The 72,089-nt window shown below is 37.3% G+C and overlaps 1 protein-coding gene across 2 annotated transcripts; it reads left to right on the forward strand.

Annotated features, from left to right (window-relative positions):
* The first annotated feature begins 30,700 nt into the window (after positions 1-30,700).
* Positions 30,701-56,967, forward strand: LOC135628026 (uncharacterized). 2 transcript variants are annotated; one of them, XM_065134563.1, is made up of 11 exons: positions 30,701-30,829; positions 30,938-31,005; positions 35,142-35,223; positions 40,073-40,156; positions 41,369-41,408; positions 43,061-43,106; positions 48,853-48,911; positions 49,941-50,008; positions 56,031-56,114; positions 56,219-56,283; positions 56,759-56,967. In XM_065134563.1, exons 1-11 carry the CDS (start codon positions 30,774-30,776, stop codon positions 56,839-56,841), a joined length of 735 nt encoding a protein of 244 aa, XP_064990635.1. In that variant the 5' UTR covers positions 30,701-30,773; the 3' UTR covers positions 56,842-56,967. The 2 variants fall into 2 exon arrangements, with proteins under 2 accessions (XP_064990635.1, XP_064990636.1); XM_065134564.1 differs by lacking the exons at positions 56,031-56,114; positions 56,219-56,283.
* The last annotated feature ends 15,122 nt before the right edge of the window (positions 56,968-72,089 follow it).

A 72,089-nucleotide genomic window follows, 5' to 3' on the forward strand; every position in this document is an offset into this window, starting at 1 on the left:
TGATCTATGAAGTGTATAAGAAATTTCATTCAAAAAAGATTGTAAATAGATGGGTTAAGGCAACAATATGCGGCTAAAATTTTCTGCAGCACAGATTTTTAAGTATAGCAGATTGGACGTAAAAGATCAGTGGTTTATATTGAGAATTTTTTGATGAAATCAAAGGGAAATCCACTGTTAGGAAGTGTCAAAACTATCATAAAAATTTCATAAAGATTTGGATAGAAACAACGTAGTATCAAGATCAAACAGACGGTGTTATACGGTTGGAATTCTGCAATGTATCTTTCGTCGTAGAGATGAAAACTTTATGACGAAAAGTTTATGCAGCAATATAGGAATAATTTTTTTGGGATTTTCAAATAAGGATAACTAAATTGCAGCAGCAGTAAGGTAGAAAACCAGAACCTGTTGCAATTTATGGCGAGATCAAAGGATGATCCGTGGTGGTGGAGATGACGGCGGAATTTGGCAACGATCTCTTAAGCAATTGTGAGAATTGCTTTGGGTGGTTATGGAGGGTTGATGGTGTTGAATCTCGGATTTTGATGATGAAACTAATTGATTGTGTTTATATGTTTAACTGCATTTTGAGTGATGTAGGTCTACTCGATCAGGTTTAGACAATTAACGCAGGAGGAATTGACGTTGCATCTGAGGATATCACGTTAGGATGGCAGAAGGCTTCGGACGTCGGGCATCGGGCCAAGAGTGAAATTGCGCCAAGGATATCGGGGTTGCGGAGGTCAACCGCCGATTGGGCAACAAGCCGCAAGAGAGGATGATGTGGCAAAGAATCAGACGAAGCGCTAACCAATGACGTGCCGGGCAACAGAATGTCAATTCCCTTTGTAATAATTGTCTAGATCGGAATAGAGTTTTGGCTTGTGTGTGCAGGATTAACTACGATAACCAGAAAACACAAAGCAAGAATACCGGAGTCAAGTTCGATGGACGTTTAAGAGACCGAAGAATCGTCGGAGATGCTGCCGGAACCAACCGAGAAGAAATCGGGAACCTGTCGAAATTTTTGAAAGTTCGCCGAAGAGATCGTCGGAGGTTCACGGAGATCACCGAGAAGGCTCGGCTACTCGTTAAAGTCATCACAAGATCGGGAGCTTGCTGGGAGTCCGTCGGAAGAAGTTCGTCGGAAAGCTCGCCAGAACAAGACTTGACGTTCGCGGTTGAAAACTTGCTTAGGATGTTTTTTGTTATGTAGTTCACATGTAATTAGGATTAGGATTAAGAGATAATCCTATATCCATGTTAGGGGCCAACTGGGCCCAAAATTAGACTTGGTTTGGGCTAAATTTAAAGCCCAACCAATGAACCAGAGAGTCTGGCGGGGGCATCGCTAGACTGGGTGGTTGCACCGCCCAGCACCCGAGAGCTGGGCGGTGCCACCGCTTGGGCTGGGCGGTGGCACCGCTTGACTGGGTGGTGGCACCGCCAGTCCATTGTCAGTGTTAGACACTAACAGGCGGTGGCACCGCCAGCATCGGAAACCAAAGAGAATTCAAATTTTGGAGCCCAAATTTGAATCCTCTTGAGGTCTATAAATACCCCTCAAATCTCAACTGAGATAACAACTTTTTTAGAAGCAATTGATTGAGAGAAAGGTCTTAGAAAAGTCTTAGCTAGTCTTGTTTTCAATTTGCTAGTGTTCACCTCCTTCTTTCTTGCTGAAAATCTGTAAGAGAGTGAACCGCTTGTAAAAAGTTGTAAGAGGGGTATTTACCCTTCTCCTTCAAGAGATTTGCTAGTGGAAGGTTGGAGCCTCATCGAAGAGGGGCCTCGCAAGTGGATGTAGGTCATTTGACCGAACCACTTTAAAATTGGCGTAATCTCTGGTTTGCATTTCATTACTGCTATTTACATTACTACAAACCTTCTTACTTGCTTTATTTCCTCATTACCTTTACTGCACAACTTTGTGAATACGCCTTCAAGTTAAGCACTTCCGAGTTCGATTTTTATCGTACGAAAGATTTGTCAAAACCGACGTTTTAATCCGCTGCACTAATTCACCCCCCCCCCCCCCCCCTCTTAGTGCCGCTCCAATCCTAACAATTGGTATCAGAGCACGGTATTTCTCATTTCGGATTTACACCCGAGAGAAATGGCTCTTCATGGCTTTCAAGAGGGCTTATCGGTTTTTCGTCCACCGTTGTTTAACGGATTGGACCACACTTATTGGAAAACTCGAATGAGAGTTTTCTTGATTTCTATGACTATAGATTTATGGAATATCATTGAAAACGGTTTTCAACTTCCCTCTAAACCGATGAATGAATGGTCGGATTTGGAGAAGAAGTATTTTTCTTTAAACGCAAAGGCTATGAATGCCTTATTTTGTGCTTTGGACAAAAATGAGTTCAATCGGATTTCTACGTGCGAAAACGCTTTTGATATTTGGCGAACACTTGAAATCACGCACAAGGGAACTAGTAGAGTCAAAGACTCGAAAGTTAACATTTTATTGCATGATTTTGAGCTTTTTCGAATGCAACCAAGCGAGACTATAGGCGACATGTACATCCGTTTCACGGATGTCGTCAATAATCTAAGAGTTCTTGGTAAATCTTTTCGAATTTTGATCTCATAAGCAAGATCTTAAGATCCCTTCCAAAAAGGTGGGATCCTAAAATAACTGCAATACAAGAAACAAAAGATTTAAATATTTTTTCACTTGAAGAACTAATTGGTTCATTGATGACATATGAAATGGTGCACAATACACATGATGAACAAAATCACCTTCCAAAGAACAGGAAGGATTTGGAACTCCGGACAAATGAATACCACTTGAGTGATGACTCAAGTGATGAGGACAATGATGAACTTGAACTTCAAACACTAAATCTTAATAAGTTTATTAAACAAAAATCTAAAATAAACAATGAACTTGAACAGAGGAAGAGGCCAAAGAAGAGAAAGGCAACCAAGGATGAATCAAAAACTTCCAAAGGCGAAACGGCGAATTGGGCTTTGATAGGCTTCGACTATAAGGTAAGTAACTCAACTCTCTTGAATTATTTTGAAATTACTTGAAGGCTTTCATTAGTGCTTAATTTAGATAGTAGGAATAGAAAATAAAAAATTGTTTTTCAAAAATTATATCATGTTTTTCTTTTTAGCATCTTTGAAAAATTAAAAAATTGATCATGAAAAGTATATTGCTAAGGTTTCTTGCATGTTATGTTTTGAAATGTTGAATGATATATGCAACATTAGGGATGATAATTATATGATATGTGATAATGCTTAGGATTAATCTATGCATGCGTATCTTGATGATTTTATATCAAGTTTTTGAAGTAAATGTTGATTTGAAACTCTCATTTTAGATTAACATGTTTTTGGTCTAATCATTTTTATGATAAATTAAGATGACATTCTCATAATATATTAAGATGACATAGTGCATGTACATCTATGTATGAATTTCTTGATAGTCTTTTGATGATAGATGTGATATTATGATGTGTTTGGTCATGGCTTCATGACGAAACTTTTATTTCAATTTTAAAATGATACATGTTTTCACAAAAAACTTGAATACCCTCACATGAAATCAATTGTATGAAATGGAAATGAATTTTCTATCCTATTGAAATTAATGAATTTATTTTACCAATCTTGTGAATTTCATAAAAATAAACATGATGAATATTTTGAAAATAAATGAGTGTATCATGTATTTGGTCTTAATGATTTCTCTTAAACATATTTTTTGAAATCATACTTGATAATGAATATCAAGATATTAAAAGGATATTATCATGGAATCATGCTTGATGATTTGTTTTACGAAATTTACCTTTCCGTCTTAAATGTTGACACTTGTTTTATTAAAGGTAAAGGCATGCTTATAAGAAGCAAATCACATGAATAGAAATTTATAAAAATGAAATACGATCCTCTATCTTATCGACTTTTCAATAAATCTATGCTTATCATGTATAAATTTATTGAATGTGATTTTAAGGATGATTTCGGATTTCACAAATGCTTGATTCATACTTATGACATGAGACACATTTTAAATATGAATCATGTTCAATGCTTCAATCATATTATATCTCCCTTAATTCATTTTGTTCTCGAAGATTTATTTACCAAAGAGAAGAATCTTCCGAAAATGAAATGATACAAATGAATCACTTATCGATATGTCTTTTTGAAATATCTTTTTAATGTGATGTTGATAATTTGAGATGCCTATTGGAATTCATGACATAAGATAATTGAATCCTTGACTTACTCTAGCTTGAAAATAGATGTTTAAAATCTTGCTTAATGAGTTATTTTATAAGATTTTGCCTTTACGTCTTGAACTTTCATGCTTATCTTGATTTGGCATATAATGACTAAGGCATGCTTAGATGAAAAAGAATCACTTAAAAAATGATTTTCCCATCTGATCGAGATTAATGATTTTATGATATTTTGTGAATCTCGAAATTGATTTTGATGACTTGATTATGAATTTCAAGTTAACGATTTGATTTGAATGAGTTTTATCTAAATCATAATCTTGATCTTGCAAAATTGGAATCACAAATAATATCTTTTGGTATTCATGAATTGATACTCACAATATGAAAGTATTGGTATTAATGACTTGAATTTGATTGAAACATTGCATGCTTAAATTAATCATTCTCCAATGTTTCAAAAATTCTTTAAATGCCTTATGTGATGATTGAAAATTAATTTGCTTTATGATGAATCATGAATCATGACTTGATCTATGATATTGATATATTTTAATCATGATCCTTGGTTGTATAATTCTTTTGCTCTATTAAAAAGATTTATCGAATAAATCATGTCCTTCTTGAATTTTCTTGATATCATGATATGATTTTGTAATATGGCTTGTATAATGATTAAAATTTTTTAGCCATTGGTTTCTCCCTTCTTTTTTATAATGATAAAGGGGGAGTTAGTTTACTAGCCTACATATTTCAAATGAAGGAAAATTTGCTAGCTCGATCATTTCATTGAAAGAACTTGCTATCATAAACACTACCAATGAATTGCAAATCCTGCAATCTAAAGAGAAGCAAAGAATTACTATCTCGAAAAAAAGCAAAAAATGCAAAACTTAGAAAACTTGCAATATAATTGCTCTTACCATGCTTTGTATCAAAAATAGGTTGATATCCTTAAAAGCATCGCATTAAAATTTTTAGTCTATTGCAATGTATCACATGTATCGCAAATTGAAAATTTTGAGACTATTATCATATCATGTTTAACAATTGATATCTTTCATTGATATGATAAATTATCAATCTCATGATGTATCGCATAATGATATCATGATTTGCGATTGTATCATGTGATCCTTGGTGAATTTTCATATTGATATCCTTCGTGAAATGATTTCTTTGCATTATTGTCTTGTATGCATCATGTGATGATCGAAATATTGATTGATGCAAAGTTGATGTAAAAGTCTAAATCATTGGTTCCTCTCCTTCTTTTTGACATTGACAAAGGGAGAGAAAGTTATTGCTAGCTTGCACACTTGAATAAAGAAATTTGCTATATCAAACATCATAAATATTGTTACTTGTAAAGAAAAGCAAAGTGCAATCTTGCACAAAAATTCAAGTGTTAAATTGTCATGATTGAACTTAAGAATCTTGGTATGCTTTTGTGCTTATATGTTGTGATGAAAATCTAGCTTCATGTTATAAAAACTTGAATATATTTTAAAATAGCTAGAGCTACTTCTCCTTTTTGTTGATGACATAGGGGGAGAAGTATATTGATGACTTCATGCATTGAATTGAATATTTTATATATTTGCATGATGGTTTAAATGTTTATCAAAACATGTAATAAATGTTACTTGGATTTGGGATAATCCAAGTGTTCTATCAATGGCATATTGATAAGGGGAGTTTGGTTAAACTCCGGGGAGTTAAGGTTAACTCCGTTAGTCATCAATTAGTTGTCATCATAAAAAAGTGGGAGATTGTTAAATCTCATATTTTGATGATGAAACTAATTGATTGTGTTTAGATGTTTAACTGCATTTTGAGTGATGCAGGTCTACTCGATCAGGTTTAGACAATTAACGCAGGAGGAATTGACGTTGCGCCGGAGGAGATCACGTTAGGATGGTAGAAGGCTTCGGACGTTGGGCATCGGGCCAAGAGCGGAATTGCGCCAAGGATATTGGGGTTGCGGAGGTCAACCGCGGATTAGGCAACAAGCCGCAAGAGAGGATGATACACCGAAGAATCGGACAAAGCGCCAACCAATGATGTGTCGGGCAACAGAATGTCAATTCGCTTTGTAATAATTGTTTAGATCGGAGTAGAGTTTTGGCTTGTGTGTGCAGGATTAACTACGATAACTAGAAAACACAAAGTAAGAATACTAGAGTCAAGTTCGATGGACGTTTAAGAGACAGAAGAATCGTCGGAGATGCTGCCGAAACCAACCGAGAAGAAATCGGGAACCTATCGGAATTTTTGGAAGTTCGCCGAAGAGATCGTCGGAGGTTCATGGAGATCACCGAGAAGGCTCGGCTACTCGTTAAAGTCATCACAAGATCAGGAGCTTGCTGGGAGTCCGTCAAAAGAAGTTCGTCGGAAAGCTCGTCGGAACAAGACTCGACGTTCACGGTTGAAAACTTGCTTAGGATGTTTTTTGTTATGTAGTTCACATGTAATTAGGATTAGGATTAAGAGATAATCCTATATCCTTGTTAGGGGCCAATTGGGCCTAAAATTAGACTTGGTTTGGGCTAAATTTAAAACTCAACTAATGAACCGGAGAGTCTAGCGGTGGCACCGCCAGACTGGACGGTTGCACCGCCTAGCACCCGAGAGCTGGGTTGTGGCACCGCCCAGCACCCGAGAGCCAGGCGGTGGCACTGCCAGACCACTGTTAGTGTCAAACACTGATAGGCGGTGGCACCGCTAGCATCGGAAACCAAAGAAAATTCAAATTTTGGAGCCCAAATTTGAATCCTCTTGAGGCCTATAAATACCCCTCAAATCTCAGCTGAGATAATAACTTTTTGAGAAGCAATTGATTGAGAAAAAGGTCTTAGAAAAGTCTTAGCTAGTCTTGTTTTCAATTTGCTAGTGTTCACCTCCTTCTTTCTTGCTGAAAATCTGTAAGAGAGTGAACCACTTGTAAAAAGTTGTAAGAGGGGTATTTACCCTTCCCCTTCAAGAGATTTGCTAGTGAAAGGTGGGAGCCTCATCGAAGAGGGGCCTTGCAAGTGGATGTAGGTCATTTGACCGAACCACTTTAAAATCGGCGTAATCTCTGATTTGCATTTCATTACTGCTATTTACATTACTGCAAACCTTACTTGCTTTATTTCCTTATTATCTTTGCTGCAAACTTTGCGAATACGCCTTCAAGTTAAGCACTTCCGAGTTCGATTTTTATCGTACGAAAGATTTGTCAAAACCGACGTTTTAATCCGCTGTACTAATTCAATCCCCCCTCTTAGTGCTGCTCCGATCCTAACAGATGGATGGCTGTGGAAGGGCAGCGAGATGCCAAGAATGCTGCTCTGATACAAGGTATTAGAACCCTTGCAGATTCTAAACTTGGGGTTGATCTCTTTAGGGGATCGGCCTCCTTGGAACTCTATAGGGGTTCCTCCCTCCAAGTTGCTGCTCAAAGGCTGCAGAAAAGATTCATCTATTGCTTATCAAAAGAGGAGGAATACATGACTATTTATAGGGTTTCTAAACTCTAACTCCTAATATGACTCCTTCTCAAGACTCCTACTTCTAACCAACTCCTAATAGGACTTCTACTCAAGACTCTTATTCCTTTACAACTCCTAATTCTTCTCTAAGAAACAACCTCCTAACCCTAGCCGGCCTCTTCACCTCTTTAATAGGGGTCGGCTTAGGTAGGTTTTGCATGAATATCCCTCTCAATTAGGATTCTCCTAGCTAGAGTCCTAACATCAGTCTCCGAGCTGCTAGGCGGTTGTACCGCCCTAGTCAGGAGGTGGTACCGCCAGGACAATGGAAATCCGGGAAAATACATTTTTGAGCTCCAAATTCAAACTAGTTTGGGGCCTATATATACCCCACCCTTTCCTACATGAAAGGGCACCGAAAATCCAATCTTACTCTATGATTTTTAGAGCTCAAAAGTGTTGTAAAGGCTAGAAGTTCTCCTCCCTCTTTTTCCAAGTTTTGATCTTTCAAGAGAGGAGAGAAAAGTTTGTAGGGGTTGTCTCCTAAGCCTGTCAAAAGGAGTGAAACTGTAAAAGGGTGGTTGGCCTTCGCTTATTGAAGGAAGGCCTCTAGTGGACATCGGTGACCTCATTGGTGGAGGAAGCCAAAAGTGGATGTAAGTCAAGATTGGCCGAACCACTCTAAATCTCAGTTTGTATTTACTTTGAGCATTTTATCTTTACTGCAAACCTCCTCAATAGCTTACTACCTTCTGCTCTTTTATGAACTCACTTTCAAGTTAAGTTTCCAAAAATGGTTTTACGTCGGAAATCGATTTTATCGTACGAACATCATATTTCAGTTTGCGCTTACATTCCGATTTCTATCTTAACTGCAAACTTCCTGCCTTACTTTACTTCAAATACATTTCCGTAAGCTTTCAATGTTATTATCTGCACGAAATGACTTTTACGTCGGAATCAGATTTCAACGTATGAACATAGTTTTAATCGTCAAAAGTTTTCCACTGCACTAATTCACCCCCCCCCCCCCCCCCCCCCCCCCTCTCTTCGTGCTCTTGATCCTAACAATTGGTTTCAGAGCGGGGTTTACTCTCAAACGGATTAAAACCTAAGAAAGATGGCATACGCCGGAAACCAAGAGGGCCACTCTATTACACATCCACCCATGTTCAATGGGATGGACTACAACTATTGGAAGACCCGAATGAGGATCTTCCTTATTTCAATAGATTTTGAACTTTGGAATCTTGTCGAAAATGGATTTTCGAAGTCTTCTCTTCCCATGATCGATTGGAATGAATTGGAGAAGAAGACTTTTGCTCTTAATTTAAAGGCTATGAATACCTTATTTTGTGCGCTTGATAAAAATGAGTTCAATCGTGTTTCGGTTTGTGAAACCGCGTTTGATATTTGGCATACACTCGAAGTGACTCACGAAGGCACAAGTAGATTGAAAGAGTCAAAAATTAATCTTTTGATACATTCTTTTGAACTTTTCCGAATGAAACCGAGCGAGACTATTGGCGACATGTACACCCGTTTCACGGATGTCGTCAATGGTCTAAAAGGACTCGGCAAAAGCTTTTCGGATTTTGAGCTCGTAAATAAGATTCTAAGATCCCTTCCTAAGAGTTGGGACCCTAAAGTCACTACTATTCAAGAGGCTAAAGATTTAACTAACTTCTCTCTTGAAGAACTAATCGGGTCATTAATGATCTATGAAATGACTTGCAAGGCTCGTGAAGAGCAAGAAGAAATCCTTCCAAAGAACAGGAAGGATATGACACTTAGAACTTTAGATGACCACTTGAGAGAAAACTCAAGTGATGAGACCTGTGATGATGACTTGGCACTTCTAACAAGGAAATTCAAAAAATTCATTAAGAAAAACAAGTTTAAAAGTGACACAAAAAATAAACTTGAACCCAAAAAGGACCAAGTTATTTATTACGAATGCAAAAAGCCGGGATACTACAAAAGTGATTGTCCCCAAGCCAAGAAGAGAATATCAAAGAAGAAGGCACTCCAAGCAACGTGGGATGACTCGAGCGCGTCCGAAGAAGAGGAGTCCAACACAGAGCAAGTTGCTCATTACGCCTTAATGGCCATCGGAGAAGAGGTAACAAATTTAATTGATGCAGATTTATCATTTGATGAACTATTAAATGCCTTCCATGACTTATTTGATGAATGCAAAACAATTAATAGAAAATATAAATTACTGAAAAATAAGCATGATAGTTTTGTTAGCAATTTTGATAAATTAAAAACTGAATATCACGATAGTTTAGCTCAATGTGAAAAATGTCATGATCTAGAAACTCTCCAAAAGGAAAACTTGCTACTTAAGGACACCTTGAAGAAATTTGAGGTTGGTAGCAAGTCTTTGAACATGATCCTTGCAAACAAGGGTCACGTTCCCAAAAGAAGTGGAATCGGATTTGTGAGAAGTTCTCACCAAAATCCAACCACCTTCATAAAAGGCACTATCTTACATGTTCAACACCAAAGCAAATGCAACTTTTGTTGCAAACATGGATATAAAACGTATCATTGTCTACTCAAGAAAATTAGTCCGAACAAACTGATTTGGGTTCCTAAAGGAATCATGATAAACTCTATGCAACATAATAAACAATGTAGATCAGTTTTTGATGCACCCAAAAGTAAATGGGTACCTAAAAATTATCCTTTCTTGTAGAGACATTCACCACCACAAGCTAAGAGCAAGAGATGGTACCTTGATAGTGGATGCTCAAGGTATATAACCGGAGATCCATCTCAATTCTCTAAGCTCACTAGCATAGACGAAGGCTGTCACCTTCGGAGACAACAACAAGGGTAAAATCATTGGTAAAGGAACTATAGGTAACAAATCCAACTTCTTTATTGACGATGTTTTGTTAGTTGATGGTTTAAAACATAACCTCTTAAGTATTAGTCAATTATGTGATAAAGGATATATCGTCAAATTCGAATCTAATGCTTGCATCATTGAAAAACCACACCAAAATACAACTATGATTGCATTAAAACATAATATCGTATACACCATTGACATCAATGATCTTTGCAATGAAATGTGTTTCTCGGTTTTGAATGAGGATGCTTGGCTTTGGCATAGGAGATTAGGTCATGCTACCATGAAACTAATCACTCAAATATCATCCAAAGAACTTGTATGAGGAATTCCTCATATCAAGTTCATCAAAGATAATGTGTGTGATGCTTGTCAATTAGGAAAACAAACTAAGAGTAGTTTCAAATCTAAGAATCAAATAAGCACCTCTAGGCCCTTACAATTGATCCATATGGATTTGTTCGGACCAATCTCTACATCAAGCGTAGGAGGTAGCAAATACGCCTTTGTTATTGTAGATGACTATAGTAGATACACATAGACTTACTTCTTGAAACACAAAAATGAATACTTTAAATATTTCACCAAGTTTTGTAAACTTGTTCAAAATGAAAAGGGTTTTATGATTTCATCAATTTGAAGTGATCATAGTGGAGAATTTCAAAACCGTGATTTCCAAGAATTTTATGAATCTAATGGATACAACCACAATTTCTCTACTCCAAGAAATCCTCAACAAAATGGAATAGTAGAAAGAAAGAATAGAAATTTACAAGAAATGGCAAGAACCATGTTAAATGAACATAGCCTACCCAAATACTTTTGGGCCGAAGCCGTAAACACTGCATGCTATATTTTGAATAGAGTTCTAGTAAGACCCTTACTCACCAAAACTCCCTATGAGTTGTGAAAAAATAAAAAACCCAATGTTTCATATTTTAAAGTTTTTGGGTGTAAGTGTTTTATCTTGAACGAAAAAGATGCCTTAGGAAAATTTAATGCTAAATCCGATGATGGAATTTTTCTTGGTTATTCTTTGGTTTCTAAAGCTTTTTGTATCTTCAATAAAAGAACTTTCATTATAGAAGAATCCATTCATGTTGTTTTCAATGAGACTTCCGAAATCAAGGAAAATGATTTTGATGATGATGTTAATTTTAATTCTTTGAATTTAAATGAAACCCCTTCTCCAACTAGAAACTTGGATGCATCCACTTCCGAAATACCCTTACCCAAGGATTGGAAGTATGTAGATGCTCATCCTAAGGAGCTAATCCTAGGAGATACATCTAAGGGGGTTCAAACACGTTCTTCTCTTAAAAATTTTTGTGTCAACGCCGCTTTTCTCTCTCAAATTGAACCTAAATGTATTGACGAAGCCATGAAAGATGATTCATGGATTATCACAATGCAAGATGAGTTAAATCAATTTGAGAGAAATGAGGTATGGAAGTTTGTTCCTAGGCCAAATGACCATTTAGTTATTGGTACTAAATGGGTCTTTAGAAACAAGAAAGATGAATCTGGTATCATGGTTAGAAACAAGGCTAGATTAGTGGCCAAAGGTGTCAACCAAGAAGAAGGTATCGATTACGAAGAAACCTTGGCTCCTGCTGCTATATTAGAAGCCATAAGGATGCTCCTTGCCTATGCTAGTAATAACAATTTTAAGTTATTTCAAATGGATGTTAAAAGCGTTTTTCTTAATAGCTTTATTTCTGAAGAAGTTTATGTTGAACAACCTCTCGGATTTGAAAATAAAAGCCTCCATAATCATGTATTTAAATTAACCAAAGCTCTCTATGGTTTAAAACAAGCCCCAAGGGCTTGGTATGATAGATTAAGTAATTTTCTTATTGAAAATAATTTCACAAAAGGCAAGGTCGATACCACATTGTTTATCAAAAATTTTGAAAATAATTTTCTCATTGTTCAGATTTATGTTGATGATATTATCTTCGGTTCTACGAATGAATCTCTTTGTGAATCTTTTGCTGAAACTATGAGTCTCGAATTTGAAATGAGTTTGATGAGAGAATTAACCTTTTTCTTATGTTTACAAATTAAGCAACTAAGCAATGACATCTTTATTAGTTAAACTAAATATGCCTTAGATTTGCTAAAAAGATTTAATATGAATAACTCAAAAGCTATTAACACTCCTATAACCACCTCCACTAAGTTAGAAGTTGATGAAAGTGGAGAAAGCTTCGATCAAAAAACTTATAGGGGTCTGATAGGAAGTTTACTTTACCTCACTACAACTAGACCAGATATCATGTTCGGTGTAGGACTTTGTGCTAGGTTTCAATCGAACCCTAAGATATCTCATTTTAAAGCGGTTAAAAGAATACTTAGATATCTTAAAGGTACCATAAATATAAGATTATGGTATCCAAAATCCGAGAATTTTGAGTTAATTGCGTATGCTAATGCGGATTTTGCGGGGTGTAGATTAGATAGAAAAAGCACATCAAGATCATGTCAATTTTTGGGACATTCCCTTGTTTCCTGGTCATCTAAGAAACAAAACTCGGTTGCACTATCAAAAACCGAAGCTGAGTATATTGCAGCTAGTGCATGCTGTGCACAAGTTGTGTGGATGAAAAGCACCTTAGAAGATTATAAAGTCCATCTTAAAAACATTCCCATTAAATGTGATAACACAAGTGTAATATGTTTAACAAATAATCTCATTCAACACTCAAGAACAAAACATATTGATATTAGACAACACTTCATATGAGATCATGTCACTAATCATGATGTAATCATAGAGTTCATTGATACTAAGCATCAACTAGCTGATATTTTTACAAAACCTCTAAGCGAAGAACAATTTGATTTCATTAGAAGAGAATTAGGAATGTTAATGTGTCCGAATGCATAAACTTGTTAAAATCATTTCTCGGACTTTGTTGATTGAATGATCAAATCACTTGATTGCCATTACATGCCTAAAATTTCATGTTGGAAATTATGTTTTTTGGATACAAAAATTTCCATAACAATGAGCATGTTTTGTCTTCGTGATTGTATTTGAAAATCTATAGTATAGTTTTGTCCGAATGCATGAAAGTGTTAATTTCATTTTCGGATTCTCTTAACTAGTGGTATCCTAACAATCGGATTTTCACGATACATTATCATTTTCCGAACTTAATAAGCATATGTATATCGAGTTTGATTCTCATCATTGATTTTTGACATATGGAATCAACTAGCAAAAACATCTCTCATACACTTATCATGTGAAAAATATTTTTTGAGAAATGAATTTGATAAAATGATTCGTGCATATAAATTCCTTTTTGAAATATGGATGATAGTGTTTTTACTTGCAAGGATTTGTTCACATTCATATCTTGATCCTTGTAAAAATTGAATATGATTTAATCTCTCATCGATTTTAACTTCATTCAAAGTAAACTCACAAACAGCTGGTATCACAAATAGCCTTCCTCCTTCATGCGAAAAGATAATAACAAATGAAAAGGAAGAAGTATTAAAAGCTATCTCCATGTCATGTTTTTCTTGAGACATTTGCATAATTGGTATCCTATCACTCACTGTTGGAAAATGACATGAACCTAGTTATGGCATGAATAAAACCGCACTTATGCTTAAAAATTATTTATATCGTTTTCCTTTTTGTTGATGACAAAGGGGGAGAGATATATGAATTGATGCTATGATTATGCCATGCTTGCATCATCGAAAATATATGAATCGATGATAACTATGATTGCCATATTTGCATTATGTCATATTTGCATCATATTAAGATATCAAGAACTTGCATCGTAATTTTACATGTTGATATCTTATGTTGAACTGCTACAATCATTCATATTTGAAATGTAAAACTTGAGAATGAATGTCAAGTCTTGACATCATTTTCAGTAAGATACATCATGATGGGAGTAATTGATAAAGTTAAGAGTTCTTAACTTATCAATAAGTCTATTGATTTCAAAAGCTTTGAATTCAAGAATGACTTATCTCAAGTATGGCATATAGATAGGGGAGTTAAGGTTAACTCCGTTATCAATTGATTGTCATCATCAAAAAGGAGGAGATTGTTGTATCTCGGATTTTGATGACGAAGTCAATTGTCATTTGTTATCTAATCCATATGTTGAGATAAGTGTGCAGGATTAACTATGATGAAAGTAAGACATGCAGCAGGAGTTGAGCCGGAGTCAAAGACTATGATCACGTTGGGAGTTCGAGAGCTCGACGGAAGTCCGGACGGTCGTCGGAGGTTCTGCGGGAACAAATCCGAGAAGTCTAAAAGCTTGCCAAAAGAAGCTCGTCGGAACTCGCCAAGTGGATCATCGTAAGTCCAGGAGTTTGCCGGAAGTCCGTCGGAGCATCGCCGGAGGTTCGTCAGATGTTCGCCGGAAGCTCGCCGGAAAAAGCGATTGACGCACCGGAGCAAGCTATAGTAAATGTCTAAAGAATTATCGTAGTTAGCATGTAGATTAAGTTAGGAATGGGAGGTGATCCCATTAATTTAATCTGGGGGCAATTGGGTCCTTGACAGACCCAAATTGGGCCGAATGGATCAACCCATTCGGAACAGAATTCCTACTAGGCGGTAGCACCGCCCAGGAGAGGGTCTCCCAGGAAAGCTGGGCGGTGTAACCGCCCCAGACAAGCGATGGCACCGCTTGGGTTCAATCTCCGAGCGAGACTGGGCGGTGTAACCGCCCCTAATAGGCGGTGGCACCGCCAGGGCTCAGTCTCCGAGCGAGACTAGGTGGTGCAACCGCCCCTGTCAAGCGGTGGCACCGCGTAGAAGCTCAGTCTCCGAGCTGCCAGGCAGTTGTACCGCCCCAATCAGGAGGTGGTACCGCTAGGACCTCGGAAATCCAGGAAAAGACATTTTTGAGCTCCAAATTCAAACTAGTTTGGGGCTTATATATACCCCACCCTTTCCTATATGAAAGGGCACTGAAAATCCAATCTTACTCTGTGATTTTTAGAGCTCGAAAGTGTTGTAAAGGCCAGAAGTTCTCCTCCCTCTTTTTCCAAGTTTTGATCTTTCAAGAGAGGAGAGAAAAGTTTGTAAAGGTTGTCTCCTAAGCTTGTCAAAAGGAGTGAAACTGTAAAATAGTGGTTGGCCTTCACTTATTGAAGGAAGGCCTCTAGTGGATGTCGGTGACCTCATTGGTGGAGGAAGCCAAAAGTGGATGTTGGTCAAGATTGACCGAACTACTTTAAATCTTGGTTTGCATTTACTTTGAGCATTTTATCTTTACTACAAACCTCCTCAATAGCTTACTGCCTTCTGCTCTTTTACGAACTCACTTTCATGTTAAGTTTCTGAAAACAGTTTTATGTCAGAAATCAGTTTTATCGTACGAACATCATATTTCAGTTTGCGCATACATTTCGATTTTTATCTTAACTGCAAACTTCCTGCCTTACTTTACTTCAAATACATTTTCGTAAGCTTTCAAAGTTATTATCTGCATGAAACGTCTTTTAAGTCGGAATCGGATTTCAAAGTACGAACGCAATTTTAATCGTCGAAAGTTTTTCGCTGCACTAATTCACCCCCCCCCCCCTTCTTAGTGCTCTTAATTCTAACAAAGAAGGCAGTAAGCTATTGAGGAGGTTTGCAGTAAAGAAAAAATGCTCAAAGTAAATGCAAACCGAGATTTAGAGTGGTTCGGTCAATCTTGACCTACATCCACTTTTGGCTTCCTCCACGAACGAGGTCACCAACGTCCACTAGAGGCCTTCCTTCAATAGACGAAGGTCAACCACCCTTTTATAGTTTCACTCATTTTGACGAGCTTAGGAGACAACCCTTACAAACTTTTCTCTCCTCTCTTGAAAGATCAAAACTTGGAAAAATAGGGAGGAGAACTTCTAGCCTTTACAACACTTTTGAGCTCTAAAAATCACAGAGTAAGATTGGATTTTTGGTGCCCTTTCATGCAGGAAATAGTGGGGTATATATAGGCCCCAAACTGGTTTGAATTTGGAGCTCAAAAATGTCATCTCCCGGATTTCCGGGGTCCTGGCGGTACAACCGCCTGGCAGCTCGGAGACTGAGGCTCTGGGCGGTGCCACCACCTAGTCTCGCTCGGAGATTGATCCCAAGCGGTGCCACCGCCTGCTTGAGTCGGTTGCACCGCCCAGCTTTCCTGGAAGACCCTCTCTTGGACGGTGCCACCGCCTAGCAGGAATTCTGGTCCGAATGGGTTGATCCATTCGACCCAATTTGGGTCTGTCAAGGGCCCAATTGCCCCCAGATTAAGTTAATGGGATCACCTCTCATTCCTAACTTAATCCACATGCTAACTATGACATTTCTTAAGACATTTACTACAACTTGCTCTGGTGCGTCAATCGCTTCTTCCTACGAGCTTCCGGCGAACATCCGACGAACCTTCGGCGATGCTCCGATGGACTTCCGGTAAACTCTTGGACTTGCGACGATCCATTTGGCAAGTTCCGACGAGCTTCTTTAGGCAAGCTCTTGGACTTCTCGGATTTGTTCCCGTAGAACCTCCGACGACCGTCCGGACTTCCGTCGAACTCTCGAACTCCCAATGTGATCATAGTCTTGACTCCGGCACAACTCCTACTGCATGTCTTTCTTCCATCGTAGTTAATCCTGCAAATGTAAAACAAAACTTCGATCGAGGTAATTAATCCTAAGCAATTAACCAAGTTGTCCGGCATGTCATTGGTCCATCGACGCTTTGTCCGATTCTTCGGCGCATCATCCTCTCCTGCGGCCTATTGCCCAATCAGCCAGTTGACTCTACAACTCCGATATCCTTGGCACAATACCCGCTCTTCTTGGCCCGATGCCCGAGTCCACGACTCGAAGCCTTCTGTCGATACGTCGACCGATCCACCGGCCCGACGTCCAATCTTCTGACATGTTCCTCCGGCACAACATGATTTTTCCTGCTTTAATTTTCTCATCCTGATCGAAGCATCTTGCGTCACTTAAAACGCAGATTAAAACATAAACATAATTATCAATTAGTTTCATCATCAAAATATGAGATTCAATAATCTCCCCCTTTTTGATGATGACTACCAATTGATGACGGAGTTAAACTTAACTCCCGGAGTTTAAACAAACTCCCCCTATCAATATGCCATATTGATAGAACCTTAAATTCAAACTGAATTCAAGTCATTGCAATATTCATCATGAATACTTGCAACATGTCATCATGAACATATGCATAAACTTATGCATAACATGTCATGTCATCAACATACTTCTCCCCCTTTGTCATCAACAAAAAGGAGAAGTACAACTATTCTTGTGTTTATAATATAAGTTCAACTCATTGCATGAAAAACATAATATTAAATTTTTATCATCATGCAATCTAGCAATTTTATAATATTTTAGAACTTACAAGCTAGCAATTTAGAGATGTTCAAGAAAGCAACTCTTCTTTCTTGAAATATGCAAGTTTTACAAGCTAGCGAATTCAAAGATATGCAAGTTGGCATATTTGCTTTTCTTGAGATAGGCACGATAGCACATTTTTACATTTTCTTAATGTTTCAAGCTAGCAATTCTCGGTGATGTTCAAGATAGCAATTTCTTCTCTTTTGAGAAGTGCAATTTTTGCTTTCTTCTTGAATTGTGCAAGCTAGCTATCTCCCCCTTAGTCATTGTCAAAAAGAAGGGAAGACCCTTTCTAAAGAAGGGAAGACCCTTTATGTCAATTTCTAAATCATGACAAAGGTGAGTAATCATTCTTATTTCAAAATTTCATAATTGAGATAAACCTTGAATTCAAATTAAGGTAATTTTAATCATGATTCATATCATATGCAATACATCACATAAAAAGTATAAGTATTGCATGCATCATTTTAGCAACAAATCGTAGCATTTCATCACATGGCAAGATATCAGCAAGTAAAATTACGATGCAAGTTCTTGATATCTTAACATGATGCAAACATGGCATATGGCAATCATAGCATTTTGATTATCAATTTACCATATATTTCGATGCAAGCTTCTTTTGATATCTTAACATAATTCAAATTCAAATATGACGCTTATAGCATTAATTCATATATTTCTCATTCAAATATGGCACTCATAGTATCAATTCATATATTTCTCCCCATTTGTCATCAATAAAAGGAGAAGTAGCTCTAGCTATTTTAAAAGATATGCAAGTTTTTGTAACATGAAGCTAGATTTTCATCACAACATATAAGCACAAAAGCATAGCAAGATTCTTAAGTTCAATCATGGCAATTCAACACTTGCTTCTTGTGCAAGATTGCACTTTGCTTTTCTTTGCATGTTCTAACTAGCAAAAGCTTTCTCCTATTTGTTTTTGTCGAAAAGAAGGGAAGAGTACAAGCTAGCCAGCATTTGCCTTGAGTTAGCAATCTTTCTCCCCCTATGTCATTACCGAAAAGAAGGGAGAAATCAATGGCCAAAAAATTTTAATCATTATATAAGCCATATTACAAAATCATGTCATGATATCAAGAAAATTCAAGAAGGACATGATTCATTCGACAAATCCTTTTAATAGAGCAAAAGAATTATACAACCAAGGATCATGATTAAAATATATCAATATCATAGATCAAGTCATGATTCGTGATTCATCATAAAGCAAATTAATTTTCAGTCATCACATAAGGCATTTAAAGAATTTTTGAAACATAGGAGAATGATTAATTTAAGCATGCAATGTTTCAATCAAATTCAAGTCATGAATACCAATACTTTCATATTGTGAGTATCAATTCATGAATACCAAAAAATATTATTTGTGATTCCAATTTTGCAAGATCAAGATTATGATTTAGATAAAACTCATTCAAATCAAATCGTTAACTTGAAACTCATAATCAAGTCATCAAAATCAATTTCAAGATTCACAAAATATCATGAAATCATTAATCTCGATCAGATGGGAAAAGCATTTTTTAAGTGATTCTTTTTCATCTAAGCATGCCTTAGTTTTTATATGCCAAATCAAGATAAGCATGAAAGTTCAAGACGTAAAGGTAAAATCTTATAAAACAACTCATCAAGCAAGATTTTAAACATCTATTTTCAAGCCATATAAAGAGTAAGTCAATGATTCAATTATCTCATGTCATGAATTCCAATAGGCATCTCAAAATATCAACATCACATTAAAAAGATATTTCAAAAAGATATATCGATAAGTGATTCATTTGTATCATTTCATTCATTCAGAAGATTCTCCTCTTTAGTAAATAAATCTAGGAGAATAAAATGAATCAAGGAGATGTAACATGATTGAAGCATTGAACATGATTCATATTTAAAATATGTCTCATGTCATAAGTATGAATCAAGCATTTGTAAAATCCGAAATCATCCTCAAAGTCACATTTAATAAATTCATACATGACAAGCATAGATTTATTGACAAGATGATAAGATAGAGGATCGCATTTCGTTTTTATAAATTTCTATTCATGTGATTTGCTTCTTATAAGCATGCCTTTACCTTTAATAAAACAAGTGTCAACATTTAAGACGGAAAGGTAAAAAATAAATCATCAAGCATGATTCCATGATAACATCCTTTTAATATCTTGATATTCAACATCAAGTATGATTTCAAAAAGTATGTTAAAGAGAAATCATTAAGACCAAATGCATGATACACTCATTTATTTTCAAAATATTCATCATGTTTATTTTCATGAGATTCACAAGATTGGTAAAATAAATTCATTAATCTAAATAGGATAGAAAATTATTTCCATTTCATTCAATTGATTTCATGTGAGGGTATTCAAGTCTTTTGTGAAAACATGTATCATCATTTAAAATCGAAACATAAGTTTCGTTATGAAGCCGTCAAGACCAAACACATCATGATATCACATCTATCATCAAAAGACTATCAAGAAATTCATACATAGATGTATATGCACTATGTCATCTTAATATGTCATGAGAATGTCATCTTAATTCGTCATAAAAACGATTAGACCAAAAATATATTAATCTAAAATAAGAGTTTCAAATCAACATTTACTTCAAAAACTCATGCATGACATAAAATAATCAAGATACACATGCATGGATTAATCCTAAGCATTATCACATATCATATTATCATCCCTAATGTTGCATACATCATTCAACATTTCAAAACATAACATGCATGAAACCTTAGCAATATACTTTTCATGATCAAATTTTTAATTTTTCAAAGATGCTAAAAAGAAAAAGATGATATAATTTTTGAAAAATAATTTTTTATTTCCTATTCCTATAATCTAAATTAAGCACTAACGAATGACTTCAATTAATTTCAAAATAATTCAAGAGAGTTGAGTTATTTACCTTGTAGTCGAAGCCCGTCAAAGCCCAATTCGCCGTTTCACCTTTGGAAGTTCTTGATTCATCCTTGGTTGCCTTTCTCTTCTTTGGCCTCTTCCTCCATTCAAGTTCATTATTTATTTTAGATTTTTGTTTAATAAACTTATTAAGATTTAGTGTTCGAAGTTCAAGTTCATCATTGTCCTCATCACTTGAGTCATCGCTCAAGTGGTATTCATTTATCCAGGGTTCCAAATTCTTCTTGTTCTTTGAAAGGTTGTTTTGTTCTTTATGTTTATCATGTGCATTGTGCACCATTTCATATGTCATCAACGAACCAATTAGTTCTTTAAGTGGTAAGTTGTTTAGGTTTTTAGCTTCTTGTATTATAGTTACTTTTGAATCCTACTTCTTAGAAAGAGAACACAAAATCTTATTTACGAGTTCAAAATCCAAAAAACATTTGCCAAGAGCTCTTAAACTATTGACGACATCCGTAAAACAGGTGTACAAGTAACCAATGATTTCGCTTGGCTTCATTTGAAAAAGCTCGAAATCATGTATCAAAAAGTTGATTTTCGAATCTTTAACTCTAGAAGTGCCTTCGTGTGTGATTTCAAGAGTGTGCCATATGTCAAAAGTCGTTTCGCACAAAGAAACCCGATTGAACTCATTTTTGTCCAAAGCGCAAAATAAGGCATTCATAGCCTTTGTGTTTAAAGAAAAATACTTCTTCTCCAAATCTGATCATTCGTTCATCTGTTTAGATGGAAGTTGAAAACCGTTTTCAACAATATTCCATAAATCCAAATTCATAGAAATCAAGAAAACTCTCATTCGAGTTTTCCAATAAGTGTAGTCCAATCCGTTAAACAACGGTAGACGAACAACCGAAAAACCCTCTTTAAAGCCATGAAGAGCCATTTCTCTCGGGTGTAAATCCGAAATGAGAAATACCGGGCTCTAATACCAATTGTTAGGATCAAGAGCACTAAGAGGGGGGGGGGGGGGGGGGGGGTAAATTAGTGCAGCGAAAAACTTTCGACGATTAAAACTGCATACGTACGTTAAAATCCAATTCCGACATAAAAGTCATTTTGTGCAGATAATAACTTTGAAAGCTTACAAAAACGTATTTGAAGTAAAGGAAGGCAGTTTGCAGTTAAAATAGAAATCAGAATGTAAGCGCAACCTAAAATATAATGTTCGTACGATAAAACTGATTTCCGTCTTAACGCCAATTTGGAAAATACTTAACTATGAAACACGTTCATAAATGAGCAGAAGGCAGTAAGCTATTGAGGAGGTTTGCAGTAAAGATAAAATGCTCAAAGTAAATGCAAACCGAGATTTAAAATGGTTCGATCAATCTTGACCTACATCCATTTTTGGCTTCCTCCACCAACGAGGTTATCGACGTCCACTAGAGGCCTTCCTTCAATAGGCGAAGGCCAACCACCCTTTTACAGTTTCACACCTTTTGACGGGCTTAAGAGACAACCCTTACAAACTTTTCTCTCCTCTCTTGAAAGATCAAAACTTAGAAAAAGAGGGAGGAGAACTTCTAGCCTTTACAACACTTTTGAGCTCTAAAAATCACAGAGTAAGATTGGATTTTCGGTGCCCTTTCAGGCAAGAAAGGGTGGGGTATATATAGGCCCCAAACTAGTTTGAATTTGGAGCTCAAAAATGTCATCTCCCGGATTTTCGGGGTCTTGGCGGTACTACCGCCTAACTAGGGCGGTACAACCGCTTGGCAGCTCGGAGACTGAGCCTTTGGGCGGTGCCACCGCCTGACAGGGGCGGTTGCACCGCCTAGTGTCGCTCGGAGACTGAGCCCTGGCGGTGCCACCGCTTGACTAGGGCGGTTGCACCACCTGGCAGAGCTCAGAGACCGAGCTCAAGCGGTTCCACCACCTGTCAGGGGCGGTTGCACCGCCTAGTCTCGCTCGGAGACTGAGCCCAGGCGGTGCAACGCCAGCCTGGGGCGGTTGCACTGCCCAGCTTTCCTGGGAGATCCTCTCCTGGGCGATGCCACCGCCTAGCAGGAATTCTGGTCCAAATGGGTTGATCCATTCTGCCCAATTTGGGTCTATCAAGGGCCCAATTGCCCCCAAATTAAGTTAATGTGATCACCTCCCATTCCTAACTTAATCTACATGCTAACTACGATATTTCTTAAGACATTTACTACAACTTGCTCCGGTGCGTCAATTGCTTCTTCCGGCAAGCTTCCGGCGAACTTCCGGCGAACATCCGACGAACCTTCGGCGATGCTCCGACGGACTTCCGGCAAACTCCTGGACTTGTGATGATCCACTTGGTGAGTTCCGACGAGCTTCGTTTGGCAAGCTCCTGGACTTCTCGGATTTGTTCCCGTAGAACCTCCGACGACCGTCCGAACTTCCATCGAACTCTCGAACTCCCAATGTGATCATAGTCTTGACTCTGGCGTAACTCCTGCTGCATGTCTTTATTCCATCGTAGTTAATCCTACACATGTAAAACAAAACTTCGATCGAGACAATTAATTCTAAGCAATTAACCAAGTTGTCTAGCATATCATTGGTCCCTCGACGCTTCGTCTGATTCTTCGGCGCATCGTCCTCTCCTGCGGCCTATTGCCCAATCGGCCAGTTGACTCCGTAACTCCGATATCCTTGGCGCAATACCTGCTCTTCTTAGCCCGATGCCCGAGTCCACGACCCAAAGCCTTTTGTCGATACGTCGACCGATCCACCGGCCCGACGTCCAATCTTCTGACATGTTCCTCCAGCACAACATGATTTTTCCTGCTTTAATTGTCTCATCCTGATCGAAGCATCCTGCGTCACTCAAAACGCAGATTAAAACATAAACACAATTATCAATTGGTTTCATCATCAAAATACGAGATTCAACAAAGTCCTCACCAAAATCCAACCACCTTCATAAAAGGCCCTATCTTACATGTTCGACACCAAAGCAAATGTAACTTTTGTTGCAAATATGGACATAAAACGCATCAGTGTCCATTCAAGAAAATTAGTCCGAACAAATTAATTTGGGTTCCTAAAGGAACCATGATAAACTCTATGCAACATGATAAACAATGTGGATTAGTTTTTTAGGCACCCAAAAGTAAATGGGTACCTAAAAATCACCCCTTCTTGTAGAAACATACACTATCAAAAGCTAGGAGCAAGAGATAATATCTTGCTTTTTGGGTTCTCTATATTCATGACTCGAGATCCAAAAGAACACGTAATGCTCTCTAGCCTAAATAGTGAAAAGAGGATTAGAAAATTAATATTGCAGAGTGATACTAATACGATCCTGTTTAATCCCTCAGATTTTGAAACTCATAATTCTCCCTTCACATACCCTCCGGATTTCTGAACTCATCGAATTGATTTCTTCTTTACCTTCGGATCCAACTATATCATGAACTTACGTCTTGTAACGCAAGATGAGTTAAATCAATTTGAGAGAAATGAGGTGTGGAAGCTTGTTCCTAGGCCAAATGACCATTTAGTTATTGGTACTAAATGGGTCTTTAGAAACAAGCAAGATGAATCTGGTATCATGGTTAGAAACAAGGCTAGATTAGTGGCCAAAGGTTTCAACCAAGAAGAAGGTATCGATTATGAAGAAACCTTCGCTCCTATGGCTAGATTAGAAGCCATAAGGATGCTCCTTGCCTATGCTAGTAATAATCATTTTAAGTTGTTTCAAATGGATGTTAAAAGCACCTTTCTTAATGGCTTTATTTTTGAAGAAGTTTATGTTGAACAGCCTCCCGGATTTGAAAATAATAGCCTCCTTAATCATGTATTTAAATTAACTAAAGCTCTCTATGGTTTAAAATAAGCCCCAAGGGCTTGGTATGATAGACTTAGTACTTTTCTTATTGAAAATAATTTCACAAAAGGCAAGGTCGATACTACATTGTTTAACAAAAATTTTGAAAATAATTTTCTCATTATTCAGATTTATGTTGATGATATTATCTTCGGTTCTACGAATAAATCTTTTTGTGAATCTTTTGCTGAAACCATGAGTCTCGAATTTGAAATGAGTTTGATGGGAGAATTAACCTTTTTCTTAGGCTTCAAATTAAGCAACTAAGCAATGACATCTTTATTAGTCAAACTAAATATACCTTAGATCTGCTAAAAAGATTTAATATGAATAGCTCAAAAGCTATTAACACTCCTATGAGCACCTCCACTAAGTTAGAAGTTGATGAAAGTGGAGAAAGCTTCGATAAAAAAACTTATAGGGGTATGATAGAAAGTTTACTTTACCTCACTGCAACTAAACCAGATATCATGTTCAGTGTAGAACTTTGTGCTAGGTTTCAATCGAACCCTAAGATATCTCATTTTAAAGATGTTAAAAAAATACTTAGATATCTTAAAGGTACCACAAATCTAGGATTATGGTATCCAAAATCCAAGAATTTTGAGTTAATTGCATATACTGATGCGGATTTTACTGGGTGTAGATTAGATAGAAAAAGCACATCATGATCATGTCAATTTTTGGGACATTCCCTTGTTTCCTGGTCATCTAAGAAACAAAACTCGGTTGCACTATCAATAACCGAAGCTGAGTATATTGCAGCTAGTGCATGCTATGCACAAGTTGTGTGGATGAAAAACACCTTAGAAGATTATAAAGTCTATCTTAAAAACATTCTCATTAAATGTGATAACACAAGTGCAATATGTTTAACAAAGAATCTCATTCAATACTCAAGAACAAAACATATTGATATTAGACATCACTTCATACAAGATTATGTCACTAATCATGATGTAATCATAGAGTTCATTGATACTAAGCATCAACTAGTTGATATTTATACAAAACCTCTAAGCGAAGAACAATTTGATTTCATTAGAAGAGAATTAGGAATGTTAATGTGTCCGAATGCATAAACTTGTTAAAATCATTTTTCGGACTTTATTGATTGAATGATCAAATCACTTGATTGCCATTACATGCCTAAAATTACATGTTGGAAATTATGTTTTTTGGATACAAAAATTTCCATAACAATGAGCATGTTTTGTCTTCATGATTGTATTTGAAAATCTATAGTATAGTCTTGTCCGAATGCATGAAAGTGTTAATTTCATTTTCGGATTCTCTTAACTAGTGGTATCCTAACAATCGGATTATCTCGATACATTATCTTTTTCCGAACTTAATAGGCATATGTTATATCGAGTTTGATTCTTATCATTGATTTTTGACATATGGAATCAACTAGCAAAAACATCTCTCATACACTTATCATGTGAAAAATATTTTTTTAAGAAATGGATTTGATAAAATGATTCCTGCTTGTAAATTCCTTCTTGAAATATGGATGTTAGTGTTTTTACTTGCAAGGATTTGTTTCACATACATATCTTGATCCTTGTAAAAATGGAGTATGATTTAATCTCTCATCGATTTTAACTTCATTCAAAGTAAACTCACAAATAGCTGGTATCACAAATAGCCTTCCTCCTTCATGCAAAAAGATAATAACAAATGAAAAGGAAGAAGTATTAAAAGCTATCTCTATGTCATGTTTTCCTTGAAATGTTTGCATAATTGGTATCCTATCACTCACTGTTGGAAAATGACATGAACATAGTTATGACATGAATAAATACCGCACTTATGCTTAAAATTTGTTATATCGTTCTCCTTTTTGTTGATGACAAAGGGGGAGAGATATATGAATTGATGCTATGAGTATTGATGATATGATTATGTCATGCTTACATCATCGAAAATATATGAATTGATGATAACTATGATTGTCATATTTGCATTATGCCATGTTTGCATCATGTTAATATATTAAGAACTTGCATCGTAATTTTACATGTTGATATCTTACCATGTGATGAAATGCTACGATTGCTAAACACTTGAAATGTTTGCTTTACATTAAGATATCAAAAGCTTAAATTGTAAATTTACATGTTGATATCTTATGTTGAACTGCTACCATTATTCATATTTGAAATGTAAAACTTGACATCATTTTCAGTAAGATACATCATGATAGAAATCATGATGGGAGTAATTGATAAGGTTAAGAGTTCTTAACTTATCAATAAGTCTATTGAATTCAAAGGCCATGAATTCAAGAATGACTTATCTCAAGTATGACATATAGATAGGGGAAGTTAAGGTTAACTCCGTTATCAATTAATTGTCATCATCAAAAAGGGGGAGATTGTTGAATCTCGGATTTTGATGATGAAGTCAATTATCATTTGTTATCTAATCCATATGTTGAGATAAGTGTGCAGGATTAACTACGATGAAAGTAAGACATACAACAGGAGATGCGTCGGAGTTAAGACTATGATCACGTTGGGAGTTCGAGAGTTCGACGGAAGTCCGAACAGTCGTCGGAGGTTCTACGGGAACAAATCCGAGAAGTCCAGGAGCTTGCCAAAAGAAGCTCGTCAGAACTCGCCAAGTGGATTGTCGCAAGTCCAGGAGTTTACAGGAAGTCCATCGGAGCATCGCCGAAGGTTCATCGGATGTTCGTCGAAAGTTCGCCGGAAGAAGCGACTGACGCACCAGAGCAAGCTGTAGTAAATGTCTTAAGAAATGTCATAGTTAGCATGTAGATTAAGTTAGGAATGAGAGGTGATCCCATTAACTTAATATGGGGGCAATTGGCCCTTGACATACCCAAATTGGGGTCGAATGGATCAACCCATTCGGACGAGAATTCTTGTTAGGCGGTGGCACCGCTAGGGTCGACGGAGGCATCGCCCAAGAGAGGGTCTCCCAGGAAAGCTGGGCGGTGCAACCGCCCCAGGCAGGCGGTGTCACCGCCTGGGCTCAGTCTCCGAGCGAGACTGGGCGGTGCAACCGCCCCTAACAAGCAGTGGAACCGCTTGAGCTCGGTCTCCGAGCTCTGCCAGGCGGTGGCACCGCTAGGGCTCAGTCTCCGAGCGAGACTGGGCGGTGCAACCGCCCCTATCAAGCAGTGGCACCGCCTAGAGGCTCAGTCTCTGAGCTGCCAAGCAGTTGTACCGCCCCAGTCAGGAGGTGGTACCACTAAGACCCCGGAAATCTGGGAAAAGACATCTTTGAGCTCCAAATTCAAACTAGTTTGGGGCCTATATATACCCCACCCTTTCCTACATGAAATGACACCGAAAATCCAATCTTACTATGTGATTTTTAGAGCTCAAAAGTGTTGTAAAGGCTAGAAGTTCTTCTCCATTTTTTTTCAAGTTTTGATCTTTCAAGAGAGGAGAGAAAAGTTTGTAAGGGTTGTCTCCTAAGCCCATCAAAAGGAGTGAAATTGTAAAAGAGTGGTTGGCCTTCGCCTATTGAAGGAAGGCCTCTAGTGGACGTCGGTGACCTCGTTGGTGGAGGAAACCAAAAGTGGATGCAGGTCAAGATTGACCGAACCACTTTAAATCTCGTTTTGCATTTACTTTGAGCATCTTATCTTTACTGCAAACCTCCTCAATAGCTTACTGCCTTCTGCTCATTTACGAATGTGTTTCATAGTTAAGTATTTTTCGAATCAGCGTTAAAACAAAAATCAGTTTTATCGTACGAACATCATATTTCAGTTTGCACTTACATTCTGATTTCTATCTTAATTGCAAACTGCCTTCCTTACTTTACTTCAAATACGTTTCCGTAAGCTTTCAAAGTTATTATCTGCATGAAATAACATTTACGTCGGAATCGGATTTCAACGTATGAACGCAGTTTTAATCGTCGAAAGTTTTCCGCTGCACTAATTCACCCCCCCCTCTTAGTGCTCTTGATCCTAACAGGTACCACTGCCCAGACTGATAGTACCATCGCTTGATAATCTCGGAGACTGAGTCTAGGCGGTACCACCGCCTAACATAGTCTCGAAGATTGTGCCATAACGGTTCCACCTGTTGGGTCACTGTTTGGGCCTTTCATTGAGCCCAACACAGTCCATACATGGGCCCAATTGGCCCCTAATTGGGTTGGCCCAATTCTAATCTCAATTATATGTTAACTACGAAATTTAAGCACAGACATCACAATATATTTATGTACATTTATCTCACATGTAGATTTAAGTTTCGTAAGTTTTTGTGTATCAATCTTTCGTACGACGACGAACATATTTTTAAAAAATATTAAGGTTTTATTTTATGTTTTTCGACTGTGCATATGATGCCATCCATATATTTTCCTATAATAACAACCTACCTAGATGCATGTAGATAATCAATGTCATAACATAAGATTTTAGACATGTTTAATATGTCGAGGTATTACCCATTAATTTTTGAACCTGTGTGATCAACATCTGCCCAGTAGGAATCTCCTGCAGACTTTGTTCACCAAAGCCACCGACACGACGATGGATAGCATATTGATGATTTCGATGTTGATGACAGAGAGCAACGAAAGCATCATCGCTCTTGAATTCAATGATCTGGAAGAGGATCGGTGCATAGAATATGATGGCATTGGTCCTAGTGAATTGCTAAAAGACCTGCGTCACGATGGTGATCACTAACTATAGTCGGCTCGATCTCTTCATGAGGTTCTTAAACGGTTTACATATCATGCCCTCTCGCATGTATGTATTCATGATCTCTTTGTACTCTGCATCAATGTTGTCAGTCCCCTAAATCTTCTTAAGCGTAGCCAAGCCCATTGTCAGCTGCTTGCGCTCAATGAGGCTCGTGGGGGTCTTGACAATCACAAAAGAGCCCAAGCAAAACATGGTGGCCCAGTTAGTCTAAGCATCAGTCTCCATCCGAAGGAGTGGATATTGGACACCAAGTAATTAATGATGTTGGTCGCGAATATTCCGATGACGATATCGAGCTGAAAGAGGATGTTTAAGACTCCACGGATGTGAACAGGTGTGATCTCAGAGTAACCAAGCGTTCGGAGAGACATAGGAGAGAGAGATAGAAAGCAACACTACATTCAAGATCTTATGAGAGAGAGACAGAGAGAGAGAGCTAACCAAGCGGATTAGCAAATCCCACGCCGACTCCTAGGAGAATCCTTCCTGTGATCAGCATGCACGCCGACAGCCCACCAAGAAGAACACCGATCAGCATGAGATATAGAAGAAAATATTCCCAATACCTCACACCATTACAGCCTAAGCTTCTAGAATGAAGGCCTCTCCACGTATATAGATACTCCGAACACTTCCAAAAAGACTTGCTTTCTTGATCAGGCTGTTAACTGAAGTGTCAAGAAGACTTGCTTTTGCATGATCCTTTAATTTGGAAGCAGCCCTTACAAGCGAGGAAGCACTAACGAACAACGAGTTTGGCCATGCCGAGGGTCATCCGATCTTCAATCACAGTACATTCTAAAAGCAAGTGATATCGGGTCAACTTCGTTCTGTCAGATTAACAATCTAAAACCACAAAAACTCGAGCATTCTTAATTTAGGTAAGATAATGAGTTGTTTCTATTTATAAGTTTATTAGTTTAAATTATTTAAAATAAAAAAATAATTTTCTTATGCCATTTAATGGTCGTTTGAATCTTTACAATTTATATACTGTGGGAACGTTACGTTGTCCATTCCTAAAAATAAAAAAGAACTTTAAAGACATGGGCAAAAATATTAAGGTTATAAATATTTCTCACAAATAAATTAATATTTCATGGAATATATAGAGATACAATTATAAAGATTAAGGCTACATATCTAAAGGTCAATATTAATTAAGTTCCCTAAATTCCCTGGGAATATTGATACAAGAATTATAATATAATTATAATTATTATATTTATATAAATCTTTGAGGAGTATATATGTGAATAATGCCATGTAAAGGGTTATATATGAAAAAAGACAAAAGCTTTATCACCTCATGAATCTTGAACACTAGGGTTTCGTTGGCGGCGGAGAAGGACAAGCGATGGCGTCGCTCCGGTCGCTGAAATCCTCAATCTACGATAGAGAGGAGAAGAAGATGTATATATTTTTTTGGTTTCTTCCGAAGTATATGTTTTTGGTTTTGTCTTTTAGAGATGGTTTTCTTGCACGAAAATATCGATTTGCTTATTGGTCTACTGCCCGCAGGCAATACCAATCTCAGATTAGGGGGCTCAATGCCTACGATCGGCACAATAAGTTCATGAAGGATTATGGTGGGTCATTGCTTTTCTAGTTCGTTCAACAAGAATTTAAATAATTGATGTTTTGAGAGGATATATGCGGCTATTCTTCATGGATAAATGTACATGCAAGTTTCCGTTAGACGTGGGTTTCTTTATTTTATCTTGTTCATATGACTGAATATGGTAAATTTTTTGGGGTTGGAGGTGAAGGAAATTTAGGTCTCTGTCTTATTGATACTTATTAGTCTTTTGGGAATTTGACTCTTTTTTTGAAGATTTATCTCACATTGAATGCAGTAGGTAATACCATACTTGTTGCTTAATAACTAGCTGTATCAGAGACATGTTTAATAATAAAAAAGATTTTCATGTAGGTTTATACGGAACATAAATTAACGAGTGAGATGTATAACAATCTTTCCCATTATTCCATGTTTTCTAATATGCTTGTGATTTGCCGTAAAAGTGAACTAAAGTAAGATATCTCCTACCTTATTCATTCTCCTAGTGGGTCTGAATTTTTTAGCATCTAGATGATAAATGATATCCACAAACAACATTCAATCAAACCAGAAATTTCTAAATCTTTATTTGTAATAATTATTCATGTATAGTTCTACTTCAATAGGTGAGAGGATTAATAGAGGTGTAATGTCACTTATATTAGAAGAGTGTTTTTTTTTCATTTTTAACGATAATAAGCTTTAATTAACTTTTCATTGGAGATTGCACCTCGATCATTTTCCCTTCTATCACTCACTAGAGAATCATTTTTGTCATGCAAAAGTCTTTTTCTTTTGCTAAATATCACTTTCTTTTTTTCCTTATACCTGTGACATACACCTGAATTTTAAGTTCACATTTTGGTGTTTATTGTGAACACGAATTATTTATTATTGGTACTAGTTGTATAAGCACACACAAAATGGCAAAAACAATTTTCATTTGTTGCTGGTATATGTCATAAATTCTCTTTTATGTTATACAATAGGTGACCTTATTACAGCCATAACTTTGCTTCATAAATAGCTTTTTGCAACTTTAGTCTTGACAGTGAGCAATTGTAAAATTGTACATAGCTCTAGTAGTTTATGGCCTTGTCTTCCTAAATATCTTGTGGTACATTGCTTCTTCTTAATTGCAATAGAAGTAATGACAATTTGTAAATGAAATTGAATGCACTTGTTCAATGACTTGAAAGCATATTATTCCGAAGTGGGAACATGATTTGCAATTAACAATTTTGTGGTCTTCAATATTATTCAAGTGTTATTAGTGTGGATGGCAAGTGTTCTTGGCAAGGGATTTTATATGGTTGAAGATAAGGGATCTTTCTTAAAAGGAAAATATTATCATGATTAATTAACAACTTGTGCATACAAATGAATTAGCAAGGACCATCTTGCAAGGTCAAATAGTCTTGGGTGACCGACAGATAAGTAGTAATGGGAGTGAAAGGTGAAAAGAACCCCATCAGGGAGTGACATAGAACATATAACCATGAGCTCCCAAGCAGTATGAGGAATCGAGGATAATGTGATTTTTAACTGCATACCTATTGAAGAATGAGTTGGTGACTCATAGGCAGTGGCCTGGTTAAGGGAACAAATTTGATCAAGAATTTCATGTAGATAATGATTCAAAACAGGTAGTTCTGTTGGAAATAATATCTTACTTCTTTGATGTTGTACTAAGGGTTTCTTCCCAGTGTGGCCCTAATTAAGTACTGGATGGGCCAATACCTCCTTTTTGTTCCAGCTTCCGTGACTACTTCAGACAGTAGAATGGCAGCAATCCAGTAAAGGAAAAATATGACTATAATTTTATACTGTTATTTGAAGTTTTACATGTTATTTAAAAAAGTTTTGTGATCTTTGCTGTTTTAAGTCCTGGCTGGTGAGGCTAAATATGTTTCAATGTTATAATTTTGATGCTATCTTGATTGCGTCTATTAGGAGGGAATCCTCTCCAAAAATTAGATATTACATTTTCTCTAGCATATTTGCTAGGTTATGTTGTGAGTCAATACTAGTTATATTTTTCTTTGTTTCAAGAAAAAGACACTTGATTAACCATCTAGCAAAACAACTTAGAGATATCATATTTTACTAATTATATCTGTACTGAGAGTTGGTGTTTGAAACCCTAAAGATGGATTTAGATTCATGTTTGTGTTGTTTGCTTGTGTTTTCAGCTGCTGTAGTCTCATAGTGCTGTTTCAGCTCAAATGTAGTGATGAAATTTGTTCAAGTTTTATACAAAATGGACGTTATCAATAATGCATATAATGAGATATTTATATGCAAGATATTTGATGTCCTAAAGAAAGCAGATGATGAACAACCCACTATATCAAAGAAAGAGGTAGAGGGCTACATGCATCTGGACATTATAATAACAAATATTGATTAATGTTGAACATGGTTATCTACAGATTGCATTATGAGCCTAGGTTGCTACTTGACATGAATTAAGTAGCTAATGATCAAAGGAGCTCAGTGGCAGGAAAAGATCTATGATAGTTGGGAACTTACATCATACTACATTGAGACTCAAATTTCTAAGTTCTTTGTCATGTTTGACACAAACATAGGTATTATATTTTGTTTTTGCAATTTTAAATAAAAAGTCAAGGGACATTTAAAAGCTTTGCATATAATGAGCTGTTCATATGTTATGTTCCTAATGTCTTAAAAAAATCAGATGATGAACAACCCTCTCTGTGAAAGAAAGGGTTAGGGGGTTACGTTTATCTGCACATTTTGGAATAGGGTTACAGTGCTATGTTTCATTATTGTGCTTCAGTATGTTAAGAAAAAAAAAATGATGTCATTCCTTGTGTCCAAGAAAGAGTTGGGGACAACATGCTGCTTTGATGAGTAATTTCTGATGAGATAGGAGATCTTGGTTCTTGAGTCCTTAAAGTATTGAGGATATCGATATTCGATGGTATTTTCAATTTCTTGTTGATTGATGTATGGACTGTTGATGTTTACATATGACACAAAAGGATGTCAACATATGACACAACAAAGTGCTGACTTAGGAGTGCCACCAAGAAAAAAAAAAAGGGAAAGAAAGTAAGAAACTGGAAACCATAAAAATGTAAACTATATTATTCTTGGTTCCGACTTTTGATGCTTGAGGCCTCCTCTAGACTGTCAGTTGATGACTCCTCACAATGAAGCCTCTTTAGGACAAGCTTTGAAGCAGCTTCTTACGGGTTGATAATAATATATGCCTTGATAAAACTGTTAAGTTGGGTTTTCAAATCAAGACTGGTCTGTTTGGTCTTCTAAACACAGTCAGTTCGTGAATCCAATTTGCTAAACCTTGAAGCTAAGAGAGAATAAGGTTTTAAATGCTGGTCCAACATCAGTTTCGGTAATTTATTGGATTTGTTTCATTCTGGTATACACGCAATATACTGACCATAACAACCAATTTTATTTAGTAAAGTTAAAAAAATAAAAATAAAATCAAAATGAACCGACCATATACCAATATTCAGTCATATCTTTTGATATCAGTATTTGGTTGGCTAAATGAATACCAGTTGGTATGTTAATGTTTGACTAATATCTAAATCCTTGGGCCAAAGAATGAGTATTTTGCTTAAAATAGGTGGTTTGACTTGCCTATACTTTTGGATCCCTAGAAACATCAGCACTGGAAGAAAAGGCCTTCCCCTTAAACAGACAAAGTGTAATGTACCCCTATTAGAGAGAGAGGCTCCCACTTGATTGGCGGTGAAAATGTAATTTACATGTATCTGATATTGAGAAAAAATGTACCCCTATTAGAGAGAGAGGCTCCCACTTGATTGGCGGTGAAAATGTAATTTACATGTATCTGATGTTGAGAAAAACCATATCACCCTGCATCTGATGCATTGCACAGTGGCATGATAGTTCCCTAAGAGAAAATAAAGAACACTGCCTGCACAATTCAATGTCATTGCGATAATCTTAATTATTATGGGTGATTACCTCACGAGATTGCCAAAACATGTGTATATACTACACTAATATTGAAAGCTTAGTCATGCATTTGCTTTGTTGATTCTTATTTCATTCAATTCATATGTCTAGATGAATATTTATAATTTTTTGATTTATTTTATGCATTATTACTTCTTTTATTTTATTAGTTTGTGCATCTCACAGTACAATTTTATGGAAAGACAAGCCATACACATGATAAATTGCCAATAAAGACTGACCAAGACACAATTCGAGAAGGCTACAGGTTTGAAGTATCTCATGTTTTCCGTTTGATGATTGTAGGATGTTAAATCAAACACAATGCCTTTGGTGGTGTTATATTGTTAAGTACCCTAGGGAATTTGCTGTTCTTTTTATTCTGTGTTCTTTGCTTTGTCTATTTGTTGTATAGTGTGTTTGACTACTTTGTCTCTCTTTATTGTGCATATTATTGTTGTGGCATTCCTTTTATGATTTATGGTTGTTTATAGTAAAATTTAGCAACTCATTTCTGAGTTCGAGTCAAAATAGTGCTTAGGTTTTGAATTTGGGGCAAGAATGCATGAACCGAACATGTGAAAGGAATGTTCTGTATAATTTTTATTTGGTCTCTCAATTTGATTGCAACAAAATGTTCCTGTAATTCTTTTACATAAGATTTTAATTCCAGTTCAGGAGTGCATGAACTGAACGTGTGAAGGGAATGGCTATTCCAAATATGATTACAACTCTAATTCCAGATTTAGTTGCAAACAATACACCACCTTATTTTCTTCATATTAAGATTTTGCATACAAACCCCTACATAATTTTTTATTATAAAAATCCCCCTGCTTCTAAAATGCTTTAGAAATTTGACTGTCAACATCAAGTAATAGTTGTAGCATAAATTCAGAATACTCCTTGTTTGCTACTTTGAAATTCTGTTATTGTAATGTAATGGAGAAAATTGCTATATTTGTTCATGATAAACATCCCCAATGTTCCCTGTTTCCTAGCCAACCCTTTTTCCCTTTATTTTCCACCTTTATCTTCCATGTTCAGTGAACATTGCTTCTCCCTGTTGTTCTCATTTTGTTTCTCCTCATTTTCTCAATCCCTTTTTCTACTAACTATAGATCCTTTCTTTCTGCCAAGCATATCGTGCCCCCCTTGGCCTTACTATCTTTCATCGTAATGATTTCTTCTTCCTGCCCAACTCCCTTTTTCTCCCAACTATATAGCTCATCCTTTTCGATTTATTTGTCACTTATGATAACCATTTTCTACTCCTTAGGCATCCATGTTTTCTGAACACATTAACAAGTAATGTGTAAAATATATGTACAAACTAAACAGGAAAACTTGAACAGAAAATTCCAACAAAATCCAAAAATGAGAAGAAATCCCAATAATCAATAAAAACATTCTACCAAATACTATTCCAAAACATTTCACTAGAACAAGGACGATTAAGAGAAAAGCTCCTCAGAAAAACTTGAGGACTCAAACCAACATGGAAGTATCAAAAGTGCAACAAGAATTTTAAAAAAAGAATAGCCAACTATTGTGAAACCCCAAGTCACTTCTCTAAGTATTTTTACCGACTATACTCATTGTTAAAAGGTTATTGAGCTTCAAACTTCCTATCCTCAAATCCACAAATAATCTTAGTCTTCAATAGCGATGATTTATTGCATCATGGATAAACAATAATCACATTGAAAAGAGATTGGATTTGAAGCTCCTTTGCTTGAGAGCTCTTGAATTTAAGCATAGATTAGATGTGTGACATGCTAAGGGAGCCAACAATGTTATGCAATCTTTTCAATCTTTGAAATATAAGATAACAAAGGTAGATTTGGCTTAAGTGACAGATTTTGGTAGGGGGAGACATTTGATTTGATGTACCTTTAAGGTAGGATATACATAGTTATTAGGCATAGGATTTTATACTAAACAAATAACATAAGTGGTTGTATGTGAATACCCTTTACAATATTACTTGTATATATCTTTTTATGAGATTTAATTTGATAAACTATGTTATTAGTTATTACCATTGTGATATTTTGCTCTAGCATTTCTTTAAGAAGATTAGGAACAAAGGTTAGACCAAGTTTGCAATATCATCCAGTTCGGTTTGATACAGACATTATTTAGCGGTTTATCAGTTACAGATACACATACTATGTAAATTAGCCAGTACACTTGGCACAAGGCGGTTCATTAGGTGATCTGAGAATATGGCTGAGGACGAGGACAGTAACAAAGGTTTGGAGCTTCATGGGGGCATGCCAATATCTCTGTCGAAACTTCTTCGTCATTGATGTGCCATTAACGTACTCCCTCATAGAGGTATGTCAAAACTTTGAGTGTACGCACTTCGAGCTTTTGAGCTCAATCATGTCCAACAAAGATGGATAGTTCTTAAGCAGCTGTTGGAGATCACGTTGCATATGAATGGACAAACCAAAGTAGTGAATCACATGATTTTTCATCTACTATGAGGATATAACTCCCAACATTTGAAGACATGGGACGAAAGTCTATCGTATCTGCAATTCACATTTAATTAAGTGGTGTACAGCTTCACAACCTAATCACCATTCAAGGTATACTTGGGCTACTTACACCAAAGCCCTTTTGATATGCAGTTATGATTGATTCAATATTACAAACCTCCAAAGAAGGTAACATAGCGCTACAAGCCTAGAAATTTCACGAGCACATCCGATGGGTGCGCTAGGAAGTTGAACAACATAGCTTCAGTGTGCTCAACAGAAATACAGATAGTGACATGATCAACACTGCGCTAAGGGTCAGTATCAAGAAGATGGCCTTGTCTGGTTGCACTTAGGGAAGAAATAACTAAAGGAGAAGAAAAGAAATTCAAGCACATTCGATATGAACCATTCAAAGTCTTGAAGTGGATTGGAGACAATGTTTGCCAACTCGAGTTGCCTCCATATATGGAGATGTACTCGATTGTGAATGTGGAGAACCTGAAGATGTTCGAGCCATTGATGCTAGATGACGAGTCGTACAAGATATTTCCTTTGATAGATGATTAGATAAGTTGGTGACTGGCACTTTGGATGAAGATACCATTGTCAAAAAGAAGGTTACCGCTTTAAGACAAGGCATTAAAATAGCTTTTCGAATAGGATGTAAAGGGCAAAAACTGACTTCCACAAAATGTTCACGAAAGAAGTCAGCGAAGCTTAGTTTCCCATCTTCAATTCTAGATTCAACAGGAATTGAATGCCAAATTGGGGGAGCTGTTGATTAGGAAGGATCAACCCAGCTCAAGTCCTAGTTTGGCTAGCCTAAAGACTTTAGCCCAAGCTCAATTTGAATTAGACTCAAATTTAGAAGACTTAACTGATTAGGAGTCCCTTGTGTGGTCTAAGAGTTGGACTCTGATTGAGAGTCCTCTGGTTAGTAGCCCTCCCCCTCTACAACTATAAGTAGAGGGGGTGGCAGCCCTAGGAAGAGAGGAAAAAAAGAGAGAGGCGACAACAAGAGAGAAGCCTTAAGAAGCCAAGTTTACATGCTCAAGAAGTCCGAGTTTGGAGCTTGTTGCTTAAAGTCTCTTTGCAATTGCATGAGTAGGTATTCCATTTTCAATAAGCTTCTTTTTCTTTTTCAGATTTCTCTTCCTCTAGCGTCCCTATCAATCCTCCCACAAAGTGTAGATCCATTCAGAGGAAGGATTTGATCACCGAATCCTTTTGCCCAAACGGATCAAGAGGAAGTGAAGCTTTGTAGTAAAACAAAGACAAAAGTTCTTTTTGTTCATTCCGGCTGGATGTGATCGATCCTGTTTTCGTGGGAGGGGAGGAGGATGAGGAGGCCCTTAGGCCCTCTTCAATGAAATTTCCCAAGAAAGGAGGAGGTCTAGGTCCTTTTTTAAGAAATGGAGAAAAGAAGAGAGGCAGTTCCCACATCATATGCCAACGACACCTGGTTGTGAGAATCTACATGGGTGCCAGAGGCCTTCATCTTGAGAGTTACGTCTTAAGCCAGGGCGAGTCTAGAAGTTAACTTTTATTATATTTATCTTTCTCTTTCTCGTTTCACAAAAAAAAAACTTGCTTTGTTCATTGCGGTCTCGTACTACATCAAATAATATATGTGATATTCTGAATGTTATTGTGATTGAACAGGATTGTGTTTAAGATAAACTGGTTTGATGTAAGTTAGTTTGCCAGATTTATAATTTTGAGAAGATTTTGGTGTAGTAATATGAAAAATCTGTTATATATTACATGACATATACAAATATGTGAAATTTAGTATGACTATACTAGATTAGTTGTGATTGCATGTGAATTAGGAAAAAATTTATCTTGTAGTGATATATCATATAATATGAATCAGCATAAAGGGACCAGGGATGACTATGTAGGTGGATAATTATTAGGTGAAAGGAAAAGGACTGTTGGAAATTGAGTGGTTGAAAATGTTGTAATTCTTACAGCAGCTTTTGTGGCACAGTTAATTAAGTTGATAAAATGGTGGGCATTTCACTATAATTCATATCATTATTTGAGTCTTTTCCTATGTATGAGGGACCAGATATAGAACATAACCCAAACATGAGGATGCTTCCTGGAAGATCCTATGAAAATTTAATGACCAGCTGTTTATCTGACATTCTTTTTAGTTGGTGCCAAATGTCTAGCAAGTTAAATTATACTAGGTAAAAAATTACCTTACAAGGAAAATTGACTAATAGGATATCTATATTGGTGGCTGCATTAACCCAAAATTTCCTTAGTTTCTAAAAAGAAACCCAGTGGTAGTGGTGGCCACTTATTGTTTCTCTTATTTGTCTCCATGAGCTAGAATAGTTGTTTGGCTAGCATTGTGTTTTACAATTTATAATACTAGTAAAGATTGAACCAGATGAGGCCCAAGTACACTATAGGAGAGATGTAGTTAAATGTGTTGGTATATATGTTTGACTGCTTTTGGTATACTGGTAGCTTGTGTTGGACATACAGCCAGTTCATGAGATTAGGAGAGGTTTTATAATCTTTTAGGAATCAGTTTTTGATAACTAATCTTGTTTTCCTGTATTTGAAGGTTCCTTTGTTCAAAAATTTATAGAAATCTGTCTTGTGAAAAAGGTTCATAATTTCTGAAGATGATGACATGGAGTCAACTTGGGAGAAGAGGCTGGTGAAACGCTATTATAATAAGCTTTTTAAAGAGTATCCTTCCTAATTTGATCATTCATATTTGATGCCTTACTCATCTGTTTACTGACTATTTTTATTTTGACCATGTATTTATTTGCAATTATTCTACTTTCATGATCTAGTATCATCTTTTTTTTGACAAGCACTACTTAGGTTCCGTAGGTGGCCTGCTAAGTTTATTTAGCTAACTTTACCACTAGGCAATGGTGCTTTTTGAGTTTCTAACCAAAAAGTCTGAGCGCCTAGATGGAGGCTAAAAGCCTAAAAAGATAACTATGCCACTAAGTGTACCTCATTCCTAACCGCTTGCAAATACTAATTAGTGAAGAGTAATAAGGTTTGATTCAATAAAGTTGAAAATAACACATCATTACAAGTAATTCACCAAGTGCAAGTATTTTGAAATGAGATTCTACATGCAAAAGTAGTTGCTGTGTTCTTGTGTAGTGAATTAACAACAGTCAATATATTGGTTTGGTCTGCTAAATTTCTTTTTTTATGACTGTTTTAGACCATGATGCATGTCATTGTCTAAATTGTTGTAATGTGTCCTTTTTTATTAGTATTAGTACTTTCAGTATATCTTTGATCAAAACATCTCCTCATAACCTCACTGTTGGGAGCCTTGTAATGTCTTGTAGGCAACCCTTTTTTTTCATTCAAATACCTATAATGAGACGTTGAATAGAAAATTTGTATCATCCTAGATTTATAATTGGAATGTTCAATATGAAAGAATGGGTGTTAAGAATACTGTCTTATTTGAACTCCATTTTAAAATTAATGGAAGACTGCATATGATAATATGTGTTTTCTTGTCAACTTAGTATCGAAAATTGTTTGTGCTTAAGTTTTGTGTATATCATGGACATGTATATTATTATTATTATTCTCGGCAGATGCTTGTGTGTCTAGGCCCTCCAGCTAAGTCTTTGAAGGATTCCTATTTATGGCTGCCAAGATATTTTGGAAACTTATTGTATGGGTTTTGTGCCTTACACATCTTTATGTCCTTCAGTAATAAAAGATATTGCCTCGCTGATATGTCACCTTACAAACAAGGATAAGCATCGCATGAGAAAGATATTGCATCGCTGATGTGTCACTTTACAAACAAGGAAAGGCATTGCATGAGAAAGATATTGCATTGCTTATATGCCACTTTAGATGATACACATCTTAAAATGCTCATATTTTTCTTGTTTGAGACTTTAACTGAGTAAGATATTGCATCGCTGATATGTCGCTTTACAAACAAGGAAAGGTACATGGCAATTAGCAAAGGACAGTAAGATTAACTGATCACTTTCATAATTTGGATGCTAATGTTTATGCTAGATATTCTAGTACATTTTTTTTTTAATTTTTTGTTATGTGGATAGGCATTGCATGAATTTTGTACAACTTAATGCATATGATTTTGAAATATCAAACTTAAATATTGGATTTAAAATGATAAAGATTTAGGATGCAAGTGCTGAATGTTTTTGTTATGATTTCCAGGTGTTTGTTTTCTACAAGAATCTTTCACTGCCAAATTCCCTTCTATATATGTATGTAGCAACAAAAGAGAAAGAAAGATAATTACTTAATGCAATAACGTAGGAGTAACTTTTACATGAGAATATAAACTTGTAGTCAGAATGTTAGTCACTGTAAGATAATTTGATGAACTCAAGAATGTGAAATACAATATGCAAGTAACAGGTGGATGGCTGTGGGTGAGGGAGTGCAAATTTTAAGATATTTAAAATCAATTCTTGGACATCCTTACTCCTTAGTTCCATCATTTTGTAAATCAAATATCATTAACAAACTTTACTTCCCAACTATTTGGGGTTAATTACATGGACCATCTTTGGTTACTTAGCTTTGATTGCAGACAGCGTCACTGCTCACTAGATAATCCAAGAAAGTAATGACCTTGATTATTTCTTTTAATGTAATCAATTTTGTTCTACAGTAAATGTAGTTACCAACAACACATGGAAAAGAGAATTACCACAAACTAATTCCCAGGTATCCTAAGAGTGTTTAGAACTTTTGATGGGCATGCTTAATGAAGTATCGGGAGGGCTGGCGGTGAGCGGCACGAGAGAGGGAGGGAGGTGGGGGGTAGCCATAAATTAAAAAAAAAAAACTAAACTTTATACTTGGTGGTAAGCTTGGTTCAATAGATTTACTAGGCGGTAAGCATTGTATCAGACCCGAATGCCCGAAATGGGCAATCCACATGCCAATTCAAGCTCGGACTGGTAATTACCAAACGATATGTATCGATCTGGCTGAAATTGGGAATCATGCTTTCTCGTGCCATCCAACAAATTTTCTTGTTTAGTTTTTAAGTATCTAAGGTCCACATTATGTGCCAAAAGGTGATTACCATAGTAGTTTTGTCAGTGCATAATTGTCTTCATACTAAAGCATGTCGAGATGCTAACAGGCCTATATTGTGATAGATTTCTGCAGAATCTCTTCTCATCAAATGAGCTTGGGTTAGACAACTTAATAATCATTACTGGAGAAAAGGGATTCAATTAACTCTGCTTGCTGGAATTCTTACTCCTTTACTAAATTAGCTAAATACAATTAATGGTATTGATGCCATTGCATAATTAGGCCAGTAAACAAAGTTATTTTGATGTGGATGAGATCTCCACAAGAAATTTCACTCATGCAGATTGACACTGGATGAAACTGCACGTATAAAATACAAATGTGAAATTTATTTTGCCAGATCCATGGTTTCTTTGGAATTATGAATTTATTTATCAACATATTTTCTTTAGCTGGTTTTAAGCTCTTCTCATATGGCATAATGCTCAAAGTTCACTTTGTGGAATATTCACTTTCAGCTATCAGTAATCTGCTTATAATTTATCTATATTCTTATGAGCATTGGTTTGTTTCTCTCAGATTGGCTTAAGGTGGAGAACAGAAAAAGAGGTTGTATCTGGGAAAGGTGAAATTCCTAACTTATCATTTTCTTTTTTCTCACAAGGAGGTATTATTTCTCAGATGTTATATCTCTATATAGATGATTGGAAGTGTAATATTCCTTAGCATGTAGGATCAGATATCCTTTATGAACAATTCTGTAACTGAATTCTGACATATAATTTTTTTTACTGAATTGTACTAGTGACATTTCTTGACTGCTGTGTGATATTGGCTAAATAACATTTTTGTGAATTAGTCTTGATTTTAATTGTTTTCTAGCTTTCAGATAAAAGGAATTTATGGAGATGTTTATGTTCAGGTACTTGTATTGTATCACTTGTGAATGGTCAGTTAAAACATCCTATCTTATCACATGAGAAATGTATATGATCCAAGGTATACATTTTCGAATGATATCGCCTGGTACTGGCAGTACGTACCGGTCCGACAGTAAATCGATACGCGAACCGCTCGCTACCGGACGGTATTTTTCTATTTATAAATAAATTATATATATATACCGCTCTGACACGGACTTAGCTGGTTTTGCCTAAGTCGTGCGGCACCCTTGCGCGTCCGTCCGCAAAGGTCAGCCTCCCCGAAGCCTCCCATTGTCCCTTAGGACCAACAAAAGAGAGAACGGGTTAAAGAGAACGCCTCAAACGGGATCCACAAGCAAACATGTCCGAAAAACACTTCATAGACAAAGCAAATTACAAACAGACTTTACAAGCTATGAACAGTGGCACAACAAAGGATAAAATGGTCCATTACAGACCGAAAAGCTCTCGCACGTGTCTACATGACACAACCTTTATTTACAAGCCTAAAGAGGCCACCAACCCAACTAAAATGGGACTATTAAGCCTTCGGCCGTCCCTTTACATTCTGTACAAGGCATGAACATGGCAAACGACACGGATATACATAAGCATTACATCAAACACCTTGTTTAGAAGTTTGTCCGTGACATTCTCCCCCACTTATCCCTTCGACGTCCTCGTCGAAGCCTTTGTGAACACTGCAACTCTTCGCCTTTGCTGAGTCTTCAATCTTCTGCTCCAGCTGCAATGCGCCTCCTGGCTCCCAGCTGCTCGCCGCTGCTGTTTTTGAGTAGTCGAACCTTTGATCCGCCATGCTGCTTCAACTCGCCAATGACTCTGACTCTGGTGTGGGGTTGGCTGAGTTGTGTTGATCCTCGTTGATTCCTGCGGATCCACCAAATGAAGGAAAAGACCATTCTTACTACGCCAGTTTCTCAAAATTTCCACATGCTGCTTGAACTGGGTGGATGCTTGTTGGAGCTTTAACGAGCATCGCCTCGCAAACTTCTGAAGTTTTGGGTCCTTCCTCCACAAAATCTGCTCATTGATTCTTCTTTCAGTTAGTTGTCACATCCAAGTAGGTTCGTATCACTTCCGCTTTCGATTGACATTTCGTTGGGAAATGAAGCGGACAATCTACTCTCAGTAGCACTGATCACCGTTGGTGAGGATTTGACAACTATTGTCTTCCATTATCTTCGAAGGGTCTTTGAACTTGTGCAAAGCTCCTCTGCTGGATAGATAAGAGAACTGGGGTACTCGGTTTCGTCCATTCTCTTAAGAGTTGAGAAGGCAAAGGTTACTTGACTTCGCCCGCCTCCTCGAGGTTGTACTTCATGCATCGAGCTGGTTACTGGCCTTCGCCTGCTCTTTGCTCACACTTCTGAAGCACTTGAAGTGTTTGCACTCCTTGCGTTGAGTTAGCTACTGTGATTCACCTTCTCAATGCCATTGAACTTCTGGAATGCAGGAAGTTTTCACCCCAACTTGGAGTAATTCTCTGATAGATGAGGTCGCCTCTGGGATTGTACCGTCTTCTCCATCAACCCTGCCGCCTACTCCACTGAGTAGCAAAGGTACAGCACCACGTACTGCCTGCTTCGTTCCTTGGTCGTGCACTCTTGCATAACCCGAAGTCCTTCACTTACGGCTATCTTGATGAGAAACTTGTTGACACCGGTCTTACGAAGTTTCTTGGCCTCTGCCCTTCAGCCTTGTCTCGGTACTTGGAGATTGCCTCTGCATGCTCCACCTCCTCGGCCCCTTTCACGACCAAGCGCTCTCCCTCCGTGAGAGCAAGGGATCAATGACTTTGACGGAAGTCCCGCCTCTACGGTACCATGGCGCTGCCATGCTCATGGCCCTACTATCCGTCGCCTCGCATCTGCATCCCTTTTCTTCACGATCAGTAGATATGTCTCCGTGGCACTCCTCTGAGTCCACCTCCATTCTAACTGATGCTTGATTTTGGGTAGCTAAGTCCCTCTGGACTCGTCGTCGCTTCCTCGCCCCTTTCGACCTCCTGCTTCAACACCTCTGTATTCTCCAAGCAGTCTGTTTGGTCGATGGAAAGACAGACTGCAACTCCCATGCATGGCCTCTGCCATCACATTGTAGGGTTTGCACCGATTCTGTTCTCCTTAGCTTCCTTGGTAGCAACGTTCGCTTACTCGACCTTGTCCTCTGACTTGTCGGGCTCCCTTAAGCGAATATGAGCTCTGGAGCAGTCCAACTCTCCAGCTGCTTCGATCATACCTCTGCATGATCAAGTCCCTCTCATGGGACTCACTGGTACTTGCATTCGAACTTTTCCCTTGGTGGAACCCAGCCCCCCATATGCTGATGACCAAGGTTTTCATCCGATGCAAAATTCGACGCATGCCCGGAAGACCCGCCTCTGCGGTACCATGGCCTTCACTCCTTGAATCCATAGCCCTTCTTGCCGTCGTGTTGTTCACCAAAGCGGAGCTCCCAGTAGCTCCCGATCATACCTCCATATGATCTAGTCCCTCCCGGGACTATGTCGTGTGTGTCGCATTGCCACGAACTGTTCCACCACGATCCGCTGCACCATGTCGCCTCCTGGTGACATCTCCATTACATTCTGATCCTTGTGGAATAAACTCGAATTGTGAACCCTCCATGTGTGGCCTCTGCCAATACATCGCAGGGTCTCCTCCACCTTCGATTTTGTTCGCTCCTTTGGCAATCGACCTTCATCCACCCACTCTTGGGTCACACCTAGATGAAGCACCGCTCTAGGACAATCCGTCGCCTAGTAGCTCCCGAAGTCCACCGACTTCACTGTAATTTGTGCACCATTGTCTGGATCCTGGGCCTCTGCCCCTACCAGCACAATCTTCGCTGCGCACCGCTTCCTTCATGGCAATTTTGAATGGCAATACTGTGGCATATTCTTCAAGAGTACCCGCCTCTACGTCCTCTTGCCCCGTGCTAAGGCCTTCTGAACCCAACTTCGCCTCCGCAAATTGAGTTGCCTTAGTTCCTCCATCAAATGCTTCTCCGAGATAAGGTGCATGTGCCCCGAAGCTCCCTTCGTCTTTTGCACCATGCAAGATGAGTCCGCTCCGTCAGAATGAAGGACCCATGGAACAACATGATCCTACTATTGCCTTTGCAAGAGTTCATGTCCTTGACCTCTGTCTAAGGGAAGCACTGTGCCTCTGCCCCACGTTCCAACTTCTATGTTGGCTCCCTTCATGCGGCTTGGGTACTTCGCCAAGTTACACCCAAGTTGCTCCGCTCCTCGTTTTTGCATTGAGTCGATGGTGGCCCTCGCGCCCACCATTCCACGAGTCAGCCCTCCCTTGAGTCCGATCTCCATATCGACTCTAAGTGTGCCTTCATTTAAGTTGCTTCAGGTCGCTCCCCCACTTGATCTCGCAATGCATCCACCAATGCATTCTCTCAAGCGAGATCATGCGACGACTCCTCGCCGCTTGCTCAGTCCATCGAGCTTCGTGGAGTTGTTGTTTGTTGAGGTACTCATCCTCAACATGTGAGGTCCGTCTCACATGATTCTCCCTCTGGAGAGCCGAGACTTATCCCTCCTGGATAACTGTCCCATTGGAGCAACATCTCTCTTCGTTTCGGAGACCACCATCCCCTTGGACTACTCCGATCTGTTGAACAAACTGTGCATTGTTCTGCCTCCTGCAAACGCACTTGCTAGATTGCGCCTCCACGTCAATACAGCCACCACTGCACCCCTCAAGGCCTAGCAACATGCTGAACTCGTTGCACTCTTTAGCCTCCTCCAGACGTATCCTTCGCATGCCGAAGAGAAAGTTTCAATGCTCCATGGCGCCGAGTTTTGGTCGCCTTGGGATGGCCACGAACAATCCATCGTCCGCATACAAGCCCATGCATGAGTACCGAATTCTTCGAGTTAGCAATTCCCCTCACCTCTGTGAGCTTTGCACACTCTTTCGGTCGCTGAGCAACTCATTCCACTTTGCATGGTCTCATCCTTTTGCCAAACGCCTCGCTTGCCGTGAGCACCATCAAGTAAAGTTGTCAACGTTGAGTCGTAGCTCAAACTCAGCCATCCCAACCTTTGTGCGCTCCATATTCTTCCAAGCTTGCCTGTTCTCGTGGTGCCTCTTGCGCGAAGGGTTGGCCATTCCTCTGAATGCCAAACTCAGATGCCCGCTCCTCTGAGCGACTCCTTTTCCCTACATCTCCATGCCCGTTTTCCCTCAAACGGTCGCGCGTTGCTGACTGCCCTCAACGCAGCCCCGCTAGGTCCCCCACGTTTGCATGTCAAGTGTTTCTATGAGTGCTTGTCTCGCTCTGATACCATATGACACGGACTTAGCTGGTTTTGCCTAAGTCGTGCGGCACCCTTGCGCGTCCGTCCGCAAAGGTCAGCCTCCCCGAAGCCTCCCATTGTCCCTTAGGACCAACAAAAGAGAGAACGGGTTAAAGAGAACGCCTCAAACGGGATCCACAAGCAAACATGTCCGAAAAACACTTCATAGACAAAGCAAATTATAAACAGACTTTACAAGCTCTGAACAGTGGCACAACAAAGGATAAAATGGTCCATTACAGACCGAAAAGCTCTCGCACGTGTCTACATGACACAACCTTTATTTACAAGCCTAAAGAGGCCACCAACCCAACTAAAATGGGACTATTAAGCCTTCGGCCGCCCCTTTACATTCTGTACAAGGCATGAACATGGCAAACGACACGGACATACATAAGCATTACATCAAACACCTTGTTTAGAAGTTTGTCCGTGACAGCTCGGTATACAATACCATACCGTACCAAGAGAATGTCGAAACTTTGGTACATTACGATATTTCAATTCTTGATATGATCACCAATATTGCTAGGTACATATTCTTTTTACAATCACTTGATATAATGCAAAATGAATTTGGTCAAACTCTCCTCTTGGGCCATTTACTGACGATAATGATATCAAACAAACTATTAGTTAAAATATGCAACCATCAAGTGCGAAAATGGAGTGTAGACCTCACTGGTATGTATCAATATGCTCCTTGTCAGAGGAGTTCTGGCATAAACACGAGGTATACCTTCCTACCATGCATATTGTAAATGAGTGGCTTTGCTTGCTGTTCTGTGCTAGTTTGTGGAATGTACAACACATGTTGTGGACTAAAAAGTGACTTTAGAATTTTATGATGCCAGCATTATGGTATCAGATACTGGTTGGACCAGTATGAATTGACTTGTATTCTATGGTCTGACCTAGCACTAGTATTGGGCCATCATTTTGTTATAATTCAGTATACCTCTCATTTTTATATTACTTAATTTAGCAATGCTGGACATTATAGGTTAGTATAATGCTTACTATTAATTTACCAGTCCAATATGTTGTTGAAACCAATATCAAACCGGTATTCTAAAACTTGTTCAGTATTAACTTATTTTTGTTTGTAACAGGTCAATTTATCTGTGGCGACAAGAAATGCAACGAGAAAGATGGTCTAGGAAGCTATGAAGTACACATTCTTTTCTTGTGTTATAATTCATGAAATATTATGATTTTTTTGTTTACATTTTCTTTATATTTTTGGTAAAACTGACTAGAACTAGACATGTTGGTTTTTGTCAGTCACTGTTATGATTCTGTTGATGCTATAACATGTATGGTTTTAGCTGTTGTTACTAACACAACTACCCCGCATAATCTTTCAGAAAATTTATTTTAAATATCCATATTAACGATGAAATCAAATGAGGTTATGTTGCTTTTCTTAAAAAAATGATCCTAACAATGGCCAAATATTATTCTTGATATAAATTTTTTCAAACTAAGGAGATATGTGGAATTATATTTTTTGTAGGTTGATTATGCCAAGATTTTAGATTTTGGAGCATGAGGGTGTGGTAGTTATGTGCCTGGCATGGATTGCATCTGCTTTGATCTTTAGCCACAGTGTTGGCAGGCCCTCCACGCAACATCAACCTCATTGTGGAGGCCACCATGCATTCTGGATTTTGTTGTTGTTGTTGTTGTTGTTGTTGTGAGGATTTGATATGTATTGGATTTTGGATTGTATAGATAGTTTGGTCACCACATTTCTTTTTGTGTGATGCTTTTGCAGTGTCAACTGCCATATATATTATTGATGTCATCACTGTTTGTGAAGATTTAAAATGGCAAATGATGACTTTATCTTTTTGAGGAAAGTAATGAATTTACTTGGATTACAGAATTCTAATCAGACTTAGTTCTTGAGGTGTATGTAGATAGTCTATTGAATATGCAATCTTGCACTGTTTTCAGCTCCTAATTTTTTGTCTCATAAAACCACTGGAAAACTGTATATCTTATATTACCTATGTAATCTGGTATCTGATGTAGTCTTCTTTTGCTCGTTGGTTAGTTTCAGAAAAATTAATACAACAAAGTAGGAGAAGTTTAAAAAGAACATTCCAGCTACATGGGAAAAAAAACTGAAACTACCAGTTACAAATTTTCATTGACACGTTCACGGAGAATTTCTTGTCTATTTGGTTTCTTGTAGGTAAATTTTTCATATCTTGAAGCGGGAGAAAATAAACAGGCTCTTGTGAAACTGGTAGCTTGCAAGGGGTTAGTTTTTCACTTTAACATCTGCATCTTATCCATTTTGCAAAATCACCTCTGTTTGTAATTTTGGTTTCCTTTTGAAGTATAATTATTTCAGGAATGACTCTATGTTCAGTTTGCATCTTTTTTGTCTGGCAAAGGGTGGCATAGCTTTTGATGACTATGTAAAATGGTTTTCTTCTTACTTTAAAGTTCTCAGTCGATGAAATAATAAAACTAGTAGAATTTACATAAGGAGAAGATAAGATGTAAGCAAGGAGCCAAAAAAAGGTGTAGGTAGATACAAATAATTCTTACTTTAATGTAAGCCATGGGAGGATTTTTCTGTTTTTGTTTTAACCTGTAATGAAAGATCACTCTCACATTTAAGCCCATTGAGGAGTATCTCTCCTCAATAGTGTGGGATGATGTAACTCTCCTCTTTTACCTGTCATCAACTTCTTGGCAGCTAATCGGTATGGAGAATTTTTTTTGATATTGCAAATGAGGCTAACCAGGTTGGGTTTTCCCATTCTCATCCACACTCAAAATAAATTTAAGGTGTCTCCTCCTTGTTCCATCTAGGTTTGGGGATTCCCATTCAAATAGTTGAGGGCACTGCATTGATGATATGTTTCTCCAAAATATTGCAATTTGTGTCTGGCGATGGGAGGAGGTGGTAGTTGCCACTTGGAGGAGACAATTCATGAGGGTAAGAGTTTTGTGGCAAACCAATGTGAGAGAGTGGAAGGGAAAAAAAATAGAGGGGTTGGGTGGGGATTGGTGGATGGGTGGGAGAGAAGAGGAGAGAAGAGGAGAGGGAGAGGATGCTGGTAACACTGAATTCAGGTTATTAGATAGGGATTAAGATAGTTAGGGATTAAAGTGAAGTGTTGAATGAGGCAAGGGTTAGGTTCGAGTAAGATCATGTCTCACGTTGTGAGTCATTTTTGAACTATTCTGATTAGCAAGGTTTGCCGTACCGAAGTGTACCGCCTGTACTGGGGTGTACTATACTATAGCACTGCTACAGTATGGAAAAGTATAAAATTGTTCGGTACACCAGGGTGTACCACTCGATACGCCATGTACTGACCGGTACACCGGTACCGTACTGTACCGAGTCCGGGTTGAAACGCCGGTATGGTACGGTACGACGAACCTTGCTGATTAGTAAAATCTCTTCGATCAGTTCAAGTTTGGATGATAGAGTTTAGGACCATCCCAACCTCTTCCTCTTTTGTCTTGTAAATCATGCTGTATATATGTACACCATATAGTTCAGGGCCCATCCCAAGGGGTATTGTTATTGTCACATCAAAAAGTCAGTGAAGGTCTGACATATATATGTACACCATATACTTATTTAGCAAACTATATTGTAAAATATGTTTTTATGAGGAAAAACAAGCGTTCTAGCTAAACATTCAAAATAGTAGGAGAAATTACTAAAATAAGTGCATCAAACTGTTCAGAACTTTGACTACCATCCCAGTTAAATTCATTGTTAATGAAGAAAAGATTGTCACTGATGTGGTGCCTGTCTAGTATTTGTTTTGTAAATTTAAATTATAATTCTTCCCATTCTTCTCTAATCTTACAAGATAAGTTTAATCTCACTTGGGATTATTTTGCATAACTTGCATGTGACCTAAATGACAAACCTTATCAAACAATATTTTGATTCAGATGATTCTGGACTAGCTTTCTAACCAGTCGGAACTCTCAAGATATGAAGAGAATATACGTACACTGGTAACGAAGTTTAATGACTAGAATGTTATACTAATGATTGTTAGTCATACAAAGGCCAGTTCCTTCTAGAGTTTATGATCCCTTATCCTGCTAAATTTTCTAAAAGATGTTAATCAATGGTACCTTAGCACAAAGTTTGTTGGTGTCTTACGCGGTATGGAGTGTATTTTTTAGGATTTGTAACTTCCATAGAAAATTTGTTATAAAATGTTTATGGTTGGTTGAATCTCTTAGGTCTTATGAGGTAATTTTTTTTATAATTTCTAATATTGTCTTCTTAGGTCTTTCTGAATCTCTCATCGCACTAATCATTCATAGGTTTCCTTAGCATGTCTATACTATCCTAAACAATTCTCGATTATTTGGCCCTCTATCAGATCTACACTTAATTATTCATGAATGAGAATATGTATTCGTAATTTTTTTTCTACTAACTTGACACATTAATCTCAACTTCGCATCAACCTCAACAGTCTCATCTAGCGTTATAGAACTAATTCATATGTTGTCTCTTACGCATTCAATATTTACATTCATAATGCATTATTAGCTTAATAATTGTCTTACAGTGATTTAAAAAGTGCTAGGTGCCAAAAGGCACCAAGGTCTAAAAATGCCTAAGGCAAGCGCTCACCCGAGCGAAGTGAGGTGCTAAAATATAAAAATATATAATATAATTAATAAATATAATTATTTAAAATTTTAAATAAAAATATATTATTAAATAAAGAAAATCTAAGGTACAAAATCATAATATCACATTAACAAAAAGTTTCAAAATTTAGAACAATAAAATTTTACATCAAAGTCATTCATCATAATTAATATTATCGTCATTTTCACACAAATCATCTTCATTGAATTTGTCCTCTTTCTCTTGTCCTTCCGTTTCATCAAAATATGTTTCATTTTCTATGTTTTCAACAATAGCAAGAGCCGAGCTTGATGCTTTTGCACTCATTTTTCTCTTTGTCATCTACCTTGTATATGTTTGTAATTCTCTAGCACTTAAAGCTCTTGCTACATCTCCTCATGTCAATCTATCATCTTCAAATATAAGCTCGTCTTCGGCATCTTGTAAGTTGGCACCTATTTCTCCCACCAACCATTCATTTGAATCATTAATATCTTGCAATGAGATTGAATCAATTCTATTTTGCAAATCATGACGAGCTTTCAAAGCTTGATTATACTTTATGTAAAAAAAATCGTGTAATTATTGATGTTCCAACCGATTTTTTCTCTTTGAGTGAATCTGTCATGTCATATAATTTAAAAATATATTAATACATCTATCTAAATTAATTAATTAATTAAAATAAAAATATTTAGTAATCCTTACATGCTCAAAGATACTCCAGTTTCGCTCACAACCCGAAGCACTACATGTCAAATTAAGTACTTTGATAGCAAATTGCTGTAAGTTCGAGGTGGAATTTTCAAATAGACTCCACCATTCAACTGCAAAATTTATGTTATTATTAGCAATAACATAGTAACATATTATAGATGAAATTAATTATATCAAATTATTAATACCTGGAGATATAATTGTCCTAGATCGAATGACCATTGGAATTCCAAAATGACTTTCGACATTTTTATATAAAGATAATTCACGAATAATCTTATCTTGCACCTCAAGGCTTGGAACTAATCTTACAACGCATTAATATAACCTATCCAAAAATTCTGCATCAAACTTAACATATTTAATCTTATAAAAGAATTTAGGGTTTAAATAATATCTTGCTGCATGTAAGGGATGATGAAGTTGACAATTCCATCTTATAACAGATTTAATCTTCATTTCCATTAAAAAACCTTTTAATCGTCTCCTTTGCTCTATTCATAGCCTCATAAATATATCCCATTGCATGTTTATTTTCATTATCCACCAACCGAAAGACTCGAACAAGAGGGCCCATTACATTTAATATATAAACTACATGATTCCAAAACTACATATTTTTGACGATGCACGCTCTGTAATGTCAAGAATGAAGTAGCAAATCGGGTGACACCATATCTCACTAATTCTTTGTTCCTTATGAATTCTCTCATCATATTCAAAGCCCCAATATGATTATAAAGAACTCCAACAACAAAAATTGCCCTTTCTATGGTTTTTTTTATGTTTAAGATCTTTCCAATATCCTCTAACATTAAATCAATACAATGTGTTACACATGGAGTCCAATATTAGTGTTGTCTTTTTGTTTTAAGCAATTTACCTGAGATAAAGGATAACAAAAATGATAAGACTTAAGAGTTTAATATATTTAATTGAAGATAAAATAATTCAAAAATTCAAAAATTCAAAAGATGAATATTACCAGTTAATACATAGTTGCTTCCATTGTCGGTTATGATTTGAACGATATTTTGTTCTCCAATTTCTTTCACAAACTTGTCAAGTAAATCATATATCTTATCTTTAGATTTTACAAAAGATGAAGCATCTATTGACTTAATAAACATAGTCCCTAAAGAACAGTTAACCATAAAATTAATTATACTCCTGCGCCTCCTATCAGTCCAAACATTTGATATAATAGAGCAATCATGTATTGCCCATGATTCTTTATGACCTTTTAGTAAGCCATTTGTATAATTCAACTCTTTTTGCAACAATGGAACTCGCATTTCATAATAACTTGGAGGTTTTAATCCCACACCATATCTTCCAGTAGCTTCAATCATTTCCTTAAAACTATCTAAACGAGTTGTACTACGGGGAAGACCAGCCTGATAGATGAAGCGAGCAATGTGCTGAATTGTTCTTCCTCTTATTTCTTTATCACAAGCATCACTTATATTTGTTTGTCTAAATTTTGAGCCTCCTGCTTGCCCTTGTTGCTTCTATGATCCTTGAAACATATATAGATCCATCGGTCATTTTTTACCCTTCTTAGTACTCATAACTTCTTTTCCTTTTTTGTCGTATACTTTTTTTCCACTTAGGTTAATATTCATAGAATAATTTTCTTCTTCATCCCTGAGATGTTCAACATTGTCTTCTGGTAAATTCCCATAAGATTTTCTTTTGCGTCTTCTTTTCATTCATATAACTCAGCAACTCTTCTTTTACCTCAGGTGGACACTTTTTGCAAGCTGCTGCATTCTTGAAATTTCCTACTAGATGTTGTTTTGCACGAAAAATACCACATCTAGTAGTCTTATCGCAGAACATGCAAGTCACTGCATTAGGATCTTTCGGATCCTTTTGATAATTATACTTCTATGTAGGATCTTTTTTTGATGCCATTGGAGACTCTATTGAGTTGCTCTATACACTTGCCATTTATCCTGAGACCTAACAATAATTTCAAATAAATAAAAATTAACAATATTAAAATTAAAATAATATATTATTAATCTAATAAATACAAATACTATTACTAGTGTACAGTTAACAGCATACTGCATACTGTTAACAGTATACTATCGAAAGAGGAGAAGAGTGTAAGGGAAGATCGAGGGTGCTGACTGAGAAAAGCGGGAGCGATCGTGGCGAGTGACGATAGTGGCAACGGTAGCAACAAGTAGCAGCAGTGACAGCGGGAGCGGTAAGCGACGATAGTGGCAACGGCAGCAGTGAGCAACGGGAGCAGGAGCGGCGAGCAGAGACATTGGCAACGATAGCAGCAAGCAGCGGGAGCAGCGAGCGACGACAGTGGCATCGGCAGCGGTAGCAGCGAACAGCGGGAGCGGGAGCGAGAGTGGCGACAACAACAGTGGTAGAAAGCAGCGGCAGCAGTAGCGTGAACGGCGAGCAAGGTTAGGGTTGGGGAAGTTGCGCTAATATCGATGCTTTAGTTGGTTCGATTGAACCAACTAAAGCACCGGAGACTGAACTAGACCTAAAACGTTGGTTCGGTCGCCTGGTTTAACCCAGGCGCTCGCCCGAAACGCCCGGCACTTAGGCTCGGGCGAGCGCCCAGGCGGCGCCTCTTTGAAGCGTGCCGCCTGGAAATGAAGCGAGGCGCTCGGGCAAGGCAAGGCGAGGCGAGCGCCTGAGCGCCTATTGAAATCACTGTTGTCTTATCAAATTTTTTTTGGTGATAATACAGAACTCTTGATGTCCCTCCACTTTAACACAAATGCTTTTAATAAAAAATAATACTCCACTATTTCCTCCATAATGAATAAGCTGTTACATTCTACCTCAACTCATCAATTTAGTTATAATGAGATATTTAATAAGTTTATGAATTGAAACTCTTATGAGCTTGGAGTAATGTTTTTATGGGAATGAGCTGAAACTTGTTGATGGTTTTCATTTTGAAAGTTGTGCAGAGAAACTTGCCTATAGAAGGCAGAAAGAGAGGGAGCGCCTGAAAGATAATGACAGGGATACAAGCAAAAGGAAGAGGCATGAGCTGAATTTATTTTTTAATGAATTTTTGTCCTTAGAAAGGAACTAAATGTATCACGGATTCTTAGCTTTTTCTAGTGTGACACTAACTTTTTTCTCAGAGAAAAAGACAAGGACAATGACATTGATGATGAATATGACAAGAACTCAAATACAATAAAAAAAGGTTTGGCCTTATATTCATTTGTGTATCTATCTTGAGGCTAGATTTTGTGTAACCAATTTCAATATGCTTGCCTGACCATCTAATATCATCTCTTTATTTTTTTAGTCATATCATAATGCAGTGGAAAGTTAAATTTTATGTTATATCTTGGCCATGTACCAGAAACAATGGCATTATGTATAATTCTGTTGGAACTAAAAATTGTCAGGGAAGAATATATATTAGGAAAGATTAATAACATACTTGTTAATTTAATTGATTACTTCTATAGACAATAATGTTTCCACTTGTTTGAGTTTTTGCAGGCAACCATTAGTTCCTTTTAAGAAACCATAATATTACTCATTCAATAGGTTTATCATTATTACATACTTGTGATCTTGGATTTTTTGCAACTTACTGTAATTATTACTTATAGGAGGACCAAATCTTGTCAAGCATTCATCAGTTTAACATTAATGGAAAATTTGGGCAGGTCGAAGGACTTCAGCTTCAGTGACTAAAGAGACGGACGCTGTTGAAGATTTTGAGGAGTTCCTTGAAGGAATGTTTCCATGAAAAGAAAGGCCTGTTCACTATCCTATGCTATGTTGTGTCATATACAAACTTAAGCATGCACTATAAACTAAGAAATTGAGTTATCTGCTGATTGTCAATCAAGGTGGCCAATATTTTTTACTACAAGTGATGTGAAATCAACTAGCTCATGGATGCAAGTATGACCGTGAGATCAGGTCAAATATAATGAGATTCAATATAAATCAAGTCTTTTGCCTCTCACTTCCTGTATAATATTCTGTTCGTTAGTTGTGGGTGCTCTGGATATTGGTTTAGTATTAAAACCATAGGAGCATCAGTTTGCTATCTTAGCAGATTCTTTAATGATGGTTGGTCTTACTGACGAATCGAGCGAGCATGGAAATGAAAAGTTTGCTTGTGTTTCAATGCGTATCATGCGATGGATTAGAGCTGATGGTGAGGCGCTTAGTTATCATCAACTTATGGAGTTGATCGAGAGAAAAGTCCCTGCAATGCTAATCAATCTGCGGTCATGTCGATTTTGTTTCAGATATATTCGTGTACTTTTTTTTAAGACTATCGCATCAATCACAGTTTTCCTTGACCAAAGTTGTCCTCGTTCCCCCGTTCGACGTTTGTTTATAGGGAAGTCCTATTATTTGTGAAATGAATGGATGAGTTTCGTATTTGGTGGGGGAAAATATCTTTGACGTAGCTCCGTATGTATGGAGTGTCTGAAGTGGAAAACATCTTTTCTCAAGTTATTACTTGCACAAAGATGAAATCAAGAGAAGACTCTCGAATTGGTCCTTTTGATGCTTAAGTTAATGTTGAGGTTCACTTCTCCAACTCTGAGTTTTTTATCTCTCCTTTACTTGAAGTTGAGGGTGTATATGAGTTTTCTATCTCTCATTTACTTGAATTTTTGTACTTGACCTTGAGGAGCCAGAATATCCCATAAAGATTTCGTAGGGGAGTCTATTTGTGATCGACTTCTGAGAATATTCATGTGAATATTTTATAGGGGAGACAATTCGTAACCATCCCGAGTTGTCCCTTGGACTCTCGGGAATATTCTTATGAATATTTTGTATGAGAGGCAGTTTGATGATCGACTTGAGTTACCTCTTCGACTCCTAGACTCTCGGGAATATTCTTATGAATATTTCGTAGGAGAGGCATTTTGATGATCGACTTGAGTTACCTCTTCGACTCCTATCCACATGAGCAATCAGGTGCTAGGTTGTCTAGGCCTTACGTGGTATTTTGATCACAAATCAATCCAGGATCCAAACTAACATTTGAGGACACTGAGAAACATTCAGTCAAATTCACAACTATAAAACCTGTGCAATTTATAATCATATATCACATCACTCAGGTTCCTCGACAACATTTTCATTACATACAAAATGTGCTTATTCAACATTAATATAACAACCAACAAGATTTAGCCCACAATTCTGAATAGCTCTTCACTGTCTCAATCGAATGCAAACATATTATAGAGTGACAAGTTGACCTAAAAGATTGATAACAACAAAATAAGCTAAAAACAGCTCAACAAGTGATAAAACATATCCAGAATAACAATGCCAAGCAGAATACAAGTGATTCAAGGATAACATTTCATTAGATACAAATTCGTAAATGTCATTTCATTCGAAACATAATTGGTTCATAACAAATGGAATATGGAGTAATTGGAGCATACCAATAGCGTATGAAATGTTTCGGAGCATATCAATGGCGTATGGAACATTTCGGAGCATATTAATGGCAAATGAAACATTTCAGAGCATATCAATAACAAATGAAATGTTTCGAAGCTTATCAATAGCGTATAAAATGTTTCGGAGCGTATCAATGACAAATGGAACATTTCGGAACATATCAATGGTATATGAAATATTTCAAAATATCAACAGCATATGAACCATTTCAGAGTATATCAAAGAACAAATACGAAACAAAAGCTCAAACGTCATATTTGACGTTGCATTTATATCATTCTTATCTAAAGCATGTATAAAACATATAACCAAAACTTTGGATATCAAATCATACATACAGAAGGTGCAGTGGGACCACAGATAGAATGTGATTCATTCATTTCTGAATGACCACCAGACAGAAGTCTCCCACGTCTGGGAGCTTCATCCACCCACGTCTAGGAGAAGCTAGAGAGGGCTGGCAAAGCATCGCAGGCTTTAAGCATAATCCCTTTACCATTTCTGGCAAAGGTCTAGAATATCCCATATATACCAGAGTACAAAAGGATAGTGTGAACAATAAAATTAGCATATATCGGAAGCACATGTGGAACATGTTAGGATCAAGAGCACTAATAGGGGGAGTGTGAATTAGTGCAGCGGAAAACTTTCGACGATTAAAACTGCGTTCGTACGTTGAAATCCGATTCTGACGTAAAAGTCGTTTCGTGCAGATAATAACTTTGAGAGCTTACGGAAATGTATTTGAAGTAAAGTAAGGAAGGCAATTTGCAGTTAAGATATAAATCAGAATGTAAGCGCAAACTGAAATATGATGTTCGTACGATAAAACCGATTTTCGTCTTAACGCCGATTCGGAAAATACTTAATTATGAAACACGTTCGTAAATGAGCAGAAGATAGTAAGTTATTGAGGAGGTTTGCAGTAAAGATAAGATGCTCAAAGTAAATGCAAACCGAGATTTAGAGTGGTTTGGTTAATCTTGACCTACATCCACTTTTGGCTTTCTCCACCGACGAGGTCACCAACGTCCACTAGAGGCCTTTCTTCAATAGGCGAAGGCCAACCACCCTTTTACAGTTTCACTCCTTTTGACAGGCTTAGGAGACAACCCGTACAAACTTTTCTCTCCTCTCTTGAAAGATCAAAACTTGGAAGAAAAGAGGGAGGAGAACTTCTAGACTTTACAACACTTTTGAGCTCTAAAATCATAGAGTAAGATCAAGCTTTCAGTGCCCTTTCATGCAGGAAAGGGTGGGGTATTTATATGTTGAATCTCGTATTTTGATGATGAAACCACTTGATATGTGTTTATGATTTAATCTGCATTTTGAGTGACGCAGGATGCTTCGATCAAGATGAGACAATTAAAGCAGGAGGAATTGACGTTGCGCCGGAGTAGATCATGTCAGGATATTGGACGGCAGAACGCTTCGGACGTCGGGCATCGAGCCAAGGAGAGCGGAATTGTGCCAAGGATATTGGGGTTGCAGAGGTCAACCGCCGATTGGGCAACAAGCTGCAAGAGAGGATGATGCGCTGAAGAATCGGACGAAGCGCCAACCAATGACGTGTCGGGCAACAGAATGTCAATTCGCGTTGTAATAATTGTCTAGATCGGAGTAGAGTTTTGGTTTGTGTGTGCAGGATTAACTACGATAACGATGAAGACATAAAGTGAAACAAAGTGCCGGAGTCAAGCACGAACGATTCGTTGGGAGTTCGAGAGTTCAACGGAAGTCCGAAGGTTCGTCGGGAATGCTGCCGGAACTAGCCGAGAATGAGTAGGGAGCTTGCCGAAGGGTTCTTCGGAAGCTCGCCGGAAGGTTCGTTGGAAGTTCGCGGAGCTCACCGAGAAAGATCGGAGCTTGCCAAAGAAGCTTGTTGGAACTCGCCAAGATCAAATCGTGAAGTCTAGGAGCTTGCCGGGAGTCCGCAGAATGGTTTCCGAGAGTTCGTCGGAACACCGTCGGAAGTTCGCCGGAAGCTCGCCGGAAAAAGTCTTGACTTGCGGACTTTGTAATAGCTTAGGAAATATCTTTAAATTCATAATTAGCACATTAATTAGGGTTAGGATTAGGTGTTAATCCTATAACCCAAGTAGGGGCCAATTGGGCCCGAGTTAGGACTGGTTTGGGCCAAGTTTGGAGCCCAACCAGTGAGCTGAAATAGTGTAGGCGGTGGCATCGCCAGATTAGGCGGTGGCATCGCCTAGAACCCAAGAGCCAGGCGGTGGCACTACCTGGCTGGGCGGTGGCACCACCAGTCCACTGTCAGTGTCAAACACTGACAAGCAGTGGCACCGCCAACATCGGAAACCAAAGAGAATTCAAATTTTGGAGCCCAAATTTGAATCCTCCTGAGGCCTATAAATACCCCTCAAATCTCTAAGATAACAAATTTTTGAGAAGCAATTGATTGAGAGAAAGGTCTTAGAAAAGTCTTAGCAAGTCTTGTTTTCAATTTGCTAGTGTTCACCTCCTTCTTTCTTGCTGAAAATCTATAAGAGAGTGAACCGCTTGTAAAAAGTTGTAAGAGGGGTATTTGCCCTTCCCTTTCAAGAGATTTGCTAGTGGAAGGTAGGAGCCTCATCGAAGAGGGCCTTGCAAGTGGATGTAGGTCATTTGACCGAACCACTTTAAAATCGACGTGATCTCTGGTTTGCATTTCATTATTGCTATTTACATTACTGCAAACCTTCTTACGTGCTTTATTTCCTCATTACCTTTGCTGCACAACTTTACGAATACGCTTTCAAGTTAAGCACTTCCGAGTTCGATTTTTATCGTACGAAAGATTTGTCAAAACCGACGTTTTAATCCGCTGCACTAATTCACCCCCCCCCCCCCTTAGTGCCGCTTCGATCCTAACATTATAGGCCCCAAACCAGTTTGAATTCTGAGCTCAAAACTGTCATCTCCCGGAATTCCGGGGTCTAGCGGTTGCACCGCCTGACAGAGCTCGGAGACTGAGCCTCTGGGCGGTGCCACCACTTGTCAGGGGCGGTTGCACCACTTGGCAGAGCTCGGAGACTGAGCCTCTAGGTGATGCCACCGCCTGACAAGGGCGGTTGCACCGTTTGGCAGAGCTCGGAGACCGAGCTCAAGCGGTTCCACCGCCTATCAGGGGCGGTTGCACCGCCCAGTCTCGCTCGGAGACTAAGCCCAAGCGATGCCACTGCCTGACTAGAGCGGTTGTACCGCCCAGTCTCGCTCGGAGACTAAGCCCAAGCGGTGCCACCGCTTGACCTGGGCGGTTGCACCGCCCAGCTTTCCTGGAAGACCATCTCTTGGGCGGTGCCACCGCCTGGCATGAATTCTGGTCTGAATGGGTTGATCCATTCGACCCAATTTGGGTCGATATTTCTTAAGACATTTACTGCAATCATCATGCTAACTACGATATTTCTTAAGACATTTACTGCAACTTGCTCTAGTGCGTCAATCGCTTCTTCCAGCGAGCTTCCGGCGAACTTCTGTTGATCATCCGATGAACCCTCGGTGATGCTCCTGCAGACTTATGGTAAACTCCTGGACTTGCGACGATCCACTTAGCGAGTTCCGATGAGCTTCTTTGGCAAGCTCTTGGACTTCTCGGATTTGTTCCCATAGAATCTCCGACGACCGTCCAGACTTCCGTCGAACTCTCGAACTCCCAACATGATCATAGTTTTGACTTCGGCGCAACTCCTGCTGCATGTCTTACTTCCATCGTAGTTAATCCTGCACATGTAAAACAAAATTTCGATCTAGACAATTAATCCTAAACAATTAACCAAGTTGTCTGGCATGTCATTGGTCCCTCGACGCTTCGTCCGATTCTTCGGCGCATCGTCCTCTCCTGCGGCCTATTGCCCAATCAACCAGTTGACTCCGCAACTCCGATATCCTTGGTACAATACCCGCTCTTCTTAGTCCGATGCCCGAGTCCACGGCCCGAAGCCTTTTGTCGATACGTCGATCGATCCACCGGCCCGACGTCCAATCTTCTGACATGTTCCTCCAGCACAACATGATTTTTCCTACTTTAATTGTCTCATCCTGATCGAAGCATCCTGCGTCACTCAAAATGCAGATTAAAACATAAACACATATCAAGTGGTTTCATCATCAAAATACGAGATTCAACAATCTCCCCCTTTTTTATGTTGACAACCACTTGATGACGGAGTTAAACTTAACTCCCGGAGTTTAAACAAACTCCTCCTATCAATATGCCATATTGATAGAACCTTGAATTCAAACTGAATTCAAGTCATTGCAATATTCATCATGAATACTTGTAACACGTCATCATGAACTTATGCATAACATCATACTTCTCCCCCTTTGTCATCAACAAAAAGGAGAAGTCCAACTATTCTCGTGTTTGGAATATAAGTTTAACTCATTGCATGAAAAACATAATATCAAGTTTTATCATCATGCAGTTTTGAATCTAGAAAATTTAGCAAGTGTTACATCATGCTTAGAACATTCAAGCTATCAAGTTTTAGATATGCAAGTTTTACCAGATAGCACTTTTGCTTCTTTTGAGATAGCAACTTCTACATCATGCAAGTTAGCAAATTAGAGATGTTCAAGATGGCAACTCTTGCTTCTTAAAATATGTAAATTTTGTCAACTTTGCTAGATGTGCAAGTTAGCATGTTTTGCTTCTTGAGATAGGCAAGATAGCACTTTTGTAATTTTTGTTTCTTAAGATGTTCAAGATAGCAAGCTCTACATCTTGCAAGCTAGCAATGTTACAACATTTTAGAATATGCAAGCTAGCAATTTAGAGATATTCAAGAAAGCAACTCTTGCTTCTTGAAATATGCAAGTTTGCTAGATGTGCACTTTAGCATATTTTGCTTCTTCTTGAGATTTCAAACTCACAATTATCGGTGATGTTCAAGATAGCAATTTCTTTTCTTTTGAGAAGTGCAATTTTTGCTTTCGTTTTGAATTGTGAAAGCTAGCTAGTTTGCCTCTTTTCATGATATTTACGCTAGAAATTCTTGCTCCCCCTTTGTCATTTTCAAAAAGAAGGAAAGACCCTTATATCAATTTTCAGATTATGACAAAGGTGAGTAATCATTCTTATTTCAAAATTCTATAATTGAGATAAACCTTGAATTCAAATTAAGGCAATTTTAATCATGATTCACATCATATGCAATACATTACATACATCATAATAAAAGACAAGTATTGCATGCATAATGCCAAATCATCATGTATATAAAATATAATATCATCATTACATGCATGATTCCAAATCATCATTCTATCATAAAATGATAATTATTGATTTTCACATTATTTAAAAAAAAATCAAAGTGTTGCATGCCTTTTTATCTAAGGGAAAAATCATAGTGTTGCATGCATTTTTATCTAAGGGAAAAATCATAGTGTTGCATACATCATTCCAAAACATTTCAAGCCATGCAAGCCATAAATACAAAGAAATCATGTCATGAAGGATAAAATCATTCGAATACCAAAAGACATAATTCATATAGTAAATATCTTCTTTAAATAAAATATCAAGAAAAATCATAGGAGTACAAAGAAGAGATCTTGTTTTAAAAGAAAATCAAGTAATAAATCCAAGAACTCACAAGGAAAAATCATGATTCATTTAGAAAATCTCCTCTTATGAAAATATCAAGTAGAATCGTAGGAGATCGATTAATGAGAATTTTTTATTCATAATAAAATCTCATGTATCGAATGTCGAGAAATCAAAATGATGATTTATATAAAAAATATCACAAGTTATATTCAAGAAAAATCATCATTCATTTTCAACTCATTCAATTTATCAAATAAACATTTCTTAGATATGCATGATACCAAAACATGGTTTCAAATGTTTGACATATAACATGCATAAATTAAAAAATTGAAAGGAGAAGGGAATAATTCAAAGGTACAAAGATTTCAACCATCTAACAGATGTAAGACTAAGTCATGAATCCAAAATTCCATGAATCAAAATGATCATCAAAGGTAATCTCATGTTATTCCAAGAAATCAATATCATGATTTTGATAAAACTCATTTCAAATTCAAATCATCAAAATCACTTTTTATGGTTCACAAAATTCATAACATAGGTAGATTCATGATTTCATTGATAATATATTTCTCCTTTTTTTAAAGTATTTTATTTTAAGTGATTGATCTCATGTTAGCATGCTTTTTCATTTATGTTAAATAAAAACATGCATCAACATTTAGGATCGAAAAATGAATTTCGTCATAAAACCATCAAGATCAATAGATTCTCAAAAATGAATTTTTATGGTCAAGAAAATCCGAAAATGAAATTTAACACTTTCATTCATTCGGACATAGTTTTGCCATATGTTTTTAAAATACACTCATGAAAATAACACATGCTTATCATCATGTATGACTTAAAATCTCATGTATAAAATTGTCAATCATGGTATCAAAATATTTAATATTTTCATTACATCATTATGCATTACTTCAAATCAAACATGATTTCATTTAATCAAAATCGAGAAATTAGTTAATCAAACATGATACCATTCAACAATGTTAATCAAACATGATACACATTATTACTTCTTAACCACATATAGTATGATTTCATAAGGTATTTTTAATTTTTTTTATCATAAACATGTAATTTTCATGATTATTTTTGAAATTACTAGAATGATAAGCATGACTCCTAATTTTTGCATTTTCATTATAAAACATGTAATTTTCAAGAAAATTAATTCTAAACAAAAAAAAGGAAAATTCATCATAAAAAAATCAAGTAATTTTAAAATAAATTAAGGGGGTTTCGATTACCTCATCGTTGAATGTCCTTAAGGCGTAGTTTGCCACCTTGCCTTTCTTGATTTTCTCCTTGTCTTCGGAGGAGCTCGATTCATCCTAAGTTGTATTCTTCCTCTTCTTTGGCCTCTTCCTCCGTTCAAGTTCATTGTTTATTTTAGATTTTTGTTTAATAAACTTATTAAGATTTAGTGTTCAAAATTCAAGTTCATCATTGTCCTCATCACTTGAGTCATCGCTCAAGTGGTATTCATTTATCCGGAGTTCCAAATCCTTCATATTGTTTGGAAGGTGGTTTAAGTGCTCGTCGGGTTCAAAATGTTCCAAAAGTGTCATTTCATAGGTCATTAATGACCCGATTAATTCTTCTAATGGAAAATCATTTAAATTTTTTATCTCTTGTATTGCAGTTATTTTAGGATCCCACCTTTTTGGAAGGGATCTTAAGATCTGGCTTACGAGATCAAAATTCGAAAAAGAATTACCAAGAACTCTTAGATTATTGATGACATCTGTGAAACGGGTGTACATGTCGCCTATAGTCTCGCTTGGTTGTATTTGAAAAAGCTCAAAATCATGCAATAAAATGTTAACTTTCGAGTCTTTGACTCTATTAGTTCCCTCGTGCATGATTTCAAGTGTTTGCCAAATATCAAAAGCCGTTTCTCACGTAGAAATATGATTGAACTCATTTTTGTCCAAAGCGCAAAATAAGGCATTCATAGCCTTTGCGTTTAAAGAAAAATACTTCTTCTCCAAATCCGACCATTCGTTCATCGGTTTAGAGGGAAGTTGAAAACCATTTTAAACAATATTCCATAAATCCAAATTCATAGAAATCAAGAAAACTCTCATTCGAGTTTTCCAATAAGTGTAGTCCAATCCGTTAAACAACGGTGGACGAACAATCGAAAAGCCCTCTTGAAAGACATGAAGAGCCATTTCTCTCGGGTGTAAATCTGAAATGAGAAATACCAGGCTCTGATACCAATTGTTAGGATCAAGAGCACTAAGAGGGGGGGGGGGGGGGTGAATTAGTGCAACGGAAAACTTTCGACGATTAAAACTGCGTTCGTACGTTGAAATCTGATTCTGACGTAAAAGTTGTTTCGTGCATATAATAACTTTGAAAGCTTACGGAAACGTATTTGAAGTAAAGTAAGGAAGGCAGTTTGTAGTTAAGATAGAAATCAGAATGTAAGCGCAAATTGAAATATGATGTTCGTACGATAAAACCGATTTTCGTCTTAACGCCGATTCGGAAAATACTTTACTATGAAACACGTTCGTAAATGAGCATAAGGCAGTAAGCTATTGAGGAGGTTTGCAGTAAAGATAAGATGCTCAATGTAAATGCAAACCGAGATTTAGAGTGGTTCGGTTAATCTTGACCTACATCCACTTTTGGCTTCCTCTACCGACGAGGTTACCAACGTCCACTAGAGGCCTTACTTCAATAGGCGAAGGCCAACCACCCTTTTACAGTTTCACTCCTTTTGACGGGCTTAGGAGACAACCCTTACAAACTTTTCTCTCCTCTCTTGAAAGATCAAAACTTGGAAGAAACGAGGGTGGAGAACTTCTAGACTTTACAACACTTTTGAACTCTAAAATCACAGAGTAAGATCAAGCTTTCGGTGCCCTTTCATGCAGGAAAGGGTAGGGTATTTATAGGCCCCAAACCAGTTTGAATTCCAAGCTCAAAACTGTCATCTCCCAAAATTCTGGGGTCTGGCGGTTGCACCACTTGACTGGGGCAGTTGCACCGCCTGACAGAGCTCGGAGACTGAGCCTTTGGGCGATGCCACCGCTTGTCAGGGGTGGTTTCACCGCTTGGCAGGGCCTAATTTGAGTCTATCAAGGGCTCAATTGCCCCCATATTAAGTTAATGGGATCACCTCCAATTTCTAACTTAATCATCGTGCTAACTATGATATTTCTTAAGACATTTACTGCAACTTGCTCTAGTAAGTCAATCGTTTCTTTCGGCAAACTTCCGTCGATCATCCGATGAACCCTCGTTGATGCTCCTACGGACTTCCGGCAAACTCCTGGACTTGCGACAATCCACTTGGCGAGTTCCGACGAGCTTCTTTGGCAAGCTCCTGGACTTCTCGAATTTGTTCCCGCAGAACCTCCGACGACCGTCCGGACTTTCGTCGAATTCTCGAACTCCCAACGTGATCATAGTCATGACTCCGGCGTAACTCCTATTGCATGTCTTACTTCCATCATAGTTAATCCTGCACATGTAAAACAAAACTTCGATCGAGACAATTAATCCTAAGCAATTAACCAAGTTGTCCGGCATGCCATTGGTCCCTCGACACTTCGTCCGATTTTTCGGCGCATCGTCCTCTCCTGTGGCCTATTGCCCAATCGGCCAGTTGACTCTGCAACTATGATATCCTTGGTACAATACTTGCTCTTCTTTGTCCGATGCCTGAGTCCACGTCCCGAAGCCTTCTGTCGATACGTTGACCGATCCACCGGCTTGACGTCCAATCTACTGACATGTTCCTCTGGCACAATATGATTTTTCCTGCTTTAATTGTCTCATCATGATCGAAGCATCCTGCGTCACTCAAAACACAGATTAAAACATAAACACATATCAAGTGGTTTCATCATCAAAATACGAGATTCAATTGAACAATGGAATGTACATGTGCCTTTATGAGTTAATACGATGTAAACATAATCTTTCACAAATAAATTCAAATTTGTCATCAAAATACGAGATTCAATTGAACAATGGAATGTACATGTGCCTTTATGAGTTAATACGATGTAAACATAATCTTTCACAAATAAATTCAAATTTGAAAGGAAACAATGGCAAGAGCATACAAGGATTTTGGCACATATCAGAAGCACTTACGGAACAACGAAACATACATGTGTCCATACGAAAAATATGATACAACACAAACTTTATATAATAGGTTTCAAGAATGCAAATAATTTAAGGAAAAGAGCATACAAGAATTCAAAGCAGTAATATAAAGCTTAATTGAAGAAAGAATGCTAGATAAAATCAATTTCCAAAGGGAATGGAATAAGAACAAGCGAAATCGACCAAAGCTCGATTTTTGGCAGAATTTGAGAGGCACATTGAACCAATGATTCAAACTATCAATTGTGCTCTAATTTACTCAGAAATATATCGTTGGAAAGATATTTTAATCTACTTTCAGATAAAACAAGCTTCATACAAATTGAAGTTCACAACAGAGAGTTACAAATAATTTGATAAACAAAGGTCGGAGAACAAAATCTTTATTTGGCCGAATTCATAGGATCGGATTCAATAGATAACTGGATGGGTATTCATACTCCAAATATTTCATTCTAGGTATCAAAAGAAATATCTAGGAGTCTAGTTTCCAACAAAGTAAATTTTGCATGAATCAGAATTCCCAACATGGACTTATAAGCAATTTAGTATCAAAAGGTCAGAAGGTACATATTTTGTTTTGTAGAATCCATAGGGTCAATCGAAACAGAAGTTTAGGCAGGCAATTCTACACCAAATTATTTATATAAGCTGTCAAAAGAAAAGTTTACGAGTCTATATTCTGATCAAACAAGTTTTGTCCAGATTAGAAATCTATTCAGAGATCTATAGCTAAAACAAGGTGGAAGGGTTAGAATCTCGAAAGTTCTCCAGATTCAAATTGTTACGTCTAAACAAGAGATGTATCAATTCCAAGGCTAGAGCAATTCAAAGTTTTCATATTCAAGGCAAAAGCAAAGATGGAATTACAGTAGAAAAGATTGAAACACATGCAATAGGAAGGTTCAAAACACTTGCAATAGGAAAGAATAGAACACTTGCAATAGGAAAGAATAGAATACTTGCAATAGGAAAGATCGAAATACTTTCCTTTCGAAGGTTTTGATCCAAAGATCCGAAGAAGGTGCAAGCCCAAATCTTTTTCTACTTTTCCTCCATCTCCTTTCCCTGTTTCATTTTTTGTATCTATCTTCTTTTTCCCAACCGCAATTGCCGTAGCCACCGTTGCTGCCACTGCCACAATTGCACCGCAGCCACAGCCACGACTACAACCCCTTTTTTTCCCCTTCCTTTCTTTTTCTTTCCCAAACACAACTGCTATAGCCACCGCCACTACTGCAACCACCATTGTTGCCGCTGCCATAGCCGTAGCCACCTTCCCCTCTTCCTCTTCTTCCCTCTCTTCTCCCTCTTCTTTTTCTTCCCTTCTTCTCTACTTCTCTTCTTCTCCCCAACGCTCCACGGATCCTCTCTATATTTCCCAGGGAAACAAAGTGCGTAGGAGGCGATGGGATAAAACCGCCATTTCCCTTTTTTTCTTTTTTTTTTCTATAGCATAATAGTTTAATAACTATATTTGCTATATTTACATATAGGTCTTCCGATTTACAAATGCGTCCTTATAAATAAATTTCAGACGTGAGGGATATTACACTCTCCCCCCCTAAAGAAAATTTAGTCATCTAAATTGGTCATATCTCAATCGATGAAAAGATGCGGATTATGTTTTTCTTCTATTCCTTCTCCAGCTCCCAAATAGTTTTATCAATAGAATACAATTACACAATCATCTAAGAGTAATTGAAATATCCTCTTCCTTGATCTTCAATACGTGGTAACCCGACTTTTAATCAATCTTGAAAAATATTTATGGACCCTGTAATTGATCAACAGGTCATTACTCTTGGGTAGATGATACTTTTTTTTAATGGTTACCTGATTCAATTATCTACAACTAATGTAAAGTCTCAATGTTCCATCCATCTTCTTAGCTAACACCACCGAAGCACCCCATGATGAAACACTGGGTCAAATAAAACCTTTATCTAATAGTCTTTATAGTTGCTTTTTCAATTCTACTTACTCAAATGGTTTCATTTTATAGAGAGGCTTAGGTATTGAAATTATCCCAAAGACCAAATCAAAAGCAAATTCACCCTCTTTGTCTGGACGTAATCCTAGCAAGTCATCTTGGGATACATCAGAGAAGGAGGTAAATCATACCCATTACTCTCAAAATAAAAGATGGGATGATCTAGTATGCAAGATTGATCATTGTGTATAACAATCTATACTAGTATGATAGGAAGATAGTCAATCTATACCAAGTATAATATCAAAACTCTAAATCTCTAGGAGAACCAAATCAGCAAGAAATTCTTGTTCTCCAATAGAAATCAAACAAGATGACTAGATCAAGTTCGTTATCAAATAATCCCCAATGGTCGTATTTACAAATAGTATATAATCCAGTGGTTTAGGTTGAATGCCCAAGTGATAAGCAAAATATTATGAATCAAATCATAGATGAGACCCATGGTCAAACAAATTTTTTTGCATTCTTTCAAAAACATGAATAATACCTTCAACCACTAATTCAAAAGCTTTAGAATCATATTCAGTGATAATATACACTCTAACATGGGCTGATGATTTAGGAGGTAGTGACTCTTTCTTCTTGTTCAAAGGGCAGTATTTTATTTTATAATCTAGCTTTCCACAAACAAAATAGACTCCAATCACTTGAAAACACAAACTTGTTTCATAATTTAGCCTGCATCTTACACAGGATTGAGTCTTTTATGGTGACTTCCATTTTCAAATCCAAATGTCTTGACTATCTTGTTATCATTTTCTAATTCATTTTCAATTGTATTTTTATTGGTAAACTTATCCTTGCTATTCCTGTCCTTGATCTCTAGAAATTATTTTGATTATCAGAATAATTTCGTACGTCAAATATCTTCTCCGTTCGCATTATCCATTTTTCTACCACTATTCTACCACCAATGTATTAGGTTCATTATGCTTCTGTTGCGTCACTCTGATTTAATATCACTGATCAACCCTTTTATCCTCCTTAATTTATTAGAAGCACATGAAGTAGGAGGACCAAATGTCCTCGTCCTCCTAGATTCCTAAAGACATCAAATAAAATTTTCTTCGATCACTATTGTTTTCTAGACCTCAATATATTTTGCATATCAACATATCAAATATTTCAGTGATCCTTAAACTATGCTCTGAAACCACCTTTGTCATACCCCCTCAAATCGATAATTTTAAAATTTTTCATCACAAATCAATCTAGGATCCACAAACTAACATTTGAGGACACTAAGAAACATTCAATGAAATTCACAGCCATAAAACCTATGCAATTTATAATCATATATCACATCACTCAATAATTCACATTAATAGAAACTCAAGTCAACTTAACAAAATATTAACAACACTTATAATTCCACAAGTAAAGCAATTTATACAATCAGAACTCCAACCATTTACCGCCGGTCCATATCATTGTAGACTAAACTTAACATTCCGAAATTCCAAATAAGAGAGATCTTCTAACACTTTTACATAATATATCTATTCAGGTTCATCGATAACATTTTCATTACACACAAAATATGCTTATTCAACATTAATATAACAACCAACAAGACTTAGCCCACAATTCTGAATAGCTCTTCACTGCCTCAGCCCAATACAAACATATCAGAGAGTGACAAGTTGACCTAAAAGATTGATAACAACAGAATGAGCTAAAAACATCTCATCAAATGATAAAACATATCCAGAATAAAAAGGGACAGTTTTCAAACAAACAAGGTATAACAATGCTAAGCAGAATACAAGTGATTCAAGGATAATATTTCATTAGATACAAATTCGTAAATGTTATTTCATTCAAAACATAATTGGTTCATAACAAATGGAATATGTAGTAATTG

The sequence above is a fragment of the Musa acuminata genome, chromosome BXJ2-11, assembly GCF_036884655.1.
Source record: "Musa acuminata AAA Group cultivar baxijiao chromosome BXJ2-11, Cavendish_Baxijiao_AAA, whole genome shotgun sequence".
Taxonomy (NCBI): domain Eukaryota; kingdom Viridiplantae; phylum Streptophyta; class Magnoliopsida; order Zingiberales; family Musaceae; genus Musa; species Musa acuminata.

Bases quoted from the DNA above. Each gene is read 5' to 3' on its own strand.
- LOC135628026 (XM_065134563.1), top strand. From the start codon at position 30,774: ATGGCGTCGCTCCGGTCGCTGAAATCCTCAATCTACGATAGAGAGGAG. The intron at 56,115-56,218 runs GCATGAGCTGAA...CTTTTTTCTCAG, and splicing joins GATACAAGCAAAAGGAAGAG to AGAAAAAGACAAGGACAATG. The intron at 56,284-56,758 runs GTTTGGCCTTAT...AAATTTGGGCAG, and splicing joins CTCAAATACAATAAAAAAAG to GTCGAAGGACTTCAGCTTCA.